We start from the raw sequence: 72,089 nt of genomic DNA on the forward strand, positions 1-72,089 counted from the left end.
TCAGCAGATATGTTATGTGGAAGGTGATGCTTGAGTTGAGTATGGAGCATAGGGACTCTATGAAGCAGGAGTGAGAAGGGGACATATCAGTCATGGGGGACAGCCAGTGCAAAAGAAAATCTATTGGAGAAGGTATATGAAGAGCCATAAAAAGGTTGGTTTGACTGAAGAGTGAAGAAAAGGATATAAGGTATAATGAGGCCAGAAAAATATAGTAGGCCCAGAACATGAATGAACTTTAAATGCCAGATAGGGGAGTTCAAGATTCATCCTACAGGTAAAATAAGGCAAGGCAAGGCAAGAAGAATATATCAGGAGCTTGTGATGTACCAGCCACTGTGCTAAGCTGAGGAAATAGAAGCTTACAATCTAGTGAGGCAAGATGACCCACAAAAGGGAGCTAGAGAGCAGGGCTGGGGGAAGGGAGCAGGGTGGAGAATGGTGTTGAAGACTGGAAAGTCTTCAGTCAGTAAGGGAATGAAAGCTGGCAAGGAGAAGAGTGTCATGGTCAGACTTGTACTTTGGGAATATGCATTTGGCAGCTGTGTGCGCGATAGACTGGACTGAGGGGAGAGTAAAGGCAGGCAGATCAATTAGGAGGCTATTATAATAGTCCACGGAGAGAATAAACAAGCCAGGATTCTGAATTCCTAGAATGTAGGGGAGTTGGAGTAGGGAAGAAAGCAGCTCGGAAAAGCTCTTTCCATCAATTTGTGTCGGGAGAGTTTGATACTCCTTGGGTCACAGGACCAAGGAGTCGTGATAGCAGCAACCTCACCAGCCACTGCCCACTACTCTACCACAAACAACCTGTGTTTCCCCCATCCCCCTCCTCTGCTCCCCCCCCACTAGAAATGTCCTCTACTCCCTGTTTCTGCTGATCCTTCAAAACTAGCTCAAATGTTACCTCCTCCATGAAGCCTCACTCTATCTCCCTATTGATTGACCGATTGAACTGAGTCTTAAAGAGTGACCTTAAGAGTCAAAGATGGGGCAGGGTGGAGTTTTTCAGCTATGGGGGACAACCAGTTCAAAGGTGTGGAGAAGAGAGATGCAGCATCTTGTCTGAGGAGAAGCAAATAGTCCAATAGAGCTTAGCATACCTGACACATGGTAAGTACTAAATAAAGACTTGCTGATAGATTGATCTTCAAAGAGATCCCCGGATTTAGAATTCAAAGACTTGAGTTCCAATCCCTAATTTGCCATTTTCAAATTTTGTGGCAGCACTCAAGTTACCATCTCGGACTCTGTTTTCCCATCTGTAAAATGGTTATAACATTTTCACTGGCTAACTCAGAGCTAACTATTCATTCTCACATTCAAGCAGCAATGATTGTGTACAGAACTCTTCACAAGGTGCTGGGAAAGAGGAGATGTAAATTTCAGATTGGATATAGTTCCCTTATAGTCCAGTAGGGGAATGGGAGACAAGCATGCACAACTGGCATACATAAGTTGCAGAACATTTGCTGATCTGCATTGTTGAAGGGAGCTTCCTCACTAGGGGTTCCTCATACTCATTTGGTTTAGATCAAAACGACATAAGAGCAACAAGGAATGAATGAATGAATGAATGAATGAATAAATGAAGCATTTATTAAGTAAGCATTTGCTATATGCACAGCACTATGCTAAGTGCTAGGGATACAAATAGAAAAGTCAGATGGTCCCTACTCTCAAAAAGCTTGCATTCTAAGGAGGGAGACAACACATTTGGAAGATTTTGGCTACAAGTCAAAAGAAAGATCTCCTGGTCCTTAGGGTGGGGAAGTAAAGTGGATATTAAAAGACTCTTATAATAACAAACCCCCCATATAAATAACAAATACCAAAAAAAATTGCCCTATGTTATTCATTGAAATGGGCCCTCCAGCATAGTACCTATGGTGTGGGATGTTTTGTGGGCATAACCTGGACCTTACTTAAAGAACAACACCGAATCACTAATGGAGTCAGAGGCAGCATGTGGGCAGGGAGCATAATTGTTACCTGGAAGCGCATGACTTTTAACGACTTTTGGTAGGTTCCCAGCCCCTTTCTCCAATCCTGCCCACAAGTAGGGTTGAATAACATGAGTCCTAGTTAGGAGAGGAGAGTGGGGGATGAAGACAGTGGATGTGATAAGCATCAAACTATAATCGACATCAAGGAGGAATGAGGCTTATTTATGGTATTCTAAGGAGGCACTATTAGAAGCCACGGGATGAAAGGAAAGGGAATTTTAGGCTGAATTGCAGGATAATTTCCCCACCAGCGAAATCAATTAGACTGTCTAATAGTCTCTGAAGATTTGCATCTTAGCATCAGTTACTTCAAACCGACTTGGCAAAGCTCTGGAGCCCCTGCAGGATGTGCGGGCATGTTTGAGCCCCCAGGAGGAGAGCGGGATGGAATCCTTTGCCGCCTTTTTCTTCTCTTCCTCATTTTCATGTTGCCATGACTTATTGACTGCAACAAAATATGCTTCCCTTTGAATCTCTTGCAATAAAAATGACCTTTCTGTGTTTCATCCGGGCTGACTCACAAACTAATGGATATTTGCCAGTAGTGTGTGCTCCTTACCTGAAAATAAATGCTTGGGAGGGGAAGGGAGGGGATGGGAAGGAAGGGGAGGGGGGGGGTTGGGTTGGGTTCTGATGGAGAACCCAAAATGGTAGACTTGCCCCAATCTTGTGGTTTTTTAAAAAGTGTGTTCTTTAATTGCTGATTTCCTTTTCTCTTTTTCTTTTGCTTAAGTTGCTATAAAACACACTATTCCAAACCCTTCAACTCTATATGGTACAACCATAATACAAGAAATTCCCCTTGTATGTAGGCTCCCTGAAAGTTACTCCATATAAGCTCTTGGAAAGTTACTCCATCTTCAAGGTATGTTGTTGGCCATCATTCATTCAAAAATATAGCTCACAACCCCCCATTGATGTGTTTCTTTTAGCCAGTCAACCAGATGACATATTAGTTTAAAGCAAATGACATGTAATTAAACCGCATAATAAAACAAATGACAAGAAATATTCCTCTCCCCACCCCTCAATTCCATATACATAGATGTAACTGTTCCACAGGTTAATACACCACCATAGGCAGGACACATATAGGGAACCCATAAAGCCAGGGCAACTCATAATCGAACTGCAAGTGCCTCGTTCTCTCACGCTACTTTCTATCTTCCTGAAGAAACATCTTTTCACTAGCATTCAAATAGTTAAAGCATGTTACCAAAGCCATCAGTCTTCTGATACTATCACCAGAGCTGCTGTCTGAGCAGCTGAGCTAATGCTGCTATGTGTGCGAGGGTGTGTGAGTGTGTGTGTGTGTGTGTGTGTGTGTGTGTTTAGTTCCCATAAGGGCAGGTATTTTCATCTCTTTTAGCACAGGGCCTCAGGGGCTATAGATGTTGCACTTTACTCATACTCATCATGCACCTATCCATTGTCCTCTTTGCAATATTCATTTTTTAGTTCTTTGGAGAAAGTTGTATTTTATATCTCACTGTATTGAAATGGAATTGTTTCTATTATGTCTTTCCCTTTTTTTGATGTTCCATTACTTGCTTAATTCTGGTTATCTGGTTATCTTTCCTTCTTCAGAATCCTTTTGCACTTGCTATATGCATACTATTATTTGGGGTGTCCAAGGAGGACTAGCACCTCGGTATGAGGGCTTGCTGAGCCCTTCTCAGGCACTCAGCTCTCAATCCTATAAAACTGTAGTATGCACAGTGGCCACACCCAGTAAATTGGCTCAGCAGACTGGCTAACCCAGGTTGAGGGTAACTGAGGGGTCTCAAATCTGTTGGTGAGTTACAGGGTGTCTACTCAAGTGTGTGAAGACTTCCCCCAGTAGAGTGGGCAGATAAGGATGCTTTGCTCCAATAACCAGGAAAGCTCAGAGCTTGGGTTGGACATTAAAGATGCCAGGTCATCCACTGCATCCCTGGTCATCACCAGTTATCTTGACTTTTGTCTTGCCACTGGACTTTGATGACTCTGGATAAGAAAGTGAGGCTGATAACTTTGTGCAACTCTGCCTCGCTTAAATCTAATTCAGGCACAAGTCAAGACATCACCTCTTGATGTCATTGGTCCTCTTCAAAAACAAAGGACAAATAACAGTATCACTCCTGCCCTGCACTTAATCAGTATAGGGGCTGATAGCCTAGGAGGTAACTTCATTAAGAGGGCATGTCTTATTAGCCCCAGGAAAAGGATCATAGGTCATGATTTTTAAGGCTAGAAGAGACTTTAGAGGTCATCTAGTCTAGGACTTCTTAAACTTTTCCTACTCTGAGACCCCTTCAGCACTTCTTAAACTGTGAGTCGAGACCACTTATGGAGTCAATTGGGACATATGGGACAATAGTCCATCCCTCTCCTTGGACAGATGAGGAAACTTTGGCCCAGGGAGATTATGACTTGCCTAAATTCACACAGTTAGTAAGCATTAGAAGTAGTATTGGAACTCAGCTCCCCTGAATCTAGAGCCATTCCTCTTTGTATCATTAAAGTCTAGCATTTAACATATTATAGACCTCAGTTAGTTCTCCTTGAACTGAACTGTTATCCATTTCCACCAAGTGTGCAAAATAGAAAGAGAATTTCAATAAGAGGGTAATTTTGGTCCAACTCTGGAGAAGACTGGTTGCTGTTGTCTCACTCTCCAGATGATCAGAATCCCAGTAGCCCTAGGGAGACCTGGCCAGACAATCACTGGCCAGTTTCCATGGGATGGTCTTCGATATTGTCCTCTTTCTCAGCACTTGCTCTAGGAACCCCTACTTCCCTCGAGTTTCTTCCACAGGACACCGGTCATTTTAGGAAGAGTATATGAAGGGCTATCTTCTCCCATTAGATTGTAAGCTCCTTGAGGACAGAGACAGTTTTTGTTTCTATTTGTATATTTGTATCCTCAGGCTCAGCACAGTGCCTGACACATGGTAGGTGTTTAATAAATGTTTTGTAGGTACTTAATAAATGTTTATTGACTGACAGACTTGTTCTGCTTGGTCCCAGGAGGCAGAACTTGGAATAATGGAAGGTAGTAGCTGCCTCTGAAGTGCCTGGCACATAGTAAGCACTTAATAAAATGCTTGTGGAGTGACTGATCCTAGTTAAAATCTTGGCTCTGACCCTTACTACTCATGGGACTTTGGGCAAATAAACTTCTCAGGGTCTCAGGTTCTCTTAACCTAGGGTTTTAGATTAAATGGCCTGACTAGAGTCCTTTCCAGTTCTAAATCTACGATCTTTAAAAGCAAGCTCTCTGGCTGTGGGAGCAGTCCAAAAGGACTGCCTTGGGAAGTAATGGGTTCCCTTTTCTTGGAGGTTTTCCAGCAAAGGCTGATGGCCAGATATTGGGAATGTTCTAAAGGGGTTTCTGTTTTAGGCAGAGGTTGGATGGGATGGCTATTGGGGACCCTTCCAATTCTGAGATTCTATGATTCTGCGACTATTTTACCATCACACTCAACTATCTCCACAGTGGCGCAGATGCCTCCTAGCTATTTGATCAAAGACAAATCACTTAAACTCAGTTTCTTTATCTGTAAAATGAAGATAATAATAACACTTTCGGCAGCTAGATGGCACCATAGTGCACAGGATGCTAGGCTTGGGGAAGACTCATCTTCATGAGTTCAAATCTAGTCTCAGACACTTACAAGCTGTGTGACCCTGGAGAAGTCGCTTAACTCTTTGCCTTAGTTTCCTCATCTGTAAAATGAGATGTGGAAGGAAATGCCAAATCACTCCATATCTCTGCCCAAAGAAAACCCCAGTGGGGTCACAAGAGTCAGACATAACTGAGATGACTGAACAATAGCACTTCCCTGACAGGGTTGTTCTGAGGATGAAATGAAATAACATATGTAAGGTATTTTGTGAACTTTAAAGTGTTATAAAAATACTAGCTCTTATTATTGTAACATCCAAGCTTGTTGTTAAAGGGCCCATCTGTACCTTGTTCCAACACAGCTCTGTGGATAAGGATTCCAACAGACCCAGAAAGTTCCTTCCATCCTGAGCCAATCCCTGGGTGTAACGATTTCCCATTGTGGGAGAGCATACAAGGAGTATATTGTTTTTTTACAACTGTCTTCTGAACAAAGACAAAGGGCGGGCGTGATTGACATCTCTTAAGTATTTCGATTGAAATGATGCCCATCCTTCAAGAGGAGATGACTCCAAAGGATGGACAATATGCATTTTGGCAGTAGCAAACCAACTTTCTGATTTTTATTCATTTCCAAGATCCCACAAACATTTATTAAGTGCCTACTGTGAATACGGGACTGAGCTCAGGGCTGAAGATTCAAAGATAAAACTCACTCCCTGCCCTGAACGAGCTTATACTCTACTGAGAGGAAGTACGTTGCACACAAATAAATACGACTCAAGGTCCAGAACGATCAAAGTAGAGGAGAGACCCAGGCAAAACATTCTAAGGAAAATCTGAAGAGAAGAAAGAACAGATCGAAGACTCATTAGTATTTAGGGGGATGGGGTAGACTTTTCCATTTTTGATGTTTTCTAGGCATTGCAGTTAACCTTGAGATTTAATTGCATCCTGCTCGTTCCAACATACACCAGAGGCTTAGCTGGGATATTGAACTAAGCCGTGTTAGCACTCGGAGGTGAGGCTTACCAACTTAAGTGATGAGAGGGTGGCTCCTTGTTTTTAATTCAATTCCTGGCACAAGTCAGAAGATTCTATCAATTCATCTTTTTGAAGTTTGTCTCTGTTCTTGCTTCCAACTCCATTAGTAAGCTGGCATGTACAGTTGGATTCAATTCAATCCAATAAGCATTTATTAAACACCTACTTTATGTCAAACACTGGGGATCTGAGGACCAAAAAAACCAGGGCTTGCTTTCAAGGAGCTCATATACGTCTGGGGGGAAGCAACATGTACCCAGACAAGTATATACAGAATATCTACTATGTAATTTTGGAGAAGCGTAGAGAGCATTAACAATTGGAGGAATCCAGTGAATAAATGATCAAAGGTTGTGAACAAGCAGTTTTCAGACAAAGAAATCAAAGCTATCAATAGTCACATGAAAAAATGTTCTACATCACTATTGATTGTAGAAATACAAATTAAAACAACTCTGAGGTACCACCTCACACCTATCAGATCAGCTAATATGACATAAAAGGAAAATGACAAATGTTGGAGGGGATGTGGGAAAACGGGGACACTAACGCCTCTTGGTGGAGTTGTGAACTCATTCAACCATTCTGGAGAACAATTTGGAACTGTGCCCAAAGGGTGATGAAACTGTGTGTGCCCTTTGACTCAGAAATACCACTGCTAGGTCTGTATCCCAAAGAGATCAAAAGAAAAGGAAAAGGACCTATTTGTACAAATATATTGATGGCAGCTCTTTTTGTGGTGGCAAAGAATTGGGAATTGAGGGGATGCTCATCAATTAGGGAATGGCTGAACAGGTTGTGATACATGGGTGTAATATTGTGCTATAAGAAATGATTAACAGAATGGCTTCAGAAAAACCTGGCAAGACTTGCATGAACTGATGCAGAGTGAGGTGAACAGAACCAGAACATTGTACACAGTATTATAAGGATAATCAAGTGTGAAAGACAGCTACTCTGATCAAGACAATGACCCAAGACAATTCCAAAGGAACGAAATGCTGTCTACCTCCAGAGAGAGAACTGATGAACTCTGTTTTTCTTTGCTTTTTTCTTTTCTTTTCTTTGTTTTTGGTGAGGCAATGGGGGTTAAGTGACTTGCCCAGGGTCGAACAGCTGGTAAGTGTCAAGTGTGCGAGGTCACATTTGAACTCAGGTCCTCCTGACTCCAAGGCTGGAGCTCTATCCACTGTGCCACCTAGATGCTCCTGCTGAACTTTGACTGCAGATCAAAGCATCCTTTTTATTTTTCATTTTTTAGCTTTTTGGGTTTTTTTGGGTCTGTTTTCTTTTGCAATATGGCTAGTATGGAAATATGTTTTGCGTGAGTTCACATGTATAATTAATATCAAATGACTTGCCTTCTCAAGGAGGGGAGATAGGTGGGATGGAGGGAGAGAATTTGGAACTCAAAATTTTAAAAAATGTGAATGTTAATCTTTTTTTACATTTAATTGGGAAATATTTAATGAAGTGAGTAAAAACATATTTTTTAAAATTGGGGGATTAAGAAGGGTCTCCTGTAGGAGGCAGCATTTGAGTGGAGCTAGGCACACAGGAGGGGTTCAAGAGGTGAAGGTGAGGAGGGGGAACATTCATACTGTAGGGCCCTGAATGACTGCCCAGAAAGCACAGGGAAACTCCCAGGAAGATAATGCAAGCTTCTTGAAACAGGTAATTCATTCTATCTTCATATCACCAGAGCCTAGCACAGTGACTGGAGCATTGTGGTGCTTAAAAATATCTAATAATGGGTTGAATGAGAGCTTTCCTCATCCTACCATAAGGTTTTCAAAGTACTTTATATGATATCTTGTTTTTGATCCTCATAACAACCCTGGGAGGTAAATGCTAATTAGTATTATTCCCATTTTTATAGATGAAGAAACTGAGGCAGAAAGAGGGTCAGTAACTTGGAGGCAGCTGGATAGTACTGTGGAGAAAGCCTGGCCCTGGAGGCAGGAAGACTGGAGTTCAAATCTTGCACTTATTAGCTGTGTGATCCTGGGCAAGTCATTTAACCTCTTTTTACCTCAATTTATGCAACTATAAAATGGGGTAATAATAGTCCTACCTCCCAGGGTTTTTGTGAGGGTAAAATGAAATAATATTTGCAAAAGTGCTTAGCACAGTGCCTGTCACATAACTTATTATATCTTTCCCTCCTTTCTCTCTCTCTTCCTTCCTTCCTCTACCCTCTCTTCCCTTTATCTTCACCCCATCTCCTCCCCTTTCTTCTCTCCTTCCTTTCTTCTCTCCTTCCTTCTCCTCTCTTTATTTTCACCCCCTCTCCCCTTCCTTCCTTCCTTCCTTCCTTCCTTCCTTCCTTCCTTCCTTCCTTCCTTCCTTCCTTCCTTCCTTCCTCCTTTCCTCCCTCTCCTTTATCCTCACTCCCTCTCCTTTCCTCTCCCTTCCTTCCTTTTTGCCAGGGTCACATAGCTAGTAAGTGTCTGAGGCCAGATTTGAACTCTCCTCTTCCTGACTCCAAGCTAGAGCTTCTGTGCCAGTCATACTCCTCTTGCCTCTTCAGATTTGTGGCAGGGATCCCAGCCTCATTAAAGCTGGGATGGGTTCAAGAGAAAGCTGACTTCCTTAGGTCACATTTTTTTTTCAGTTCTCTAAATATGGATTCAGATGTTGTTGGCAAGGATTTCAACCCTACTCTTTTCCTCCCCCCACTTTCCTCGGGGCCCTACAACAAAACAGGCCACAAAATGAGTTTGATAATGAAGCATATTAATGGCCCAAATGCACCCTTGAATTTGGGATTTATTCCCGTAGATCACATGCTGAAACTTGACTTGTGCTCATGTACAGATGTGTGAGAAACCCTGGGCTACTGAAGTTGCTAAGACAAATGCAGTTACTAACATCAGAATTGATCATTTTTCTGTTGTCACTAGAAATCTCAGGCTTGGAGAGGGGCACAAGGAAAGATTAAGGGAGGCAGGCATGGGGGAGGGAAAGAAAAATAGTTGGTTTGAGGGTCAATTTCCTTAGACACATAGGAAGGAAAGACTCTCAGACTTAGGCTGCATTATTCCTCCCTCCAAATCCCCTGTTAAACAACCCTGAACATCCAGGAAATTATCCCACATGAAGAATACAGCTAATCAATGTTAGCTCAGTTGTTGACCATCTAAATGAGAGATTCTTATCCAAAGACCAACACATAGAATCCCAGACTCAGAGCTACAAGGGACCTCAGAGACCATCTAATCCTACCCTGACATTTTACAGATGAGGAAACTGAGGTCCAGGTAACTGAGGTTTGGAGTCAGAGAACCTGGGTTCAAATCACACTTCTGCTCTGTACTAGCTGTGCTTACTTTGGACGAATCATTTACCTTCTGTCTGTAAAATGGGAAAATGTATCTACATAGAATGTAAGCTCCTTGAGGTCAGGGACTAAAATGTTGTTTTGATTTTTGTATCTTCAGGTCCTGAAAAATATCTGGCACACAGTAGGTACCTGTTGATTGAATGATCTCCAAGCTCTTTTTATAAGCATTTAAGTATATATATGCTATGTTCCAAGTCCTAGTAGAAGGAAGGGGATACAACATTTATATAGATAACAATAATAGTACTTACTAATAATAGCAAGCATTTATAGGGCACTAAAGGTCGGAGAAGTGCTTTGCCCGTGTTATCTCAGTTGATAGAAGAAGTTACTGAAAAATAATTTGAGAAGGAAGAGAAAATCCACAATTAGGAAAGCTAAAAGTTACCTGTAGGAGTCGGCACATGAGCTGAGCCTTGAAGAAAGTTAAAGATTCTAAATGGTAGAGGTGAAAAGGGAGTGCATTCCAGGTGGGGGTGGGGGGGGGACAGCTTGGCCAAAAGCCTGGAGGTGGCTGATGAAATGTTCAGTCCAGGGAATGTGCTTGGTGAATAAGTAGTCCAGTCTGGCTGGAATGAAGAGTATGTAAGGGGCTGCTAGGTGATGCAGTGGATAGAATGCTAGGCCTGCAGTCAGGAAGACTCAACTTTGTGAGTTCAAGTCTGTTCTCAGACACTTAGTAGCTGTGTGACCCTGGGTAAGTCATTTAACTCTGTCTGCCTCAGTTTCTGTAAAAAGATTCTGGAAAGAAATGGAAAACTGCTCTAGTTTCTTTGCCAAGAAAACCCCAAATGGGGTCACAAAGGGTTGGAAAATGACTGAAAAGAACAGGTAAAATGGAAGTATTTTGAAATTAGTCTGGAAAAATAGTCTGGAGCTAGACTGTGACGGCTTTAAATACCAAGCTGAGCAGTTGGTGTTTTATCTTAGAGGCATGAGGGAACCACAGAAGATTCTTGAGTGAGGGAGTGACTGTGTTTCAGGAGGATAATTTTGGTAGCTGGTTGAGGGGATAGATTAGAGAAAGCAGAGCCTGGAAGCAAAGAGGTCTTGATCTTGCGGGAGGCCTTTGCAAGAATAGGCAACTTTCGTGAGTAGAGAAATAGGAAGGGATTTGAGATATACTGCAGAAGGAGAATTGATAAGACTTACAAATTACAAAAGAATGATGGGGAATTTCATAAATAGGAGTTGTTTCTCCCTCTCCCCAAACACTCCTGGGTGCCACTGATTTGATTCAGGATGCTGGTCTGGCCAGACCATTGACTTGACCCAGGATACATTTCTCATTTCTCACCTTGCTTAGAGTAGAGGAGGAGATAAGATCTTTCTGAGGATGCATGGGAGTTTTCCTCAGTACCAGGATCATCCGTTATTTAGAGCTGGTAGAGAGAGCTGAGAGGCCATCTACACCACTCCCTTCACTTTACACTTGAGGAGACTGAGGCCGGAGGAGATGAAGCAAATTCCCCAACATCACACGCAGTAAACAGCAGACCCTCTGATTCCAGAGCCAAGGCTCTTTCCACTGGAATTCGCTGAATGTTTTAACTTCCTTGTAATCTCACCACTTTATCTGACGAACTACATCATGGTAAAATATGAAATGAGGCTCCCTCCCTCCCTTTTCCCTCATAAAAATAGCTAATAAAATGTAATACCAAAAAAAAGATCCCCAAAGGGCTTTGGGGGAATTTCATGGAAATGAGTAAGTCGGTCAGATCCCAAAGAGAACACATGCACAGAAATCCCGGCGCTGTAATTACTTCCCTATTGCCAAGCCTGTCTGTCCCAGAGAAACAGTAAGTCTATAACTCTTGTGTGGTCTGCAGAGGGTTCCTGGGCCACTGAAGGGAGGCTGCAGAGATGGCTGGGAGGGAAGGGACCGAGAGGGGGTGAGGCCGACTGTTGTGAGATGTTTACACCCTGGAACTGGGGATGTTCGACAACTCCATGGGTGGGGGATAGCGATGGCAGCCAGAGCCTAAGAAATCCCTTAGGTTAGACAGGTCTCCTTTCCGTGAGGTATATGGGGTCACCAGCTGGATCCCACTGGTGCTGAGAATTTCCCGAAAAACCCCTTCTGAAAAGTAATGCTCTCCTCTCAACCATTCTGGTTTCAATCTTGGGTGCTTGGTTAAATGTTTTTTTTTTAATCTTTTAATTCTAGAAGTAATATCAGCCTGCTTCTGTATGATGCTTCTGACACGATTAATAATAATAGTAACAAAAGCCACAAAATATTTATATTAATCAACAAGCATTTGTTAAGCACCTACTATGTGTCAGGTGCTTTCTTTCTAATTGGGAAGGCAAGTATTGCAAATTAGACACACAGACACACAGAGACATGCACATATATACATTTGAAATGTGAGATGTGAAAATTCAAAGATCTCTCCACTCCAAATGTTCATGTGGACTATTTGTGCCAGACCTGTGGTAGAGTATTCTGAGCTTGTATTGGTCTGATCAGTCACTGTAGGACACACCGTACCATGACCCCAACATAGTGATGTCATTTAGATCCTCTGAGTGTGAAGGACAAAAACCAATTAATATATAAGCCTATGTATAACACTCACATATACATATATCTATAAATCTATATACAGAATAAATATAAATTTAATAAATATTTATTGTTCAATTGTGTCATAGGATCATAGGTGTAGGACTAGGAAGGTCCTTAGAGACCACCTAGTTGGACCCCACCCCCTTATTTTATTTTTTAATGTTTTCAATTAACAAGTGTTTATTTTTCTCCCCTTCTCCTCTCCCTAATGGAAAAGAAAAAAGAAAATAAAGAACAAAAACCTTATTAAAAATACACATATTTAAACAAAACAGATTCCCACTTTGGCCACACTCAAAAACATGTGCCTAGTTCTGCATATTGAATTCATCATCTCCCTGTCACAATGTTGGACCTCTTCATTTTACAGAGAAGAAATCAATGCCTCAAATATGAAGCCCAAGGGGGTTAGTAGCCAAGTCAGAATTTGAATCCAGGTCCCTTGATTCTAAAATTAACACCCCTTCTACTGTGCCCTGGGATTACTTAATGATAAAAACTATTCCAAGGGGACTGGGTTGCCTCTGAAAGTGGTTGAGTTCTCTGTCTCTAAAAGTCTTCAAGCTGAAGCTGTATAAACACCCACCTAGAATGTTTAAGAATGGACCCTTTCTTCAAGGTGACTCTACCCTGCACTGCTTTTGTTTGGAATATGGGGTGCTCCGTCCCTCCAATGGCTTGACTTTGCAGAAAAACAGAGCTTTTAGCCCTCTTGCCCTTGCCTCTGTTCTCCTTCCCAGTGACTTGGTGATTTTGTAAACTGACCAACTCAATCCCTTCACCCTTCTGGGCCCTTGATGGGAGGTTACTGAGCCCCAATAAAGCAAGGGGTGTAAGGGAGGTAAATCTCATCAAGCCTGCCCCTCGCTGCTTCAACAATGAGACCTGTCAAAAGCAGCCGCAGTTGGGGACTCAGCTTCTCATGGCCGAAGCCCACAGGCCAATCTGAAATGCCGATCCTTGGCAACCCCAGAGAGTCTCCTGGGAAGGCAAGTAACCAAGGGAAGGAGTGACATTTTTGCTGACCCTGGCTTTCACGAGGCCAGAGGCGGGGAGCTGGCAAAGGATGGCTTGGAGGGTTGCTAGGAGGGGCTGGCCCCATGGCTCTGAGAATCCTCATCCCTGGGGAACTGAGGTGGGGAGGGCAGGCTGGCTACAGGGCAGGAGGGGGCAAACAGAAAGACCCAGAGAGCTTTTGCATTTTCTCTTGTCTGAATTTTGTAGCCTCAATAAAGCTGTCCTATGGGATATTGGCCCTGAATACTTTTTCTCAGTTACTTTGAAACTTTTGGTGTAGTTTGAAGCCTGGGAAGGAGTGAACATGAATAGGGACTATATATGAATCTGTCAGCCAATCAGCAAGCATTTACTTCTTCCTAATCTTTTTCTGCCGTAATACTCTGCGCCGGGAACGCAAAGACAAAAGATAGAACGATCGCAACACTCAAGGAACTTAGATGCTTTCTTACAATATCCCAGAGGAGTGGTCATCCTGCTTTCATTTGAAGTCCTGCAGTAAGGGGGAAGCTCACCATCTTCAGAGGCAACTCAGTGCAAATGCCTTAGGGGTGAGGACTCTTCTATTTTTGTACCCCAAGTGCCCACACAGTAGGTAGGTATGTAACAAATGCGTCCTGACTGATATGTGTACATGTAGTTTCGTTCAGGGGCAGGTAGGTGGCACAGTGAATAGATTGCCAGGTCTGCAGTCAGGAAGACTCATCTTCTGACTGTAGACACGTATTAGCTGTGTGACCCTGGGCAAGTCATTTAACTCTGTTTGCCTCAGTTTCCACATCTGTAAAATGAGCTGGAGAAGGAAATGGCAAATTACTTCAGTATCTTTGCCAAGAAAACTCCAAATAGGGTCATGGAGAGTTGGACAGGACTAAAAGAAGACTAAATAACAGCACCAAAAATCAATAAACTGAAGAGTATCCAGAGGTTGGTGAAGTCTGGAGTCCAGGTCCTGTGAGGATCAGGTGAAGACACTAGGGATGCTTAGCTTGGAGAAGAGGCACAGGGAAGAAATGATAGCTGCCTCGAGTGTGTGAAGGGTTGTTGTGGCGAAGAGGGATGAGACATTCTGCTTGGCTCCACGGCAGAACATGGAGCCATACATAGAAATGGGGGGGGGGGAAAGGGGTGGGGATTGAGGCATGAGGTCAGGAAAAATGTTCTGACAATGAGAGATGTCCAAAATGGATCGGACTGTCTTGGAAAGGGTGGGCTGCCTGTCTTTGGGGGTATCCAAGCAAATAGGAGACACTCACCTGCTGGGCTCTTAGATTCTATATTTCTTCATTCTCTTGATTATTTCCAAAGCTACCTATAAGTAGGCAAGGCTGCCATTGAGACCCTGTGCCTCTGAGGGGGCCATCCCAGAATCTTCTCCTTTCTGTTTTTTGTATAAGGGTGATGCAAAGAACAGAGCTTTGATGTCCAAGGAAGAAGGGTGGAGAGGGTGGGACGAGAAGGGGTGGAGAGAAAGATAGAATCTGAGAAACACAAACCTGGCACTCAAGACTCCTTCTCTCCTCAGGATTAGACTCGTTGTGTTTAGCCCCAGAGGGCAGAACCAGGACCACAGACTGGAAGTTGCAAAGAGAACAGTTTAATTTAGCGTCAATGTCAGGAAAGACTTCCTAATACCGAGAGTCACCCGAAAGTGGAATGGGCCACTTGGGAAAGCAGCAGGTTTCCCGTCCCTAAAAGCAGCCGGTGGATGACCCACTTGTCATAGCTACTGTAGTAGGGGGGTGGGATGTGGATTCTGATTTAGAGTCTGGCTAGGATGGATGACCTCTGAAGTTCCTTCCACCTTTGAAGTCCTGGGAGTTGGTCCTTCTACCTTTCCCACCTTCTACCTAGTAGGGGCCATCTCCAGGCATTCTGATCTGTATCTTGCTACTGGATGCAGATGGCTCCAGAGGAGAAAGTGAGGCTGGTGACTTTGCACATCTCTCTTCACTTAAATCCAATTCACTTGCACATCATGGCATCACCTTCCTGATGTCATGGTCCTCTTTGAGAATGAATGACAAACAACAACAACTTTCTGCCTGGACCTATCAGCTCCTGCACCTAAAGGTGTCAGCAGGCATCAGGGAGGTTAGCCTTGAATACTGCTGAATGTGATCACAGGGAAGGGTTCAAGGAGCTGGGAATGTTTATCTTGGAGAAGAGAAAACTCAATCAGCCAGTCAATAAACATTTATTAAGCACCTGCTACATGGCAAACCACTCCCGTATCTTTGCTAAGAAAACCCCAAACAGGGTAATGAAGAGTTAGACACGACTAAAAGTAATGGCCAAGAACAAATGTGCCAAGCACTGTGCTAAGTGCTGGGGGAGGATGATGATGATTGTGTTTAAGCCATGAAGGGTTGTCATAAGGAAGAACTGCTTGTTCTTGGAGGGAAAAAACCAGGCATTTGACTTTTGTCTAATTTTGTCTCATTTAGACTTAATGTAAGGAAAAAAAAAAACCCTAACACTGGGAACTGCTCCAGGGTGAAATGAGATAGCTGTAAGGTAATGACTTTCTTCAGCTGGAGGTCTTCAGGCAAAGGTCGGATGACCATGTGTTGGGGATGGTGGAGAGCAGGCTCATTTTGGGGGTTAGACCAGATGGCTGATAAGGTTCCTTCCAAATCCAGAATTCTGTGCTTCTCTCCCTGAGAAATTGGCTGAGTAGAATTGAAAACAGGTAACAGGCCCTTGTCAGGTTCCTCTCATTCCCACCTCCCCAACTGCAGGCCTGCAAATGTGCTATGAAGCCATGCCAACACCGAAAGGTGTGCCTGGTGTTTCTCCTTAAACACCAGGAGAACATGGGATGTGGCCCCTCCTCTTTGCCCTCATCTGCCCCACCTGTTCTGTGTCTGGGAGAACCAGGAGCCTGGGTTTGCAAAGCCAGGGATGGAGGCGAAGGGGGCCGGCATCCTTACTTCCAAAGAAAAGATCTTAGGTGGAATTCAGTTCAATTCAATCCAATAACCATTTATTAAGCATCTGTTGAGTGCCATGTATGGTATTGAGGCACTGAAAATACAAAGACAAAAATAGGCCTGCCCTCTAGGAGCTTAGATTCTACTGAGGAAAGAGGAGGGGGATATACCATCCACTTACTAGCTATGTGATCCCAGGTAAGTCACTTTAAAAAAAAAATCACTCTGTGCCTCAGTTACCTCATCTGTAGAATGGGAACAATAATCACACCAACCATCCATGGTTGTTGCAAGGGTCAATTAAGATAACACATGTACAGTGTTACGAACCTTAAAGTGCTATATAAATTCTAGCTATTATATACAAATATATGCACATATACATACATACACATATACATATGTGTGTGTGTGTGTGTGTGTGTGTGTATATATATATATATATATATATATATATATATATATATACACACATATACACACCTACCTACTCCCCCACATACATGTGTGTGTTTGGAGACAGAGAGACAGAGAGATGATATAGTGGAGTGAGCAATGCAGCTCTGGATTCAAATCTTGCCTGTAATATTTACCACTTGTGGGGCAGCTAGGTGGTGCAGTGGATAAATTCCGACCTTGGAGTCAGGAGGACCTGAGTTCAAATCCGGCCTCAGACACATGACACTTACTAGCTGTGTGACCCTGGGCAAGTCACTTAACCCCAATTGCTTCACCAAAAGGCAATATACCACTTGCATGACCAGAGACAAGTCACAATCTCCCCGAACCTCAGTTTTCTCATCTGTAAAGGGGGAGGTTAAACTGGATCGTCTCTAAGGTTCCTTTTATATCTTGGGACCCGTGAGCCTAAGTAGTGAGTAGCAAGTATGTATATAGTGCTTTAGGTTTTGCAAAGTGCTTTATGAATATTATCTCATTTTGTCCTAGCAACAACTCTGGGAGATAGGTGTTATTATTATTTCCATTTTACAGGCGAGGAGACTGAGATGGATATCATTTAAGTGATTTACCTAGGATCACCTGGCAAGTAAGTATCTGGGGCCAGATTTCAGGTCTTCCCTCCCTGTCTCCTGCTCCTTAGGCAGGTAGGTCTGTGCACCTAGGTAGATGCAAATTATATATTCGAGGGAGTATGTGGGGTATTATATTTATCCCATGTAGGTCATGTGTACACACATGGGTCTATCCAGATGTGACTTGCAGGGAGGTAAGAATAGACATCTCTAATCTCCTCACCCTGCCTTTCTCCAAAAGGATACTTGGATTCCTGCCAAGAAGGGAAGCAGAAGGTTGGGGTCAGAGGCTGGCCACTCTGCTCTCCTCAGAGAGAAGGAGTAGAATTATATCTATCTGTTCCCTTAAATATTATTAGTCTAGGAAAATAAGTTTTGGGTTTAAGCTACATTCTCAATAAGTATTCCTTAATGGGGAAGGAGAGCCCTAAAATAGGTATCTCTCTCTCTCTCTCTATCAATATATATCTCTAAGACTTATCTCCTTCCCACCAGATGCCAATTCTAAAATGAACAGATATGTATGCAAATAGAAAATAAGTCTATTTATGTAAGTCATTAGCAAAACGGAAGTAGGAGAAAATACTTCCTCCAATAGGAAAACATATACCATAAGAGAAAATATACATAGGTGATATACCAGATAACAGAATGAATGAGCTCCCCTTTGGCAATGAGATAAGTCAGTTCAACCAAGAGACAGTGTCCCAGGTCTCCCCCAGCGTTGCTAGTACAGTAAGCTGGGAAGAAGGACATGATAGAGATTGCCACTTGACATGCTGGTTTCTTCTCAGAATCTTTCTCTCCCTTCAGGGACTTGATGAGAGGTTGGAATTGGGCATTTTCTTTGCAGGAAGACTTGCTTCCCAGGACTTGAAGCAGGAAGCTGGAAGAGAGATCTCTTTTCTCTCTAGCCCTTACCAAATCCACTTGCCCCTCATGAAGGAGCCAGACGTTGAGTAATCAATCTCTGCCAATGAGGAGAGAGTCTCACCTAATTGGCCTTTGAGGCAAAGCTTACATATACAATATAATTTTTTTAAAAGGCTATTGGGGTTAAGTGACTTGCCCAGGGTCACAGAGCTGGTAAGTGTCAAGTGTTTGGTCTGAGGCCAGATTTGAACTCAGATCCTCCTGACTTCAGGGCTGGTACTCTATCCACTCTGACACCTAGCTGCCCTGCTATACGCTATGAATTTTAAGTAACTTTGGGGTAGAGAAAGCACCAATGAATTGAGTGTTCGGGGAAAACCCCTTGTAGGGGGTGACATCCAAACCGAGCCTTGAAGGAAACTAGATTTCTGAGAGGTGGAAGTGAAGGAAAGCCTTCCAGGTGTGGGGGAGCCACCTCTGCAGAGGTGGGAGATGAATTTCATGAACATGTGGATCATTGATCTGCCACTTCTCTCTCCTCTACCAGTTCAGAAGCCAAAGGAGAGCCCTTGATGTATGGTACGAGGGAAAGAGAGTTGGATTTAAAGTCAGAGGGCATTGATTCAAATCCCAGCTTTGGCACGTATGTATCAGCATGACCTCAGGCAAGTCACGGAACGTCTCTTGGCCTCAGTTTTCAGTAAAATGAGGGTGTTCAATTAGATTAAATGACCTCCCGGCTCTTCTCCAACACTGAAACTGTGATCCATGACCTGGAGGAAATTCTCTAGTGGGCAGCGTCCCTCCTAGAAGACTTGTGGAGAATTAACACGTGGCCCATCCTCTCCCATCCAAGTTGCAGTCAAGAAAAGCTGCCCGTCCCCCTCCCTTTAGATTTACATTCTTTCTGTTTGGTAGCTATGAGGAGTGGGCAGAGCCTCTGAGTTCTTGGGGGACCCTGGCTGGCCTGCCGAGGTGGCAGGCTAGGACACAGACAGCAGAGTGCAGCCAGGCCAGCCGCACCCTGGGCCCAACACGGGAGTGTGGAGGAGCATGAGATCAGGGTGGGAGGACAGATCGGGCTGTGGGGGTGGCATCAGCCTGACAAGTGTTTTAACTGCTGCTCTGGCTGAAGCCAGGGAGCCCACTGTTTGCTGCTTCCTGGAGACCTTGGCGTCACTTCTGAGAACCTCCTCAGGCCCAGAGCTAACAGCCCGGGAGGAGAGCTGGGCCAGTTACAACCTTTCCCTGCACGTGTTTGTTACCAAACACAGGCGTAGATCTGCATGGACTGCTGGCTCTGTTTCTGCTTGAAAAGTCTTCCTGTTATGGAAACAGGTCAGGATCGCCAGGTGAAATAACACCCTGCTGGCAGCAATCAGAATGGCTGTTTGGGGGTGGGAGGAGGCAATGTTCCCCACTTCCCTGCTGCTAATCTGCCAGGCAAAAAAAGCATGTGGGCAGACCTGGCTCTCGGCAAGGCAGTCTCTTCCCAACCTAAAGAGTGGGACTGGACATTTCTGAGCAACAGATAGCATTTCATTGTAGGGGAAAATCTCACAACTAAAGGTGTCCACAAATAAAACGCCTCTGGGAGTGTCTGTTACCCAGAGCAGTCCTAAAATCTGTGATCCTGTGGAGCTGAGGGATTGAGAAGAATTTCCCAAAGAGAGAAGAAAAAACAAAACAAAACAAAACAGCTATTTCATTGAAAGGCTAAACGGCCATTTGCCAAAGGTGATGTAGAGGGTAGTTCAGGCTTCAGATAGGATATTGGTCTAGAACGGGGCCATAGATTGCCCAAGTTGGACGACAGAGTTACCTAGATGGCACAGGAGACAGATCCTTTGATCTGGAGTCAGGAAGACCTGAATTCAAATCCAACCTCAGACATTTACTAAGGGTGTGACCCTTAGCAAGTTAGGTGAGTGTTATCTGCCTCAGTTCCCTTATCTGTAGAATGGGGATAATAATAGTACTTGCTTCCCAGGGTTGTTGTGGGAATCAAATGAGATTGTATTTGTAAAATGTTTTGCAGAACTTAAAGTGCTATATAAATGCTAGCTCTTATTATTTCAGGTGGTCCATGATGTTGGATGGGGAAAAAAAAAGTCACATCTTTATTTTCACTCACCTCCTTCAATTATTTAAACACACTATTCTGCAAAGGGGTCCGTAGGCTTCAGCAGACCGCCAAAGGGGCCCATGTCACCAAGTTGGTCTGAGTTGGGAGTGATCTTCTCTGAAATGGTGGGTTGAAGTAAATACAATCTGTGGAAACTGACTTATCTAAACTCAAGCTGAGATCAGTGTAATTAGGAAGTTGGGAGAGCATGACCAAAGAATCCACATCTTAGCTCAAAAGGAGAAGGATGGTTGAGAAGTTAGATAAAAGACTTAGAGATTAACCCCCTTATTTTGGAGAAGAAACAGGCCTGGAGAGATGAGGTGACCTGCCTATTGTACTCAGGCTGTGAGTAGCAGAGACAGGATTTTAACCCAGACTTTCTGACTCCCAGTCCAGTACGCTTTTCACTGTACTGTGCTAGTCTCCAGAGCAGTGGTTATCAAATTTTAGGTCTCAGGATCCCTTTACACTCTTAAAAGTTATTGAGGACCCCTCCTGAAAAGAGCTTTTGTTTATGTGGGTTATAACTATTCAGGGCAGCTATGTGGCTCAATGGATAGAGCACCGGTTCTGGAGTCAGGAGGATGGGAGTTCAAATCTGGCTTTGAGTACTTACAAGCTGTGTGACCTTGGGCAATTCATTTAATCCCATTTGCCTCAGTTTCCTCATCTATCAAATGAGCTGGAGAAAGAAGAGCAAACCACTAGAAAAAAAACCCCAATTGGGGTCACAAAGCATCACAAATGACTGAACCAAAATATATATATATATTTTGATAATTTCTTTTCTATTAATTTATTTTTAGTTTTCAACATTCACTTCCATAAGCTTTTGAGTTTTAATTTTTCTCCCCCTCCTTCCCCACCTCCCACCCCAAGACAATGTGCAGTCTGATATAAGCTCTGCATATACATTCCTATTAAACATATTTTCACATCAGTCATGTTGTAAAGAAGAATTAGAACTAATAGGAGGAACCATAAAAAAGAAGAAACAAAACAAAACAAAACAAAAAAAGAGCAAATAGTATGCTTCGATCTGCATTCAAACTCCACAGTTCTTTCTCTGGATGTGGATAGCATTTTCCATCATGAGACTTTTGGAGATGTCTTAGATCCTTGCATTGCTGAGAAGAGCTAAGTCTATCAAAGTTAGTCCTTGCACAACATGGCTGTTACTATGTATCATGCTGAACAAAATACATTGATATTTACAGTATCATTATGAAAATAGTTTTGACCTTACGCACCCCATGAAAGGATCATGGCAGCCCCCAGGCTTTCTAGACTGTATTTTGAGAACTGTTGCTCTGGAGAGTTATGGCTGAATATCTATGTGGGGATGGCTTGCTCAGCCTGATGGACCAGTAGGTAGAGGAAGCTATTTTTGGGTCCTGGTCATCATCAGTGGTCATGGTGGGTAGGCCTTGGCTGAACAAGTGCGTCCTGAACCCACCCCTACTCACCTTCTCTCAGATTCAACCTAGTCCCAAACAAGTGAATCTACATTTCTTTTCCGACTTTGGGTTTAGCAGTCTTGGTTTGCCAAGTAATGAGGACAGCTTATATTTATATAGCACTTTACACTTTGTAAAACGTTTTCACCCCAGCCCTGCCACGGCTAGCCATTGTAATAAAGGGGGATGGGAACAGTGCAACAACCTTAAGCAATATCAAGCAATTCTTATACTCTGTTCAATGTCTCACACTCATAGTTCTCTGCCTCTGTAAAGAAGAATAGGGAAGGTATTGCTTCATCTCTTTCTTTTGAGTGCAAGCCTTTTAAAAACCTAAACTACTTTGCCCAAGGCATTCAGTTATACTCCCTTAAATATGCCCAGATAGGGGAAAAAGGCAGGACCTCAAAAGGATGGGCTTTGAGAACAACAGCTAAAGGGAGATGGAGAGGAACATAGGAGGAAGAAGGAGGAATGGGATGAGAAGGAAGATGAAGAGGAGAATGAAGAGGAGGGGAAGAGGAGGAGAAGGAGGATGAAGAGGAGGATGAGGATGAAGAGGAGGAGGAGGAAAAGGAAGATGAAGAGGAGGAGAATGAAGAGAAGGGGAAGAGGAGGAGGAGGAGGAGGATGAAGAGGAGAAGGACCTCTCCCAGCTGGTTCAGGCAATCACGTTTGTCTTCTTGGAACTCTCTCCCTTTGGAGAGAGTTGTGTTGTTCAGTTGTGTCCAACTTTGTGATCCCATTTGGGGTTTTCTTGGCAAACGTACTGGAGTGGCTATTTCCTTCTCCAGTTTGTTTTACAGATGAGTAAACTGAGGCACACTGGGTTAAGTAAATTGCCCGTGGTCATACAGCTAGTCAGCGTCTGAGGCCAGATTTGTACTCAGTCTTCCTGACTCCAGGCTCGGTGTTCTACCCACTTTACTTGCCTTAAATGCTATTTTATGTGACATATAAAACTCACAGAGGGGAATTTCAAAACTTGTTAAGTGGACAAGTGTTGCCCCGTGCATTAGATAAACAAGTTAGCCATCCTGCCCTCTAGGACTGGGAACAAGCCCAGTCTGAGGTTTAGAGAAAGTCAGAGGTTGGCATTCATTGAGAGTTCCTAGTAAATGTAATTCACCTCAGAAGGGAAAACAGAAAGCTGCTTTGTCTGCCTTTTTTAAAAGAGATGCTTCAGACCCTGCTGGTTTATGGAGCAGTATTTCTCAAACTGGGGCCCTGGAGTTGCATCAAGAAAATGAATTGTAAAAGGTGGACAAGGACAGCCAACACATTTACTTTGTGCTGTGCAAAGCTGGAACTATACTCTCATGAGGTAAATGGGACTTTGCCTCAGGGCGCTGACACGGAAGGATGAGAGGGGCTTCTTTGTTAGGTACCCATCCTCTCCAGCCTAGCTTCCTGGGCCTCTGCTGCCCTGTGCTAGCCTCTCCTAGAGCTGCCACCTACCATTCTTCTATCCCACCTTCCCCTCCAAGGTCTCCAGGGATGGCAACAGGCCTGCTTCTTCCCCTACTGTGACTGACCACATTAGCCCATCTTGTCTTTCTTTGTATCCCTGGTGCTTAGCACAGTGCCTGGCACATAGTAGGTGCTTAATAAATGTTTATTGACTTATTGACCATACCCATAGTCAAATTCTTCTCTTGACTTCTGTTCTCCTCTCCTCGCTCTCAAATATTTATGCTTGAGGGCCGTCTCCAGTCATCTTGCCTCTGGATTTTGACAATTCTGGAGGACAGAGTGAGGCTGACAATTTTGCTCAGCTCTGCCTCACCCTCGTGAATCAAGATACCACCTTTGTGATGTCATTGTCCTCTCTGAGAACAGAGGACGAAAAACAACAATTTTCGCTTAAGGTGAAAAAATTCCTGCTTAAGGCTGGTAATTTCTCAGTTACATTCTCCGTGTGTGTGTGTGTGTGTGTGTGTGTGTGTGTGTAGGTGTGTTCAGGGATGCCAACAACCATCAGAAACTGGTCAAAGTTGATCACTTGCCAAGCTGGCCTCTTACTGGTATTGAATCTATCAAGGGATATGCCTAATGGTGTATAATAATAACAACAGCCCACCTTTCTATACTGCTTTAATGTTTGCAAAACACCTTACAAATATGATCTCATTTTATCCTTTCAACAACCCTGGGAGGTAGGTGCATTTTATAGATGGGAAAACTGAGGCAAACAGAGGTTAAATGACTTGCCCAGGGTCACACAGCTAGTACATAGCAGAGGCTGGCTTTGAACTCAGGTCTTCCTGACTAAGGTAGCACGTTGACTCAGGCTATAGAATTTGTTATTGTAGGTCTGTTTTGTCAGAATGTACATAAAGTCATCAGTCTTCATTCATACCACTTAGTATCTGTGAGATCTCGGACCAAGTTATATGCTTCTCTGAGTCTCAATTTCCTCAACTATAAAATAAAGCATTTATTAATCACCTACTGTTTTCATGTAGGAGCTGGGGGGTGCAAAAGCAAACAAACCAATCAACCCTTGCCCTCAAGGTGCTTACATTCACCTGGGCAATACAAAGTGTTATAAATAGAAGATACCTGGAGAAAAGAGAGATCATTAACTAGTAGCACCCTGACCTGAGCCTTGAAGGAAAATTCTGAAAGGCAGTGAAAGAGGGGATTCATTTCTATTAAAGCATAGGAAGAATGTTGAGTCCAAGAAACATCTAGTAGTCATTTTATCTGGAGCATACATTGTGTAAAGGGACTACAGCCCGTGCTCTGGGCTGCCTATCCCAACTCCCATTCTCACTGACACATTTTAAGGCTAGCGAGCCATTGTGAGGAAGGGGAAAGAGCGTTAGCCTAGAGAGGCAGGCAAATGGATGGCACAGTGAATAGAGTGCTAGACTTGGAGTCAGAAAGATCTGAGTTCAAATTTAGCCTCAGACAGTCATTAGTGACATGACTACAAATCACTTAATCTCTTAGCCTCAAGTTTCCTGTCTCTAAAATGGGTATAACAATATCACCTACCTTAAAGCATTGTTGTGAAGATCGAATGATGTGATAAGTCAAGTGTTTTGCAAATACTAACATGTTAATATGTGTGATTTGTTGTTGTCCTTAGAGGCAGCATGGCACAGTAATGTCAACCTTGCAGTTAAGACTGAGATTTAAGTACAGCATCTGATGCATTCTGGCTGTGGGATTCCGGGCAAGTTCTAACCTCTCAGCACTGTAGGTAATTCTCTAAGATAGGAGTTCTTAACCTGGGGTTAACCGCCCACAGGGTCCATGGATTAATTTCAGGGGGGCCATTACTTTGAACGGGAAAAATATATCTGTCTTTCAATATAATTGGTTTTCTTTGTAATCCTATGTATTTTATGCATTTCAAAATATTATTCCAAGGCTTCACCAGAGTGTCCAAGAGGTCTCAAAGACAAAAAACGGTTAAGAAGCTCTGCTCTAAGACAATAAACCGCAGAGAAGGTTCTGACCTATATTAGTAGTTTCCTTATCCAGAAGTTCCCTTCACCAATGAAATCACAGGTCACTTTTTGACCCAATTATTACTGGTCCCTCTCTCCTGTCACCATATTGTGTGACATTGTCTTTTCTGGGCCACAATTTTTTTACCTATAAAATGAGGGCCTGGCATTAAATAGTATCAAAAATTCATTGTGACTCTTACTATCTATGTGTTTGCTTCCTATGAGGTTTAGATAAGAAAATGTGCTGCCAGGCAGGCTGATGCTTTTCTCTGGTGAGTGTGGCCAGTGTCCTGGGGATAGAGAGAGGGGAATGGACACTGACCCTGTTACTTCTGTTTAAACAGGAGGTTTCTGTCTCTGGGGTAGTGTGTGTGCATGTGTGTGTATAAGTGTGTATAAATGTGTGTGTGTGTGTGTGTGTGTGTAAGAGAGAGAGAGAGAAAACGTGTGACTGTGTGAATATGTGAGTGTGTATGAATGTGTGAATTGTGAGTGTGTAAATGTGTGAGTGTGTGAATGTGTGAGTGTATGTATATATATGAGTGTGTATGTGAATGTGTGTGTGTGAGTGTGTGTGTGTGTGTGTGTGTGTGTGTGTGTGTGTGAGAGAGAGAGAGAGAGAGAGAGAGAGAGAGAGAGAGAAAGAGAGAAAGAGAGAGAGAGAGAGAGAGAATATGAATGTGTGAGTATGCATATCTCTAACTGAAATCCAGCTCCAGGCTCTAAGAGGCTGGAAGGGAGACAATTGTGTCGAGATTAATGATCCCAGACCAGGGCCTCTTCCACTTTCCACTCAAGAGTTTTTGTATTTTTTTTTCCTTTTCAGGTGGAAGGTTGGAGATGAAAGTTACAAGATCAACACATTCCCAAAGAAGGGAGGCCAGAGTCAGTCCCCCCACCCCCAGCCCATGCTCTCCCTGTAACAGCCTGACCTGCCTTTAGTGGGGGAGGGGGAGCCCATCACCTTCCTTAGGCCAGACAGGTAATTCACATCTTTCCCTGCCTCCCCTTTCTCCCCACCCCCACCCAAAATTCTGTCTCCTTCTGGGCCCCTCATCTTCCTCCCCTCAACCTACTGTGTAAGAGGTGACTGGCCAAGGAACAGCCTTCTAGGGAGGGCAATGGGCCACCATGCATTCCAGAGTTACCCAAAAAAAGATCTCAGAGACACTGGGTCTCATCCCTCCATTTTACATTTGACAAAACTGAGGCTCAGGCAGGGCAATTGACTAAAAATCTGGCCCTCAGGGATCATCTGGTACCAACCCTTCATTTCACAGGTAGGGAAACTGAGGCTCAAAATGTAAGGTCATAGAGTTTCAGAGGTGGGAGTTGAACCCAGGTCCTCTCACTTCAGAGATAGTGCCAATTCAGTTGGAAGGGACCCCAGCAGACAAGGTGGCCCCTCTGTGCCTGAGTGAGAATCCACCCTGTAACATATCTTCCATTCAAGGCTTAGCTCAGGGACCAATTCTTAGCCCCATCTGATCAGTTCTTAGCATTTCTATCTCTCCACTCTAAAAGTGCCTTTTATTTATTTATTTGTAGACAAAGGGTCCTAGATTGATAGCTGGACAGGCTTTTAGATGTCAAGTCATTTTACAGATGAGTAAACTTGAAGCTGACTAAGGTTAATTGATTTGTCCAGAGTCACAATGCTTGAGTTTGAAACAGAATTTGAACTCAGGTCATCTTCTTCTTCATCTCTTCTTCTCTTCTCCTCCTTTCTCCTCCTCTTCTTCCTCCTCCTCCTGTCTTATAAAATTCTATTTTTTTTGGGAGGGGGAGACAATCAGGGTTAAGTGACTTTCCCAGAGTCATACAGTTAGTAAATGTCTGAGGCAGGATTTGAACTTAGATCCTCCTGACTTTAGGGGACAGTGATCTATCCTAGCTGCCCTGAACTCAGTCCTCTTGATTCCAAACCCAGTACCCTAGTCACTGCACCAGCTAGCTGCCTTGAAGATGTGATACTCTGACCGAGCTCTTCATATTATATCTATTTCCACTTCTTTTCTGTCCCCAGGAGAATGTAAGCTATTTGAAGGCAAAGCTGGTTTCATTTTTATCTTATAGGTAGTTAATAAATGCTTGTGGAGATGTGGTAAATGATAGTAACGGAATACTATTGTCCTATAAGGAATGATAAGCAGGATGATTTCAGAAAAACCTGGAAAGACTTACATGAACTGATGCAAAGTGAAGTGGACAGAACCAGGAGAAGGTTGTACACAGTAACAGTAATATTCTTCCACAAAGAACTATGAATGACTTGGCTGTTCTGGGCAATACAATGATCTAAGACAATCCCAAAGGACTAATGATGAAGCGTACAATCTGCCTCCAGAGAAAGAACTGATATTGATTGAATACAGACTGAAGCATGCTGTTTTTTGCTTTCTTTCTTTCATTTTCCCTTTTATTGGAGTCTTCTTGTACAAAATTACTAATATGAAAATGCTTTACATAATTGCACATGTATAACCTATATCTGATTGCTTACCATCTTAGGAAGAAGGAAGGGATAGAATTTGGAACTCAAAACTTTAAATAAAAATGTGAAAAAATTGAAAAAATGCTTGTGGAGTTTTTCATTGAATAACCAACTATTGGTCAGCCAGTCTCTGCTTCAAGCCTCCCAGTGAGGAGGGACCCACTACCTTCCAGGGCAGTTTATTTCACTTTTGGAAACCTTAATGGTTAGGAAGTCTATTTTATTGTATTTTTTCTTCCTTACATCAAGCTGAAATCTGTCATTTTGAGCCTCCCTCCCTGTTTGATGCCCTGGCCCAGACAGAAGAATGGAGTAAGGAGGAATGTATAGTGCCTGGGAGGCCTGAGCCCTGCTTCTGCCCTGCTGCCCCCTCTTTCTGCAGGGGGGTAGGGGAGAGATCAAATAGACCCCCAGGGTTGGAACATTTCAAAGGATGGGGCATTCACTGCCCTGTGTGTGGTTTAGGAACTCAGTGGAAGGAAGCCCCTTCATGTTGAGAAAAATCCAATGCTGTGCTAACAGCTCTCAGGAAAACTGAAAAGTAAAGCCAGCTCCATGTGTATAAAGGTCAAGTGCAGTCCTGAGTCTCAAAGTCAGCCAGGGAGGTAGGATTGTTGACAGATGCCTTCCACACTTGTTTCTCTCTCTTCCCCCCTCTCTGGGAGCCTCTGTGGACTTTCAGAAAGGATGAGCAGAAATTCCTGTGCAGGCCTCCCTTTCTTCTGCACTGTTGCTGCTGCTGCTGCTGGGAACCTCTTCACTCTTCCTGGAGTTCTTAGCAGAGGTTGTCTTGTGTTATTAATTAAGTTTTGTGATGTGTTAGTTGTTTCTTTCCTACTGCATTGCAAATGTCTTGATGACAGGGCTCAGAGGCTTGTGGGAGTCATGGGATCCATGTCCTAAGGCCAAGAAAGAGTTCAGAGATCAGATAGTCTCACCCTGATCAGAAATATGAATCCTCTGCACAATGCCCCCAAGACAAGAGGCCACCCAGACTCTTTGAATACCTAAAATGATGGGGAGCTCACTATTTCCCAGGCATCCCTTCCCACGTCTGGACAGTTTTCATCATTAGGAAGTTCTTCTCTGATGTTAAGCTGAAATCGGCCTCCTGGGACACAGGTCATAGAATACAACTGAGCTGAAGTCTGCCTCCCCAGAACTTTTACCCGAGTGGTCTTTACTCCGCAGCAGAGGCCAAGAAGAACAGGTGTAATTCCATACTCACCTTTGGTATATTCATAAACTCATATTATCATAGAATCATGGGTATTGAGTTGGAAGGGCTTCTTGTCCAACCCTCCCATTTTACAGTTGAGGAAACTGAGGCCTGGAGAAAGGGAATCAAGTGCCTAAGGTCATAGAATCACAGATCTAGAGCTGAGTCAGAAGTCAACTAGTCCAGCCACTCCATTTAATGGATGAGGAAGGCCAAGGGAGCTGAAATGACTTGGCCATAGTCACAAAAGTAGTAACTGGCAGTGCTAGAATTTGAACCCAGGTCTTGTGACTCCAAATACATAGCACTCTTCTGGCCAAGCCATTCATTTTCATCTCTGTATCCCCATAGGACCTTAAAGAGAATATTATTTATGAGAGATAGCTTAGAGAAATGGATAGCATGCTGGGCATGAATTGGAGAAGACCCGGGTTCAAATCCTACCTTAAACACTTGCTAGTTGTATAGCCTCATATATCATTTAACCTCCTTGAGTCTGTTTCCTCGTATGTAAAATAGTACTTGCCTCCCAGGTTATTGTGAGGAAAAAAATGAGATAATACATGTAAAGCATTTTGTAAATAGTAAAGTGCTACGTACTGTTAACTAATTAATATCTATGAACTGATATTATTTATATGGTAGGTCCATGTGGCACATGTGCAGAACCCATCAGCTTGCTCAGTCAATACAACCTGTCTATGAATGAGAAGAGTCTTATACAAATGCACCATGTTTGAACCCCAGGTTACATTCCTCCCTTGGGCCGAAACCTTTTGCAGTCCCTTTGTACAACTAATGGATAGTCTCTTTTTCTCAGTCTCTAGTGAGGTGTGTTCATCAATTCTCTCCCATTATCTTATATTTCCCAACATGATCACCTCTCTATAACATGCTTCCTGCCATATTCCAGTATTCTTTTAGCTAAAAATTTTCTCCTTCTTCGCACTCTCCTAGTCCAACCTGTGCTCAAAGTCACAGAATTCCACAGTTGAAAAGGATCTCAAGATCATCTAGACAACATCTAGACTACCTAACCAGAAATTCCCTCTCCAACTAACTCCTAACTAATGGTTATCCAGCCTGTTTAAACATCTCTTATAAGAGGGACCCCATTGCCTCCCAAAACAGACCTTTGGATAAAGCTAGGAACCTAGATTTGCCTCTGCAGCATGTGAGTATTGAGGGATCAACCCCCTGGCTGAGGTGGTTATCCTTTCTGTAAGAATAATATCAAGTCAAATCCCTGGCTTAGGTGATCCTGAGTTGGAGTGGGCTTTGTGAGCCAGCCTTCTGAGTGGTTGGGTGGCTCTGTGTGTGTGTGTGTGTGTGTGTGTGTGTGTGTGTGTGTGTGTGTGTGTTAATTAGAAAACATGGCCTCTAAATATGGACCTTTGGGAATGTTTCTAGGTGATTGTGCTGGTCCAGAGAAAGAGAGAGATATACAGAGGGAGATACAGAGAAAGAAAGAAAGGAAGAAGGGAAGAAAGAAAGAAAAGAAGAAAGAAAGAAAAGGAAAGGAAGGAAGGAAGGAAGGAAGGAAGGAAGGAAGGAAGGAGGGAAGGAAGGAAGGAAGGAAGGAGGAAGGAGGAAGGAAGAAAGAAAGAAAAAAGAAAGGAAAGAAAGAAGGAAGAAAGGAAGGAAGGAGGAAGGAAGAAAGAAAGAAAAAAGAAAGGAAACAAGGAAGGAAGAAAGGAAGGAAGAGAAAGAAAGGAAGATAGCAAGGGGGAGGAGTAGAGGAAGGGAAGAGAGATAACTTTTGAGCTTCATATGCAGATGACTCAGAGTTGATTTTAGACTGAGATGGCTGAAGCTACCTAGTTCAACATTCATTCTCATTCCTAGGAAAGGACTTCAGCGATGTAATTCAGCACATACTTGGGGTTATAAGATCACACAGACTTGAAGTTTGAAGGAACCTTAGAGGCCATCTTAGTCCAAGACACTTATTTTGCAGATCACTCATTTAATCAATAAAAATTTATTAAGCGCCTACTCTGTGCCTGGTGCTGTATTAAGCACCAGGGATACTAAGAGATGAGGAAACTGAGGCTCCCCAAGCTTAAATGAGTTACTCAGGCAGTAAGTAGTGGAGCTGAGATTTTAACTCAGGTTCTCTGCCTCCTAATTCAGTTTTTCTACTGCCAAGTGCCCACTCACAAGGCACTGTGCTGTCTTTGAGAAGGCAAAGATCAAGAAAAAGAAGCCAGTCCTGGCCTTCAAGGAGCTTTTGCATGTGCAGCATTTCTCCAAAGCTGCCTAAAACATGCTGGTGGGAGGGTTGGATGGCATGGGTATTTTCTGTCAGTGGCTGATGAAAATACCTTCCCAGGCTTTTTAATGTATCTAATCCTTATTCACCTCCCAGGAAGAACACAGTTTAAAAAAAAAAAAAAAAAGGAAGGGCCGGGAGGGGAGACATAGGGGAGAGAGAGCTGGCTATTGTACATCTCAGATCTCAGATGTCATGGGGGTTGGAGGGAGAAACCCATTGGTTTTTGAGATGCTTTGTCCCCTTGACTCTACCTATAGTATGCTTTTTTTCCTCTTAATTTTCATATGTGTCAGGAGAAAATGAAACTATAATTGTCTGGAATGGTTTGTTCTTTGCCAAATCAGGGACCTCTCTCTCTTCTTTTCTCATTTGTTTTATTCATAGGGTGTGCAGAGCCCAAGGGAAGATTACTCAATCCTACCCCCTTTACCACCTGCTTCACCAGAACCTTTGATGTCTCTTCTCCTTATTCAATTCCAAATTTTTTCCTCCTACTTTGGGATTTTCTTGTGTTTTTTTCTAAACAGCTTCTATTTACCTAATGCAAATGAGAAATACCTACGGTTTATCTTGTAATTCCTGAATTAACCATGGTGGTTTTTTTTTCCTTCTTCAAAAAAAGCCACGCCAGGATTATCTAGCATCAAGGAGACACACATTTAGACAAGAAACACAGGGTGGGGATGTCAGCTGCCCACCCACCCTGCCAGGGGAAAGTTCATGCAGTTAACTTCTTAAGTAAGTGTCAACTTCTGACTGGAGAATCACTCAGAATGGAGTGAAAATTTCGGCCACTTTTCCACTGGTGACAGAAAGAGAATGTAAGCTCTTTGAGGGCAGGGACTGTTTCATTTTTGTCTTTGTGTTCACAGAACCAATGCAGTAGCTGGCTCTTCTAGATGCTTAATAAATAAATACTTGTTGAATTGAACTGAATCAGCATGGAAATGCTTCCTTATCCAATGGAGGCCTTGCTCAACTAGTCAAGAGCCCAGGTGTTTTTCTTTCAACAGCTGTTGTCAATAGCAGCAACTATGGTCATTCATAGACTTAAAGCATCTTACATTTGGAAGAGATCCTAGAAGCCACTTTAATCCAGATGTGAATTGCCTCTTCGTCATCCTGAACAAATGGTTATTCAGTGTTTTCTGGAAGACTTTCAATGGCAGGGAACTCACTGTCTCCCCAGGTAGCTCATCCCACTTTAGAGCGCCTCTAATTCTTAGGAAGTTAAATCTGCCTCTCGTCAATTTCTACCCATTGTTCCTGGCTCTGTCTTTTGGTTACTCTTTTTTTTGGGGGGAGGGAGGAGAAGGGTTAGGCAATGGGATTAAGTGACTTGCCCAGGGTCACACAGCTAAGTGAGTGTTATGTGTCTGAGGCCGGATTTGAACTCAGGTCCTCCTGACTTCAGGGTCGGGGGTCTATCCACTGCACCACCTAGCTGCCCCAATTCTGTCTTTTGGCCAGAACAAGTCTGACCCCTCTTCCGTATGACAGTCCTTAGAATACTTAAAAGAAAGCTCTAATGGTTCCCCTAAACTTTCTCTTCTTCAGGCTGATCACTTTCAGTTTCTTCAACAAGCCTTCATTTGGCATAACCTCAGGCCCTTCCTCAAACTGGTCGCCTTCTTCTGGATACTCTCCACCTTGTCAGCGTCCTTGATGAGGGGTGCCAGAAACTGACCACAGCACTCCAGATGTGGTCTGATCAGGGCAGGGTACGGCTGCACACACTACATAGGTCACCAGTCCTGGACACTATGTCTCTCTCTCAGCTGACCATCCAAGATCTTATTAAGTTTCCTTGATTGCCATGACTTCTATATAGCTTACAATTCTCTAAAATCACACATTTTTTAAATTGAACTACTCTCTGGCTAAGCCTCCTCTTCGTATACTTGTGAAGTTGATTTTTTGAACCCAAGTCCAACATTTCCATTTATTCCTACTACCTTTATTTTTTTTGGGGGGTCCAATGTCCTTCCCTGACAAGATCTTTTTAATTCCTATTTTCATCCAGCTTGTTAACCAAGCCTCCCACCTTTGGGCTATTCACAATTTGATAAGCAGACCAGGTCTTTGATGTTGTCTTCTTGCATACAGATTACTGTTAGTAATAGCTATGTCTTTTCTTCTCTCCATTCCCCTTTGAGTCACCCATGATTTTAATTCTTCTGACATCATGAGGGCCCTTGGTTGTGATATGGTACCACTAGGAGAATAATTATGAAATGGTTAAATGCCTTTATGATATTGTGTCAAAAATGAGTCTGGCCCATTAAAAGCCAATTTGCTTGGGCTTCAGTTGAATAGCTTCATTGAAAGTAGCTTAACCTAGTACTATAGACTATTTAGGATAAAAAGTCCACTCCAGATAGATCGGTCAGCAAAGGAGAACCAAAGTAGGTACAAGGCCAAGGTGAGATGGAGAAGCAGCTCCAAGCTGGACGACAAGATCACCTTGGCTCTTGACCAGAGTAGAAAATTTTTTAAAAAATTGACCTTATTAAGCCAAGACCTAATTGGACTTTGTTTAAAGTTAAACTTTAAATAAAATAATAAAATATTAGAGTTGTAAGGGACCTTAGTTGGCATATGATCCAACCTCCAAATCTCTACAATTTTTCTAACAATAATAATGATAACAATAATAGTCATAATAGCTAGCACTCGCATAGAATTTTAAGGTTTGAAAAGTGCTTTACAAATATTCTCATTTAATCTTCACAACAACCCTATGAGGTGGGTTCTATTATTTCCCCCATTTTACAGATGGATAAAATGAGGCTAGGAGAGGTTAAGTGACTTGTCCAGGGTTACTTAGACTAGTAAGTATTTGAAATGGGATTTGAACTCAAGCCTTTCTGACTACAAGTCATATGATCTCTGCTTGAATACTTCCAATGACAGGAGATTCTCTATAACCCCAAAGACAATCCTATTCCATTGTTGGACCTTACTTAGACTTTTTAGAAAATTTTTGCTTGTATGGAATGGGCTGAGTGTAGGAGAGTAGGTGTCAGAGTACAATAGTTATAAATTAATTAGCAAAACTAGGGTCCTGGTTGGGTTTTTGTTTGTGAGTTAAAAAAAGTTTTGTTTAAAAAATCACTTTTTCAAAAATATTTATTTTTTATTTTCCAGCAAATTTACTTTCAGATAACAAAGCATTGGTTTGATGTGTCTCTTGCTATAATCTTGGGGTCTGACTATACTTTGGCTTGCTTCTAGCAACCCCCCACTGACTACTGATGAAAGGGAATTGGAAAGGTATTTACCAAGTCCAGGATATGTGGCCCAACTCCCTAAAAGGTGCTTTGCACACAGGATGCACTCTGAAAAGAAATGTTTGTTGAATAAATTTGTTGAGTAGAGGTCATATCTATTAAATTTGTAATGGAGGAACTGTGACTAGGAAAAAAAACAGACCCAGGTATGTAACAGGGGAGGGAAAGGAAATTCAGAAGGCAAAACAGTAATCAGAGAAGTGACAGGAGTAAGAGGAAGAGGGAGGAGCGAAGAGCTGATTTGGATATCAGGAGCCTGGAAGTCTGGAGACTGCTGGGAAGTCCTGGGGCTCAGAAACTCAAGAGCATTGGGGTGAGGGAGAGGGCTTCTGTTCCAGATCCTGGAATAGAGGTCAGAGGGCAGAGCTGGTCTTAGCTGTTTCGCCAGGAAATGGGGTGGTAGAAATAGAAAAAAAAAACACCATCAACTGGGACCATGGGAGTGCAGTCAGAAAGGAGTAAGGGAGTTTCCGTGGACTTCTTGAGAGCCAGGCCAAGGAAGAACAGAGCTTTAAAAGGTAGGTAGGGGATCCAGTTACACAGATTTCAACAGGTGGACCCAACAGTAAGGCAGCCCCTGAAAAAGTCTTATGGAGGCAAGGCAAATAGTGGGAAAATTGTGGGACTTGAGAATAAGGACAGACCAAAGTGTAATTCTCACTTCTATCTGTGTGATCATAGGCAAGACTCTGCCTAGCCAAGTTTCAGTTTTTTCATCTGTTAAACAGAAATAACGGTGCATTTGGTACTATATCACCAGGTTGAACCAAATGAAATAATTCAAGTATTTTGTAATCTATAAACAACTACTAAAACACCAATGATAATGATGATGATAATGATGATTTTTTTTCTGAGTTAGAAAAGGCCAGATTCTCTGTGTAATGTGTAGATGCAATTTGTCTCCCTGGATATAGTTAATCCCCAAGATTTCTCATGAGAAGGTAGCTCCTTGAGTGAATTAAGAGTGTTTATTATCACTTACATTCTAAGCATGGAGCTAGATATAAAGATAGAAGATAGAGACAGAAAAGTGAGACCATCTCTGCCCTAAAGGTTCCGTGATAGACTTAGAGCTGGAAGGGCTTATCACTTCCAACATCCTTATTTTACAGAGGGGGAAACTGAGGCATAAAGAGGTTAAGTGACCTGAAAACTTTAAAATGTTAGAGAAATGTTCATTGCTATTATTACTTTATGCCCGGCATTGTGCTGGCTACCAGGAATACAAAGACAAAAATAAAAGTGGGGATGGAGTAGGGGGAAGAACTGGTCTCTGCCCTTTAGGGAACTCTACTGGCAGCAGAATGGTCAGGGGACTCTCCATTGCCTTCACATTATACCCTTGCCCCAGACTTGCTTCAGTGCTGACCAAGATCCTGCTGGCCCCCTGATTTCTGGGGGGAGGGTTGGACTGGGTAACGTGAGCCACTCCGAGTCCCAGAACCAGCTTCAAATAAGGAGTGACTTTGCCCTCATCTGTCGAGATGTTCATGTAGAGGGCAGGGAAAGGGGGAGCACACACACGCACACGCACATGCGCACACACACACACACACACGCACACGCACACGCACACACACACGCACACACACACACACACACACACAAGTGAAGGTCGTGGAGCCAATACCTGTGCCTGGAGAGGTAGCTTTGTCCCAATTAACTGATACCTGTCACAGGCCAATGTTCCCTTAGAGTAGCATGAAGGAAAGCAGGCCAGGGAATTATTTTATATATCTCCTTTATTTAAAAAAAAATGGGAAGGCTTTATACTAAGTCAGGATGTCTCTCGGAGATTTCCTCTGTTTGAATTAGAGGCTGCTCCGGAGCCCTCCCGACAGCGGGAGGTAAGCACTTATCCTGGCTTCCCTGCTCCCTCGCCCTCCGTCTGTTCTGCTCACAAAGCGGCCTCTGATTTTAATCAAGGTAACCTCGGCGTGACACATAAATGGACAGTATATAATAAGGGGGAGGAATCAAAAGGAGAGCGGGGCTTCCTGCCTGCCGGCGAGGTCAGCTCTCACATTACAGCAGCCTCGCACTGAATGGCGGCGAGTGGAAGGTGACGGACCATCTGCTTTCCTTCAGGTTTCGGGGGCTGATTTTTGAAGCTGGCCCAGCCTTCTCTCTCGTGCGTGCATTCCTCGGCGACTTTCTCTTACGTATTTGAATTCATTTGATCTCCAGCAAATTTGTCTCTGCTCATCGAATCTGAAATGAGACCTGGGCAACTTTGAAGGAGCTTTCGCTTTCCTAACCCATCCCTAATGAATTATTTTTCTGTCTTCAGGACCAGACTGGCAACAGCTTCGGACAGCAGTCTGATGGAGTGGAGCTAAGTGGGAAAAATGCAGCATTTGGCTTGGGGGGTACATGGGCTGGATAAAGTTCAGCTCTGTCACTGGACTTTGAAGGGATGAGACTTTGTTGTAGGGCAAAGTTGAGATTTGAATTCGGGTCCGATGATGCCTTTCCTCATACGTCAAATGAAGTGTGCTTCAAGATCTAGAGAGGCAGAGTAGTATAACGAGTAATCTTTAGAACTTGTAGTGAGATTATCCATCTTGACCTGGAAGGCACCTTAGAGTCTATCTGTTCCAACCTCTTAATTTGACAGATGAGGAAACTGAGGCCCAGAGAAGTTAACATGTCATAAGATTATAGACCTCAAGGTAGAAGGGGCTTAAAATCTAATCCCTTCATTTTACAGAGGGGGAAACTGGGGCCAAGAAAGATGAATTAACTTGGGTTCAAGGTTGAACTAGGGTTTGTATCCAGGTCTTCTGACCCATAGCCAGTGTTCTTCTCATCAAACCCCTCTTATACTTCCTATTTTAGGTATAAGATCCTAAAATGTCAGCTTACCAAGGGGAAAAGAAAATGTAGGCAATCCTAGGTTTCCAAAGTCCCGAATTTCAGAACAGATATAAACCCTTGGTGATTTCCTCTTATGTAGTATGTATATAGCCAATGTTGAGTAGTGTAGCGCTCTTGACTTGGGTTTAAATCCTGCCTCATATAATAGTTGTGTACCGTGGTCTCGGTATTTAACCTTTGCGCCTCAGTTTACTGTAAAATGAGTTTGGACTAATGGCCTCTAAGGTCTCTCCTAGCTGTCCATTGAGGATCTTAGCATAAGTTGTTTGAACTGTCTGGGGCTCAGTTTCCTTATTAGTAAAATGAACATATTGGACCTTTATGGTCCTTTCCAGATATAAATCTACAACACAGTTTTACTGTCTTTCTACCCCAAAGCAGTGGAGCAGGGGTGCCCATTATCCAGAATGGGCGGTTACTGCTGGGGATCCCCCCTGGTGAGATAAGGTGAAAGGCATAATGGAATAAAGGTGTCATTTTTGACTGTCTTAAAATAGAAAGTGAGAACACTTGAATTTTCTTAAAGGAAGAAAACATGCTATATAGAGTTAGCTTGTGCAAGAATTCATCAGGATTGACGATTTCCCCAAGGATGATTATCCCACAGGGCTCAGGAGGCAAGTCAGGAGGCAGAATCTGATAAACACTCAGATCACGAACAACACTCCCATCCCCTCAGTCTGTGAGAAGGATCACGAGGCTGCCCTAAAAGATGTAGAAGACAAAGTTCAAGTCGGGAGAAAATGACCAAATCTCAGAGGTGGAAGGAACCTCCCTGGTCAACCTGTGCATGACGAGGAATGCCCTCTATGTCTCATCCCCAAAGGACCATCCGTTTCTGCGTGAAGACCTTTGCTTAGTGTGGACTTCATTATATTCCAAGGGCATCTCCATCACTTTGGGCTGCTCTCCTTGGTAGACAACTTTTTTGAACATCAAACTTACATCTTTGCAGCTTTCACCCATTCCTTCTCATCCTCCCTTCTGGAGCCAAGAAGAACAAAATTAATCTCTCTCTTCCCCTCATTAAAAAAAAAAAAACAGCCCTCTGATTTGATTGTCAAGGAAGCTCCCTCTACTAAGGCCCACCATTGTCCCTCCTCTACAATTTCTGGTCATAAAGAATTGCCTCTTTTCACTGAGAAATTAAGTGATTTCTCAAATTTACACAAGTAGTATGTCTCCAGACACTCTGTCTCCAGAGGCAGATTTTGAACCCAGATCTTCCTGATGTTGAAGCCTGCTCTTTGTCCATAAAGCCACACTGCCTTCTCTGTTATAGCCCTTTAGTACTTTAAGGCAGGTATCATGGTTTCCCTCAGTCTTTCTAAACATTCTCATTTCTTTCTTGTTGTTCAGTCATGACCAACTCTTTGTGACTCTATTTGGGGTTTTCTTGGCAAAGATACTGGAGTGCTTTGGCATTGCCTTCTCTAACTCATTTTATAGATGAGGAAACTGAGGCAAGCAGGGTTAAGTGACTTACCTAGGGTCACATGGCTAATAAGTATCTGAAGCCAGATTTGAACTCATGAAGGTGAGTCTTTCTGATTCCAAGCCCAGTGTTCTATCTACTTTGCCACCTAGATGCATTTCTTTCAAGTGATGTTTATTTGGCATAGTTTAGAGACTATTTACCATCCCAGTTCACTTCTTCCAGTTGCCCTTTGGCAAGGTTCTTTCTAAACTGTAGCACCTACAGCTGACAGGCTATGGTCAGAACATATTCTAGATATGGTAGAATATAGCAGAACTGTAACTCTCCTTCCCCTCACTCGCACCCCATTCTTAATACTGTACCTCTTCTAGAACCTGTATTTAGAGTGGAAAGGGCCTCAGAGGCCATTTTGTCCAACCCTCCCATTTTACAGATGAGGAAACTGAGGTAGAGGGAAGTGACTTACCGAAGGTTACCTAGGTATTAAGCTGAGATTCAAAGACAGGTTGTCTGACTCCCAATCCAGCATTCTTTCCACTACTAGGGACAACAGTGAATACATCTCTGGGCCTGGAGTCAGGAAGACCCGGGTTCAAATCTAGCCTCAGAAATTTACTAGCTGTGTGACGCTGGACAAGTCACCCTGTTTCCCTCAGTTTCCACATCTGTAAAATGGGATAATAATAACTTCTACTTCTCGGGATTGTTGTGAGGATCAAATAAGATAATAATCATACAATGTTTTAGCACAGTGACTGGTATATATATATATATATATATATATATATATATATAGTAGGTGATATAGAAGTGTTAGTTATTATTATTATTATTATTATTACACCATGCTTTCTGTCATTGGAAAATTCAAAGAGGACCAAAAAAAAAAGCCAAGGCCCATTTGGAGAAGGCCATGGGCCCAATATGTCCTAGAAGCAGCTTCTCTTTAGGTTTGGATGGTCTCTGAGTTCCTTTCTAACTCTCATATTCGGCGAGTCTGCAAAGATGAAAAGAAGTTTGAGTAGTTAATTAGGATGATTGGGGAGGAGGCCCTTGCACTTGGCTACAAGGAGATCACTGTTAGACCTTTATCATCATTCTAATTTTGTTGGAGTCCAGAAAGACAATGACTAAGGAGACAGCTGGTTGGGGCAGCAGATTTCAATCCTGGCTCCCAGACTGTTGTTCCTGTGGACACATGCCTTCCACTCAACAGGAGTGGGTATCAGAAGCATTAAATGGAGGCATTTCCAGATTTCTCATTACTACGTAATGTACTCAGCCAGCCTCTTTATTCTGCAGTGGATCTCCCCTCACTGAAGCCTTCATTCTCAGAAATAAGATACACCCAAGTTAAAAGTCACTTTGAAAATAAAATGAGGCTTTGATAACATCAACTTACTCCCTATTCTAGCTTCAGTGTTTGCAGGATGTCACTCAGGGAAATTACAGTTTCTGCAATGTACTAGGAGGAATGCATTATAGAACATTCCAAGGTACTCCAAGTCTGGTGAGTCAGAACTGCTAGGCCCTTCTTACTCCCCGAAACTGATCTCTTGAGATATCATTTGGGAGGGCTAGAGAGAATCCCATCCCTCTATTGGAAAATTTCAGCTGGTTGTCATTTGGTTTCAAATGTACTGTGTCTATATGAAACTTCTTCTTATTTTTAGTCATGTTATAAAGCTAGTTCTTAACTTTAACTATGTTATAAAGCTGATTCTTAACGTTAGCCATGTTATAATGCTGATTCTTAGCTTTATTTTTCACCCACTTAATAGCATTTTTTTTCCAACTACATGCAAAGATAGTTTCCCACATTCACTTTTATAAGATTTTGAGTTCAAAAGTTTTCTCCCTCCTTCCTCCCCAAGACAGCAAGCAATCTGATATGAATTATACACGTACAATTATATTAATCACATTTCCACATTAGTCATGTTGTGAAAGACGTGATTATTTAACCATATTATAACACTGTGTTAAAATGCCGATTCTTTACTTTAACCATGTTAAAATGCTGATTCTTGACTTTAACCATGTTATAGTGCTGATTCTTTAACCAAGTTATAACGCTGATTCTTTACTTTAACCATATTATAAAGCTGATTCTTAACCATCTTATAAAATTAATTCCTTAACTTTAACCATACTTGTTCCCTTCTATCCCTCATAAGGTAGGAAGTGATTCTTCTGGCAGGATTACTTATTTTTTCCATAAACTAGGGGATGTGTGGTCACTGGAAGAATTGGCATAAGTCATCTGGCCCCCAGTGGTGTTGGAGACAGGAATTTGATAGCTTTCATTTCATGACAGTGTCTTATGGTTTACAAAGCAATTTCCTTGGACTGTTGGGATCTCTGTGAGAAGAAAACTCATAGTCATCTAGTTCAACCTGTCCCTGAATAAAAATCCCATATATAATATGCCCAAGTTACCAGTTGGCTTTTTCTTGAAGGCCTGACATAAAGAAGAGACCACCATCTCTCTATTTCTGTTGAGGGCAACTCCACCCTTTCAGCTTTGTAATGTCAAGAATAATTCTTAACTTCTTCTTCTCTCTTGCCCTCAAAATCCAATTTGTTACCACATATTTTATGTCATAATGTATAGTCAGGTAGATAGCCCAATGGATAGAGGGCTGGGCTTGGAGTCAGGAAGACCTGAGTTTAAATTCAGCCTCAGTTACTATGTGACCCTGAGAAAGTCGCTTCATTTCTGTCTGCCTCAATTTTCTTCTGCTGTAAAATTAGTATTAACACCTATCTCCCAGGGTTGTTATGAAGATCCAATGAGATAATATTTATAAAGCACTTAGCACAAAGCTCAATAATGCTTGTTCTCTTCTTTAAAGCACATTATAAAACCGTAAAGTGCTATAAGCATGTTAGCTATTGTGATTATTAAATCTCATCGGAACTACTTGCACAATAGTTCTCACCTCCATCCTTTGTGTTTTGTTCACATAGCCACCATATTAATTCAGGCCCTCATTGCCTTTCACCAGCACTATTTTGACAGCCTCCTTACTGGTCTCTCTGCTTCCCCTCTCCAATCCATCTCCATATAGCTGCCAATATTGCTGTTCAAATAGTTCAGTTGTGTCTGACTCTTCATGACTCCATTTTGGAGGGTTTTTTTTTTTGGCAAAGATACTGGAGTGGTCTGCCATTTTCTTCTCCAGCTTCAGATTTGAACCCGGACCTTTTGACATCATTTGAGTACTGTTTCCACTAAACCTCATCATCCAAAACATGCCAGCTGAAAAGATATAGATAATACAATTAGATCTGTTTCATGATCACAAGCGTGATCAAAATAGAGTAGATTGTAAGAAATTCGCCCTTCTGAGCTTTAGTTTCCTCATGTATAAAATGGTGATAATCATTGCAGGGTCTGATAGGGTTATTCTAAAGGAGAGTTTCCTCAACATTAATTCTATATTAAAGTGGAATGAGCTATCTCTAGGCAGAGGAAGATTATGGAGCCTCCAAAGGTTTTTAAGCAGAAGAGAGATGTGGTCAGACATTAGGAAGATGATATTGGCAGCTAGATGGTGCCGTAGTGGATAAAGCACTGGGCTTGAAATTAGGAAGAAATCATCTTTCAGAGTTCAAATCTGGCCTCACACAATTACTAGCTGTGTGACCTTGGACAAGACATTTAACGCTGTCTGCTTTGGTTCCTCATTTGTAAAATGAGCTGGAGAAGAACATGTCAAACAGCCCCAGTAACTTTGCTAAGAAAATCCCAAAATGGGGTCACGGAGAGTCAGATGTGACTGAACAGCAACAAAAATTCCTGATAATAGTATTCCTCATTGATTTCTTTTTCTAAAATGGGTCCTGGTACCCAAATGAGGAGGGGACCTTGGCAAGAGCTATAACTAAGTTTTATTTTTGAGATTTTACCACTTACTCTGGATTGAAAACCAAAAAACAAACAAACAATAGAGAAAGCATGAGAAAGTGTGACATACCTCTTTTGGGTCAGATAAGACCAATCCAGGCCCACCTGAGCCCAGAGTAGGGTTGAGGTAGGGATCCCTTTGAGTCAACCTTACTTGTTCCCCAGAGTAACCCTGTGCTGTTGGTACTGAGGATTTTATAGGTCCCTTCCATCTCTTAGATCTATAATCCTATGAACTTAAAAACATCATTTGACAAATGAGGAAACTGGGGCTTATAGAGATTCGATGATTTGACCAAATTGCTGCAGGGTCAAAAGCAGGATATAAACTCAGGTGTCAACCCCTCTTCAAGTCAAATTCAAGTTAATTCAATTTAATCAGTATTTATTAATTGCCTTCTGGCCAATAATAATACCAGCTAGCATTTATACAGTGTTTTAAGGTTTGCACAGTGCTTTACATGTCATCTTTGCTTTAGCCTCATGACAACCCTATGAGGTAGGTGTTATTACTATACCATTTTATAGATGGAGAAAGTGAAGCTGAGAAGTTAAGTAATTTGCCCTGGGCTACACAGCTAAGTAAGTGTCTGAGGCCATATCTAAGCTCAAGTCTTCTTGACTCCGCTTCCAGCAGTCCGTCTACTGGGACATCTAGTTGCCCTGACAAGGCAATGAGCTAATTGCTGGATATAGAAAAAGAGAAATGATTAATATCTTTGCCCGTTAGGAGTTTGTACTGGGCTGTGGGAAGGATCCAACGTTTACACAGATAAGTCTATTCAAGATTGGTTGGTCGTCCTTCATTCTCGAAGAGGACCAAAATGACTTCACTATGTTGGGGTGAATGTACAATGTGTACCACTGGGGTGATCAGGCCGATGTGAGCTCGGAATGCTGTACCGCAGGTCGAGCACAAGCTGTCCATGGGAACATTTGGGGTGGAGTCTCTACATTTGCACATCTTACATTTCTTTTGAACTCCTTCAATTCTGCTTTGCTCTTAGAACACAGCACCTTCTTTGATGAAGGCACACCATGCTGGGCCGTCTTGTGCCAGTATCTCTTATGTATAGTCAAGATAATTTGTAGGGGGAGGATAGGAGGAGGAAGAGGGAGATTAGGAAAGGTTTTATCAGTAAAGATGGGGAGGAGAGAATGCAGTCCAGGCATTGAGGAATGGTCTGTACCAAGGCATGAAGGTAGGAGATGCATTACCATGATCAAGGCATAGCAAACGGCCCAATTTGGTTGGGATGTAGTGTGTGTGAAGGCATGCAATGGGGAAAAGACCTGGGAAGGTAGGAAGATTTATGAAGTTGAAGCTCTTTAAAGCCAAGCTGAACTGCTACCATTTTGCCCTACAGGTAATAGGGGGCTAATGAATATTCTTAAGCCGGACAATGGTCAGACCCAGGTCTTCTTGACTCCAAGTTCAGTGCTCTATCCTCTGCCCCCACTGGAACCTGGGGACTTAGTTTCCCCCTCCCAGGCACCCTTCAGGTATAGCTCTGATGGACCAATCTGCCCCTCAGAGAGAACTGATAGAGGAAGAACCACAGCTATTCCCTTAACCTAACTCTCACTTTGGAGACAAACGCCTCCTGGGATTTAAGTTCAAAAACAAGTTTGAGGAAGATCTGTAGGCGATTGTGTTTTGTTTAGGGATTTAAAAGGATTACCCTGGGAACAGTTGTTTCCCCCCTGCCAAGGTGGCTAGGGCCTCAGGTGTGAAAAAGCCTTTAATACAGGGAACTGTCAGAGACCCATGCAAATTGACTACGAACCAACAGGGTGGAAAGGAGGGGGTCAGGATGGGGGGCTGTTGACCAACTTCCACAAGTTTTAGGAAAACAAATGCTTTACATTCAAAAGGCCAAGTGAACACTCCAGGAGTCTGGAAGTTTCTGCCCTTCACTCACCTTCTCCTCTCCCCAATTCACTAGGGGCTAGATTTCAAGAAACCAAGTTGCTTGGGAAGAGTGTGGCCTCCTGGTCTTCCTACAACCTTACTGCCTACTACTCCCTCTTACTTGGACCTGACCCTGTCTTTCTAGCTAACTAGTTTTCTTGTTTTCTAGCTAGGCCTAGGGTCCAGAAGACCCAGGTTAGATTCCCCACCTCAAACACTTACTAAAGCCCCTGGGTAAGTCTATTAATTTTTCTGGATCTCATGCTCCTTCTGCATAAGATGAGGAGAAAGAATCCATAAGCATTTATTAAATTCCAGCAACATGCTAGACTCCGAATTATTTGATGGAGATACACAGTGACAAAATCAAAATAGTCCCTGCCCTCAGGTGGCTTGCATGAGATGGAAAGGAGGGACATACATAAATATAGAGAGCAAATGTGTGGGATCATTGAATAGTACTGCTTCCTTCTCTCCTTCCAACAGCAGGGGATAGGGATTCACAGGCAGCACACATTGGATGATTGGATTCAACTCAATAGCATTTATCAATCACCTGCTGAGGGGTGGGCTGCCTCATAGAAGAAGAGGCACATTTAATCTGCCTGAGTGGAGGGACACAGAGCTAGCCAATGTTTCCTAGAAGCCAAAGATCCCTGCTGGGTTCCCTGGATGCAGACACAAAAGGAAACAGTCCCACGTAGATGACTTACTTTGAAAGATAAAAGGTTACTTGCAGAAATAAAATGAATGAGCAGAAAAATACAAGATAGTTTAGGGAGGGAGGTCATTAGCTGGGGGGATAAGGAAAAATCTTGTTTATGTGTAGGAGATGATCCTTGAGCTGATTCTTGAAGGATGTAAAAGATCCATTGAGGTGGAAGTGTGGGGAGGGTGCTTTCTGGGACTGAGGGATGGCCATTACAAAGACTTGGAGATGGAGGTGAACTGTGAGAAGGCCAATTTAGCTGGACCATAGAGGACAGGAGGGGAGTAATGTTTAACACTGGGGAAGGTAAGTTGGGGCCATGTTGTGAAGGGTTTTAAAAGCCAAGCAGAGGACATATCTTTGCTCCTTGGCTCTGGGTAAGTCACAACACATAAGCAGCTCTGGGAAATTCTTTGCTACTATGAATTGTTGTTATTGACCTGCTTTTAGTTGTGTCTGACTTCTTGTGATCCCATTTGGCGTTTTCTTGGCAGAGATACTGGAGTGGTTTGCTATTTCTTTCTCCAGTTCGTTTACAAATGAGGAGACTTAGGCAGATGGGGTTAAGTGGCTTGCCCAGAGTCACACAGCTAGCAAGTGTCTGAGGCTGGATTTGAACTCAGGAAGATGAATCTTCTTGACTCCAGGCCCACTAAGCTGACAAGGTAGGTGCATTTATTAAGCACCTACTATATGTCAAGTTCTATGCTAAGCGCTTTACAAATATGATCTCATTTGATCTTCACAATATTAGATGTTATTATCCCAGTCTTACAGTTGAGGAAACTGAGGCAAATAGGGTTAAGTGACTTGCCCAGGGTCACATAGCCAGTCAGTGTCTGAGGCCATATTTGAACTCAGTTCTTCCTGACTCCAGGTCCCTCTAGCTCTTCCTCCCCACTGCCCTTTTTACATTCTCTCCCCCACTCTCATCCTCTCCAAAACCTTTCTCCTCCCTCCCCGAGCCTTTCTTTCTCCCCATCTAACCACTGATTTTACCAAGGAAATATGGACCAGTGGTCTCCAAGTCAAACTTCGAGCTTATCTTAAGATCTCAGTGTAGCTCTATCCTCCCAGGTTTTCTGGTGTTGTTGATGGCTCTGCTGGGGTTGAAATATATTTTCCCTTCCTCTCCCTCTGTTTTCAAACAGCGGCCAAGTCACGTGGGTTACAACAACTCCACCGTCTGTCATTTCTGTCCTTCCTTTGCCCCCATTCCTTAGTTCTGGCCTCCTTCACCATCCCTGCCTCCAGCCTCTCCCCTTTCTTCTCCAGCCATTCCTTCAAACCCTGTTAAAGCTTCCTAATGCATATGTCTGACTAGCCCCTTCCCTTGCTTAAAACCCTCCAGTGCCTCTTTATTGTCTCTGGGACAAAAACAAAACAAAACAAAAACTCTTTAGCTTGGCATTTAAGGCTCTCATTTAAAACAACTCCTTTTCACTCATTACAGGCATACCAGACCCCTAGCTGTTCCTGAACCCTGTCCTGATTCTGTGAAGTCCCCGTGCCTAGAATGGACTTCTTCCATACCTTCACCAATTGAAGTCTTTCCCTTCCTTCAGTAATAATAGCTAACATTTATTTATTTATTTGCTATATGCTATGTACTTTCCAATTATTATCTCATTGGCTCATCAGCTACAACCCTGGGAGGTAGATGCTATTATTATCCCCATTTTATAGATAAGGAAATTAAGGTTAAGTGACTTGGCCAGCATCACACAGCTAGGAAGTGTCTGAGACTAGATTTGAACTAAGGTCTTCCTGATTCTACGTCCAGCACTCTGTCTACTGTAGCACTAGCTGCCTCCACAGCTTAGATGCCCCTTCCTCCTGGACATATTTGGTTTCCCCCAACTAGAAGTCAATTTACCTCCCCTTATCTCTCATTCCCCTCTGGATTTTTCTATGCACCTAAGTAATGTTTATTTCCTATTAAAGTGATGCAACAGCATGTCTTATAGTCCAAATGATAATTACAATAGCTGACAGTTATGGAGGATTGTAAGGATCTCAAAGCACTTCATACTTGAGCTCATTGAATTCTTAGAACCACCTCATGAAATAAGTACTACAGTGAAATCAGGTGACTTTACCCAAGACCACTTGGGTTTTCAAAGGCAGAATTTGAACTCAGATCTCTCCTGTCTTGGAATCCAACACTCATACCATATTCCTATTGAATTGTAAACTCTTTGAGGTCTGTCAATCAAATAAATCAACAGAGTTTATTAAGCCTTTACTAAGTGTCAAAGACAAATGTGAATCAGACACTGCCCTTAAGGAGCTTCCATTCTAATGGAGGAGAAAGCATGCACATATATGAGCATATTAAAAAATAAGAGAGGGCATTGGCAGCTGGGGAAGTGTTGGGGGAAGGGAGGATGATGAAAGGCTCTTTTTTTTTTTAATAGAAAGTGAAACTCCAATTGAGCCTTGAGGGAAACAAGGGATTCTAAGAGACAGAAGTGAAAAAGGGGTGCCTTCCGGGCATGGGGAACAGCTAGGGCAAAAGCTCTGAGAGAGGAGATGGGGTGTCACATGTATCGAAGTGTGGGACAAAGTAATGCCCGACCTTGTATTTTAATTAGTAGTACCTTTCCCATGGTAGACTAAAGGTTGCTGAAAGAATGAATGAATCACTGATCTCTCTATAATCTAGCTTCTAAATCTTCCTTCCTGTTCCTAAAGATTTGTTAGCCAGATTACTTGTTCATCTGAGCATAGGGATGAAGGGCTGCATACTATGGCTGGGGATGGGGAAATGCTGTAATTAGCCAGAAAGGTCTTAGGGGGATAGATTTAGATCTGGAGGGGCCCTCAGAGGCCACCCACTCTCACCCTTTCATTTCATAGATGAGGTCAAGGAAGCCCGAAAGTATGTGACTTGTCCAAGGTCACTTACCCACGCAATAAGTGGCAATGTCAGGATTTGAATCTGGTTGCTCTGACTCTAGGTCACTCTCTACCACATAGGATGAAGTTTCATTATGTAAAAGGCTCCTGATGAGTTAGATTCTTTTTTCCAATTAAAGAGATTTGTACATGGTAGGTACTAATAAGTATTTGTTACATTCAATCAATCAACCCAAAAGTATTTTTAAATGCCTACTTAAGGTGCTTTGTTAGTCTTTGGGGAGATAAAAGATAACCAGGGCTTCTAGGAGGCAGTGAGGCAGCTAAGTGCTGCCATAGTGCAGAGAGAACTGAGCCTGGAGTCAGGAAAATTCATCTTTGTGAGTTCAAATCCAGCCTCACTTGGACACTTACTATTTGGGTGGCTAGTCACTTAAACTTGTTTGCCTCAGTTTCCTCATCTGTAAAATGAGCTGGAAAAGGATGTGGCAAGCTGCTCCAGCGTCTTTGCCAAGAAAAACCCCATATGGGATCATGGAGAGTCAGACACACTGAAAAACAACTGAACGAAAGCAAAGACAAAAGAGAAAAATGAAACCATCCCTGCCTTTAAGGAGCTTGCATTGAATGGGGGAAATAAGTGAAAATTATAAATTTGGAGCTGAATCTAATCCAACTCCCTCATTTTACAAATGAGGAAACTGAGTCAAGATTTAACCCTAGGTCCTCTAACTCCAAACGCAGTGTTCCTTCCTTCTTCCTTTCCACCCTCAACCTTTCTTTCTCTGCATTAGATGATCTATTTTACTGGAAAAAATGTAGACCAATTCAGGTAATTTCCTAGTAAGGAAATAGAAAATATATAAAAATCAATATTGAAGGTGTGGGAGACCCAGCCTCATAGGATAAAATCAATCCAATGGGATTGTGACATTAATTCTTCCTTCTCCCTGAGTGTGAAATCTGCTTTGTTAAATCGGTGAGTCCATGTTGATAAATGTGCTCTCAGGAGATGAAGATTTTAAAAATCACTCTTTTTTCTAGTACTTCTCGCTCAATATTTCATACGAGTTAACAGAAGCCTTGGAATGGCAGATAGTAGGTGCTTAATAAATGTTTGTACTCCCTTACACCCCATACACCTGGTATGAGGACTTGCTGAGCCCTTTTCAGGACTTGATGAACTTTGGACACACATTTGGTGTCCAACTAGTCACCCATCTATCACCTTTGGCTCTAAGAAACCGCACCATGGTAAAATCATCTTGGGAAATGGGCTAAACTAGGTTGAGGATAACTGATGGGCCTCAAACCTGTAGGGGGATGTTTACCCCATGTGTGTGAAGACTTTCTCTGAGCAGAAGTGTCTGAAGCAGGTGCTATGGAGCACTCAGAACTTGGTCAGACATCGAAGAGCCAGGGTCATCCAGTGCATCCCAGGCAGTCTCTAGTTGTCCTGACTCTTGTCTTGACACCGGACTTCTGTGACTCTGGAAGAGATAGTGAGGCTGATGACTTTGTGCCTCAGTGAAATCCAATGCATGCACGAGTGAAGACATCACTGGTGATATCTTTGGTCTTTGAAAACGAATGACAAACAACAATACGTTTATTCACTGATTGATGATTGAAAGAGGCCTCTGGAAATGTGCAGGCTGAATTGGAGAATGAAAGATTTTGAGCTGGAATAGATGAGGAAACTGGTGTCCAGAAAGGTTAAGTCACTTGTCCTAAGTCACTTAGTAGATGGAAGATCTCGGATTTGCAACCAGGTTGTAGGGTCAAAGATCTTGAGCTGGAAGGCACTTCAGAGTTCATTTCGTCTGCCCACCTCATTTTACAGGTGAAGAAACCAAGTCCAAAGAACCATCAGTGACTTGTCCAAAGTCACACATGCCAAAGGCAGGATTGGAACCAAAGTCCTCTGATTCCAAATTCAATATTCTTTCTACTATACTATACTCCTTCTATATGAGCCGTGTGGGGCCCTGGGGATATGGGAGGTGTGGATATGGGGGTATCTCACACATATGGGATGTTAAGGGACATTGGGTTTCTCAGGTGTGAAAAGCGAAGGTGAGTGTAATGATAATAAGAGCATAGTTGTAGAACTTTTAGGGCCTTTAGAGATCATTTAAGTTAGATGTGACTTAAAAAGACTAAACAACAAAAGAGGCCATTTAACCAAACTCCCTTACATTTGAGGAAACTGAGGTACAGATAAGTTGCGTGCCCTGTCAATGGTCATACAGGTGGTAAGTAGCAGCATCAGGATATCTGAATCTAATCCAACTCTTTCCAAAGGAATGGGCCCTCTTTTCAGAGTTTGGCTACAACTCTCCTTAGCTGTAACCCTCAGTTTCCTCATTTGTAAAATGAGGAAGAGTTGGTCTAGATTGCCTTCTAAGGCCCCTCACATTTCTAAATCTATGATCCTATGAATCTTGGCCTGAATGGCATAATCTTAAAATGGGGAGGGGAAGAAAGAGGGGAAAGAGAGCAGAGAATGTGGGGCCCAGATGGGGATGATCAGATTTTGGGGAAGCCTAAAGTAGCCTGGATTTCTATGAATGCTCATGTCGCCACCTTGTGGTCATCTGTGGAAACTTCAATCAGGTTAATGGGGAGAAATTTCCTCGACTGAGAATCCAGTGTTGGGTTTCAGCAGGACTGACTAGCCTACTTGGATTTGAACCATCTCTCCCTTGAGGGAGAGGGCTGGGAGGAAGGGGCAGTGTTTTAATGTGTAGGAGAATGTTTTTTTTTCTTTTGAGAATGTTTTTTAAGCCTAAAAACTCTCTAGACTCTAAAGATATTGCCTAGGCAGCTGACCCAGACCAGTCCAACAAATTTTTTTTTTTTAAAGCACCTGCTATGTGCTAAAAAACCTTGAAAATCTAGACAAAAGGAACAACACAGTTCCAGGAACCTACATTCTGCCAGAGACTACCACATGAACACAAATTAGTTAATTCAAGGTAATTTGAAGAGGGAGAGAGCCCAAACAACTGATGGGAGCCGGGAGGGCTTTCCTGTAGGAAATGTCCCATGAGCTAAGCCTTAAACGGAGCTAAAAATCAAGTTCCCCTTGCATTCAGCTGAACAATTTCCCAATTTGTCATCACAGTGGATATGGGGGTGCAAATAGATTCACAGGATCATAGATTTAGATCTGAGAAGACTCTTAGAGATCTTCAAGTTCAATGATCCACCATCTCCCCACTCTACCCCATTTTGCAGATGGAGAAATTGAGGAGAGAAGATGATTTGCCTATGGTTGCAAGTTCTAAGGAAAGACGCGTTGATGGAGATTCCAGGAAGATGGGCCAATCTGTTCTCCTTACAAGAATATTGTGTGGCATGTAATAATAACAACACTGATTCATATTTCTTTAAAAAAATTTAAGTATTTTCCTCCACCACAAGTCTTTTAGCTAGGTGGATAAAGTATTGCTGCCCTCATTTTACATATGAGAAAGCTGAGGTGCAGAGGTGGGGTAGGGAATTGTTTGCTAAGAATGTCTACCTGTTTGTCTCCAGGTACACAACTTTCCTGCCCTATCCCGTCTTCTGCTCATCTCTGAATTCCTCTCAAAAGAAGCTCCACACATGCCTTCATGGGCCAAGCTTAGAACTGATTAGCAGAGACTATGAACTTAGTAGAAGGATGCACTAAAAGAGTCTACACACTTTCCTTGTGAATACTGTAACGTTCAAATTCATTTCCCTGAAAGAGGTCTCTGAAGCTCTGCAAGGAGACTTGGAAATTCATCTAAGTCATATCTGTGGGGAACTAGAGTTCCAGATTTTTTGTGATAGTTTTGATTTCAAGAAATGAAAATATAGCTTAAGGGTGAATTTAGAGGTAGGCATTTCTTTGGTATAGGAAACTCCCAGGTGAGGAAATTCCCTCTTCCCTCCCTCCATCTAATGCAGCTCATCACCATCTAGTCTTAGAGTTACTTGTACCGAAGGTTCTCTGGTTATGGTCTCACAAAGCCGGCATGTGTTGAAGGAGGGCCTGAGAGCCAGCTCTCTATCTACAACACGACTTCTTCAGCAAAAAGAGAGTTGACCAAGGGAATATTCTTTGGCAGAGCAGCACGAGGGCACCGGGAGAGGGGTGGTGTCAGGATGCAATGATAAAAGCAGAAAGGGCACTGGCTTTGGAGTCAGCAGTCCTGGGTTAGAATCCCTGCTGGCCCATTTATTACTCATGTGACCTTCAGTACAGCCTTTCATTTTTCTGGGCTTGTTTCCTTCTCTGTAAATCAATGGTGATGGACTAGATGACCTCATAGTCTCTTCTGTCTCTAAATCTGTGATACTATGAACATTCAATTCAATCTGACAAAAATGTATTCAACCCCTACAGTGTGTAGGGCTGTATTTCAGGTACTAGGGACTGCTGTTGTTCATTGTATCCAACTTTTTGTGATGCCATTAGGGGTTTTCTTGGCAAAGATACTGAAGCGGTTTGCCATTTCCTTCTCCAGCTCACATTACAGGTGAGGAAACTGAAGCAAACAGGATTAAGTGACTTACCCAGGGTCACACAGCTAGTAAGTGTCTGAGGCCAGTTTTGAATTTAGGAAGAGGAGTCTTCCTGACTCCAGGACCAGAGTTCTATCCACTGGGCCACCTAGATGCTCTGTACTAGGGGTACAACTATTAAAAAAAAATAACAATGTTGTCTCTGCCCTCAGTAGTAGTAGTATCTGACTTGGACACAAATAAACATGAATCAAAGCAAGTTATAATCAGAACAAAGGAGAGATTTAGAAGAGGAGAGATCCAGAAAAATTAGGAAAATCTAGGACAATTTGAGGAAAGAGAATGCCAGTTCCTGGGGATGGGGTAAGGATTACTGCAAGCTTCATGGAAGAGGGGCATTTAAGCTGAAGCCTGAAGGAAAAGAAAGGTCAAGGTCAGTTAGTCAATCAGTTGACGCTGAGTTAACAAGTTTTTTTTGTTTTATTTTGTTTTTAGTGTCTCCTAAGTTTCAGGGTGGTGCTGGGGAAGCAAAGAGAGGCAAATACAGTCTCTGCCCTCAAGTAGTGCACATTCTAATGGAGTGGGAGTGGAACAACATAGGGAGACAGTCATAAGAGATGTCCAGTGTCAATAGAAGGAAGGCATTCTTTATGGAGGCAGGGGTTGGGGGAGAGGCCAGGGGACTGGGCAAAGGTCTCCTATAGGAAACCTGGGGCTTGAAGGAAGCCAGGAAAGCCAACAGGCAGAGGGGAGGGGGCAGAACATTCTGGGCAAGGTGCATCCTAATTTGAGGTTTGGAAAATACAGTCGCTGTTTCCCTCCCCTGTCTCCAAGAAGCCCATTCTTACCTTCTTGTTTTTTTTCTTTTTTTTCTTTTTTCTTTGTTTTTTTTTTTCCTTCTTGTTTTCTTAAACTCCCATAGGAGACCCCAAGTCATCATTTTCTGTCTTTACCCTATGGAACTAGGAAAGTCTTCCTAATGGCTAACCTTTGTACTTCCTGCTGCAATGTATGCCTCTTTCCTCCCGATTTTTAGAGAAGAAATGGGGGTGGGGGAGGAAGGTACCTATCACTCATGCAAGAGCCATTGTGATGATTAAGTCATCTCTGAGCTTTCTTTCCTCTGGGCAAAGTAATCTTTGCTCCTTCAGCTTGCTCTTGTAAGGCACACTTCATAATTCTCCTGCCATTTTGGTTGTTCTCATCCTTGTCACTAGCTCCAAGTTTTCAATATCCTGCTTTTGTTGGGGGACCCCAGACGCCACTATGGGAGCCACATCATCCCCCACCCTTGTTTCTGCAAGACTTAAGCCTCCCAAGGTATTTCTAGCACCAAGTAGACATGATGTCACTGGCCCTTAAAACATTCCTGTGGGCAGGCAAGCAGGTGGGCGGCCATATTATTAGTCTCCCTGAGTCTCAGTCTTCCAATCTGTTAATCAGACCTAATAATACCTTGTTTCTAGAGGTGTTATTATGTAGATCCCATCGTGCCCAATTCCCAGATGGGGAATCAGAGATAGAGGTGGCTTAGCCTGCCTAGGGCCACAAGGGATCTTATTAAGCCATTAATGTTTTTTTAAGTGCACTGAGATCCTTAGATGAAAGAAACATGTAGGTCCGGTGTGTTATTACCTGGTTTATTACTTTTCCAAAGAAAACTTTGAGAATTGCTTGCAACATAGAGAATTAGGGTGCTCCATTTAGTGGCCTGCTTTATCTATGGGGGGGTCTCAAAAGATCAGAAATTAAAAAGAGCTGAAAAGGACCTTACATATTGAGCTTAGAGATTAAGGTAGCACTCCTTGGAACAATAACGTATTTTAAGAAAACTTTAATGGAGATGTGTTGTAAGAGGTATAATATAAATTAGATGGCTACAACATTTTCCCCACAAATTTAATCAATTCTAACATAAGCTAGGCAGGTAGGTAGTATAGTGGATAGAGGGTGGGGCCTGGAGTCAGGAGGACCCAAGTTCAAATCTGGCCTGAGATACTTACTAGCTGTGTGACCCTGGGCAAGTCACTTCATCCTGTTTGCCTCCGTTTCCCCATCTGTAAAATGAGCTGGAGAAGGAAATGAAGCACTCCAGTATCTCTGCTTTGAAAGCTCCAAATGGGGTCACGAAGAGTCGGACAGGACTGACATAACTCAACAGCAGCAACATAAACTAATTATCAATGGGGTGAACAAATGTTAGCTTTTCCAAATACCCACAACTGCAGCTTTGGCCTTGTAGAAGGCATGTTTGCTGGATGTGAATCATGGTATTCAGCTCAGTCACAGGTTGAGGCCTTTATGAAGTGCCAGAGAGAGGAGGCTCACAACAAGAATTGGCCCGTTAAACTCCCTTCTGGTCCAACTTGCCTCATTTGGGAAACAGAGCCCATACAGGGTGAAGTTCCTTGCCCAAGGTCATATAGGCAGTAAATGGCAGAGCTGGGACTTGAACCCAGGTCCTCTGACTCCAAATCCAGAATACTTTTCACTCTCTGGTTCTTTTTTAAAAAATTTTAAAAAATTTATTTATTTTTATTCTAAACTTCAATTTTATAAAATAAAATAAATCTTTCCATGTACAAAGTACAATGAATAAAGAGGATTATGCATGAAATTTATCTCTCTGTGATATAGTTTGCTTTCTTTTTAACGTCTGTAACAAATTCATCACGTAACTTTCAAAGCTGTCCTGCTCTTCTGTGACTCCTTCTGTCCTTCCTTCCGCTCTCTTCTGTACATTAAAAAATGTTTTTATAACTCTTCTTTATTTTCTATTCTGTACTATTTTCTGTACCCCATCACTGGTCCCACTGTCCCCTCTAATTCCTTACCTTCACTAAAAAAAAAATGAAAAAAAATCCTGCAACAAATATGCATATTCAAGCAAAACAAATTCCAACATTGGCTATGAGTGAGAGTGTACCTCTCCTTCTACACCTTGAGTCTATCATCTCTATGCCAGGAGGTGGATGACATGCTTCATCATTGGTCCCTTGGAATGATGGGAAAAGTCCAAGTTATTTTCTGTGCCTGTGGAAAATGGTGGAAACACTACCTGTGGTAGAAATATCACCAGTGGCTACCCACCAGCAAGACAGGGCTAAGTGTATTATACCAGACTGCTAAGGTCTAATAGGAAGTGATTTGACTGAGGCCACTCAGCAGGACATCAACAAAGAGGAGTCTAGAATCCTGATTCCTACTCAAGGACCTCTTCCCAAAGCCTTAATGTCTCATGGCTTTCAGACACAAGTTGTTGTTACTAGATCCTGCCCCCCAGGTGGCTTCCCTTCTCTTGGCCTCACTTATAAAATGAAGGCACTGGACTGCTTGATTTTTAACTATTTCAACTGCAAGTCTGTGTACCTGTGACCTCAGAGATGTATGTATATATGTATATATACATAACAGTCTTCTAAGTCTCCTCTGGAAGACTTAATATCACAAGTGACAGATGGCACTGATGAGCTCACAGATTCTCAGCTTACGGTGAAACCTCTGGGGTGTGTGTGTGTGTGTGTGTGTGTGTGTGTGTGTGTGTTTTCTCCTTTGAATTGTATGATCCTAGAATGACAGAACAATGAATTCTTCCAGGAAGTTCTCATAGTTGCTACCTCTGGTTAGCTGGCACTACCCTGCCTGCCTTCTTGAGATGAACGCTGACTCTGGTGTCAGAAGATCTGGGTTCAAATTCTGGATCTGATACTACCTGTGTAAGGACAATAGCAACAACAATAATAATGATAACAATAATAGCTCATACTTACATAATGCCTTAAGGGTTACAAATCATTTTAGGGATCTATCTCTTGATTTGTGAGGTGGCCATCACAGTCTAGTACAATCTTACGTATTTGGTTTTTAATAATAACAACAACAATAGTAATAATAATAATAATAATAATAATAATAATAATAATAATAATAAAGATGGCTGGCATTTATATAGAGCTTTAAGGTTTAAGAAATGTTCTATAAAATTTACATCTATTTATATAATCTATTTATATTATATATAATATGTTACAAAATATATATTATATGTATTATTTTTATATATTTATTAAAATTTATAAAAATGCTTTCCATATCCTCACAACAACTTTGGAGGGAGATGTGATTATTATCCCCATTTTATAGATGAGGAAACTGAGGCAAACAAACCTTAAGTCAGTTTCCCAGGATCATATAGCTAATAAATGTCTGAAGTCAAATTTGAATTAAAGTCTTCCGGTTTCCAGATCCGTAATGCCATCTATCATGGGCAAGCCCCTTAACTTCTCTGGGCCTTGGTTTTCACATCTACATGGGTGGGGATCAATTAGAGGTCCCTGGTAGCTCTATATGTATAATCCTAGCAAGCATTTTTAAGCACCTACTATGTGCCAGTCACTATATGAGGTAATGAAGAATTCAGGTACCGAGAATGAACTATTCCCTACTTGCAACCGTGTTACATTCTAATGGAAGATAACCCCACGTAGCTGCTCACAGCTCTTTTTTCATCTGGTTGAATCCAGTTTGAAGTTGAGACAGTAGGCAAAGGTGTTAATGATGATGATGGTGGTGATGATGGTGATGGTGATGATGATGATGATGATGATAATTTATATAGTGTAGTAAGGTTTGCAAAATGCTTTATGCCTAGGGTATCCCAAAAGTCTTAGTGCAGGTTTGAGCTTATTAAAACTTATTAATGCTTAAATCTGCACTCAAACTTTTGGGACACCCAGGATATGAGTTCCTTGGAGCCTCACAACCACCCTGTGAGGTGGATACTATAGGGATTATTATTTCCATTTTATAGATGAAAGAATTGAGTTTGGGAAGGATCACCCTGAGAGCAAGTGCCAGAGGCAAGGTTTGAACCCAGGTCCTCTTGCTCCCAGTTCCCTTTCCACTAAACCTGTCAGTACAGCCTCTAATGATATCGTCAACCTGGAGAAAATGGTCACGCATTTTTTTTCCTGGGCACAGAAAGAAAAATGATGAGCCATTAATTGGCCTTCTGGCAGGCATTGAGGGCTTTCCCTTAATGTGGAGTCTCTTTCAAAGTGATCACTGGATGACCTCTGCCCCTCTCCATGACATATCATTTACCTACCTCTCACAAGGGGAAATGGAATGAGCAGAGACAATGTCTGTGAGAGGATGTTAGCTTCTTTTGACTTCACCTTTGATCATCTTCCTTTCAGAGCCGAGTTCCCCTTGAACATGCCTGGGGCCCCATGGTGCTATGTTGGGATGGGCAGGTTCTGCCTACTGTTTGAATAACTTAGAATTGGAATGGAGAGAGGGGCTATAATAGGACCTAACCCATCAGATTTCCATCCCCGTAGGTCTCCAGGGGAGAAGTTTCACAAGGTTTTCTTGCTATTCCTTTCCAAAGAGTTTCTTGGAATTAAAATGTAGCCCTACCCATTAGCTGATGGGCAAATGAGGGCCTTCTCAGGGTTTTGCTAGAAGGAAAACTCACAGAATCCATGGTTCTTTCTTACAAATGAGGATTGATTGTGTGGGGCTTGAGTTAGAAATGTAAGTTGTTGTTCAGTCATTTTTCAATTGTGTCCAGCTCTTTGTGACCCCATTTGGGGTTTTCTGGGCAAAGATACTGGAGTGGTTTGCTGTTTTCTTCTCCAGCTCATTTTACAGATGAGGAAACTGAGGCAAACAGGGTGAAATGACTTGCCCAGGGTCACACAGCTAGTAAGTGTCTGAGGCTAGATTTGAACTCAGATCTTCCTAATTCCAGGCCTGGTGCTCTATCCATTGCACCACCTAGCTGTCTTAACTGTCCTGTATGGCAGAGGTGTCAAACATGCTGCCTGCGACACTGCAGAGTGTGGCCTGAATCAGATTAAAATAGGGAAATATTTTTCAGAAATAATAAAAATACAATAGAACACAGGTAATGTTAGCATGTGGTTTTCTAAGTCAACATGTTGCCTGTGGGGATCCTAATGTAAAGTTTAGTGGCCTGGCTTTCTTATTTGAGTCTGTCACCTCTGATCTAAACAACTCTCTGAGACCATGAGTTACAGAGAAGGTGATGACTTGCTTTGATGAAGGTAGTTTCCTCACCTGGGAGTTCAGACTAATAAAATCATAGGTATGGTCCCTATCACTATCTCAATAGAGATTATATTAATAAATCATCAAACCGGAAAAGAAAGAAATAGGATTTGTCATCCCCAATTAATCAATAAACAATAAGAGCCTGCTATGTAGGAGCCCCTATGCTAAGTTATAGGATCACAGATTTAGAGCTGAAAGAGATTGTAAAGGGCATCAAGTACAACCTCTTTATTTTACAGAAGAGGCAACTGAGGCTGAGAGAGATTAAGTGACTTGTCCAGGGTTACACAGTTAGTATCTGAGATGGGATTCGAACTCAGTTCTTCCCAACTAGAATTCTACCACTTTATCCCTTGCATATAATTGGCTTGATATGGCTGGTTATAAAAAAAAAAAAAAGCAAAAACAAAAACAAAAAATGAAGCTATCTCTGCCTTCAAGGAGTTTACAATCCATTAACCTTAATTTCCTGGAAAAGAATCTTAGCATTGTCCTAGAGATGTCTCTGTTGACCATTGGACTGGGAATGACTAGGCTTCCTGTATTACTGCCTTCCAAGCATCTCTTCTCAGGCAGGTAATTTCCTTTAAAACTAATAGAAAGGAATAACAGCTAGTTGCTTCCTGACGCATACTGAGTGCTTTATACATATGTATTCCCTCCATTTCCTTCCTTTCCTTTCTCATTGTTTCCAAAACTGAACTCCACAGTCACAGTATAAGGACCATGCCGTTGTTCACTCTTCGTTTTCAAAGATCAATGACAATGCAGTTTGAATGCGGATTGAAGAGTACCATTATTACTTTTTTCATGGTTTTTTCCTTTTGTTGTTTCTTTTTCACAACATGACTAATATGTAAATATGTTTTGCATGATCGCACATATATAACCTATATCAAATTGCTTACCATTTTAGGGAGGGGAAAGGAGAGGAAAGGAGGGAGAAAAATTTAGAACTCAAAATTTTAAAAAAATGAATGTTAAAAATTCTTTACATGTAATTGGAAAAGATAAAATACTATTTTTAAAAAGAAAGTTTAAAAGAAAAAATAAAATCTGGGATAAAGCAAAAAATTTAAAATTGTTTTTATTGTGAAAAGATCAATGATGTCATGAATGAGTGACATCTTGATTTGCATGGGAATTGGATTTAAATGAGGTGGAGTTCGTGCAAATAGTCAGCCTCACTCTCTCTTCCAGAGTCGTTGAAGTCCAGTGTCAAGACAAAAATCAGGATGAGTGACAACAGTCCAGGACACAGCAGATGACCTTGACATCTTCAGTGTCACTAAGTGTGCCACAGCACCTGTTTCAACCGCCTTCATGGCTCTTGTGTGTTCAACCTGAGGAAGTCTTCCCATGCTTGGGGTTCACATCCCCTAATTCACTGTTGGGTTTGAAGCCTGGTGGTTACCTTCAACCTGGTTTATGGTTTAGCCCATCTGCTGGGGATACAAGAGGAGGCAAAAAAGAGACCCTGCCCTCAAGGAGCTTACAATCTAAGGAGGGAAAGCAAGAGAACCAGGTGAGGTGTTTAATCCAAGACACTGATTGCATGCTGGATTTGGAAGTCAAGAAGACCTGGGTTCAAATCCTGCCATATGTCCATGGGCAAGCCATTCTAACTGAGCCTAAGTTTTCTCCTCTAGAAAGTGGAGAGAGTAATACCTGTAACACCAACCTCATAGGGTTGTTGAGTTTCAAACAAGGTAGTATATATTAAGTGTTTTGTAAACTTTAGAGTGCTCTAGGAAACAATAGTTCTTGAGATCTGGGTGGCTGGCTTGGTGTTCCCCTGTGTCATGTTTGCTCCTGAGCAGAGTCTAGCTCCTGGTGGAAGCTTTGGGGACCACTTACAGCAAAGGGCTGGGCAACAGTGACATCTGTGTCCTGGACCACACCTTCTGAGCTCTCCCCTCCTTTTCTGGGTGTGTCCAGGCCAGAAGGCCAGACAACTTAATTACTTGCCTCCTTAATTACACAGAATAGCCAAATTTATGGGCCACTGATTTTTCCCTGGAGTATTTCCTATAATTGAGAATCTAATTTTCTTCTTTCTGTGGCCATCATCATCTTTGTAAACTCTTTGGGTAGGAGGGGACATTCTAATGGCATCCTCAATCACCCCAGACAGGTGAGCTGAGACATTTCAAGCCCTCAATAAATATTCTCTGAGGAGGCAGCATCCTTCATTCTGGGGTCTGACCATAAACTATTTATTTCCTGTGATTTGTAAAGACACAACACAATACATGGGAATTACTCCAAATATTCCTCTTGTTAGGAAGTCAGTGGAGTTTGCTGAGTTTTGAGAGGGGTTGTGACATAAACCTATTTTAAGAAAATTTCTTTGACAGATGAGTGGTGGATGGCTTGATGTGGGGAGAAACATGAAGCAGAAAGACCAATGAGGAGGCTATGGCAATAGTCCAGGTGAGAAGAAATGAGGAACTGAACTAAGGTGGTAGCTGAGCAAGTGGAGAGAAGGGGACAGATTCAAGAGATATTTTGGAGGTAGAAATAACAAAGATTGGTCCATTGAGTGGATATGGGGAATGAGAGAGATTTAGCAATAGAGGAGGATACTTAGTTTTCACCTGGAGACTTGGAGGACAGTGGTATTTTTGAGAGTAGCAGGGAGGTCCGGAAGAAGAGAGTGTTTGGAAGGGAAGGAGGAAGGATAATGAGTTCTATTTTAGGCATATCCAGTTTGAGATGCTTATAGGATATCCCATTTGAAATGTGTAATGGGCAGCTGGTAAGATGGAACTGGAATGCAGAGGAAAGATTAGGGCTGGATAAATAGATCTGGGAGTCATCTGGATAGAGATGAAAATTGTTCTCATGGGAGCTGGTGGCTCCAGTCCAATATTTTGTGCCTTATGCCTATGACCTCTCTAGACTGTTTGAGAATGGCTCTCCACCAGTAGATAGGCTAGTACAGATGCACACTTTGCCAGAACCCATTCTTCTCATCTCTGAGCTTCACTTTTGCCCCATTTCCATCAGCCCTCCCCCTTCCTATTTTTTAATCAAAGGATGGCCAGAGAAGAAACCCTTAGCATTCCAACTCTCAGCGACAGCAGTATGGGATAATCTTTGATTCTGAACGTTCCTCGCAACCTGACTCCATCCTGTCCTTCCAGCCTTATTACAAGTGTTCCCTTTACACATTTTACAGTCCAGTCAAAGCACCCATCTTCTTTTTCCTCATACCCAATAGTCCATCTCCCACCTATGTGCCTTTGAACTAGATATCTTTGGTTTCTGGAGTAGCTCCCATAGTTTCAATGATCATCTCTATGCAGCTAATCCTCAGATCTATTTTTTTTTAGCCCTAACCTGTCTCCTGATCTGGAGTCTCACCTCTCTGCCTGCCCATTGGATATCCCATAGTCAACTTAAATCATCATATTCAAAACCGAATTCATTTCTTCCCCCATAGTCTCCCCTTTCTCTAACTTCCTTATTAATGTTGAAGGCACTACCATCCTCCCAGTAACCCAGGCTCTCTATATAGTTATCATCCTTGACTCCCTACTCTCTCTACCCTCCTATCCAATCAATTACCAAGCCTACCCTTTCTACCCTCACAACATTTCTTATATATGCCTCCTTCCTCCCTCTGACATTGTCACCGCCCTGGTGCAGGTCCTCTTATCTGTATTATTGAAATATTCTTCTGGTTAGTTTCCCTTCCTCGAGTCTCTCCTGACTCCATCTTACACTCAGACGTCAAAGAGAATTTTCTAAGGGCCAGGTCTGCCCATGTCACCCCCTAGACACACCACTTTCTGACTGTGGGCATTTTTGCTGGCAATCCCTCATGGCTGGAATCTTCTCCTTCCTCATTGCCATCTCTTGGCTTCCCAGATAAAATCTCACCTCCACAAAAAGAGATCCTCCTTAGTGCTCGTGCCTTCCCTCCCTTGATTACTTCTGGTGTTTTCTGTCTATAGTTTGTTCATACATAGTTGTTGGCATGTTATCTTCTCTAGTAGACTGTGAGCTCCTTGAGAGCAGAACTGTCTTTTGTCTTGCTTTTGTATCCCCACTGCTTTGCACAGTGCCTGAGTTCTTCCTCTTTCATTTTCAAAGAGGACCAATGACATTGCGATGCTGGAGTCAGGGTACAGTATGTCCAGCTGGGGCTCATCAGCCCCATTTGAGTTCCGAAGGTTCTATCATAAGGTGGTAGTCCAAGTAGTCCATTAGAACATTTGGGGTGTAGATGTCTCTGGATTTGCACAGTTTACATTTCCTTTGTGCCACTGTGATTCTGTTTTGTTTATAGAGCACAGTGCCTTCTTTGATGTGGGCATACCAAGCTGGGCAATTCCTTTGCCAGTGTCTCCCATATCTCACAAGTGATGCTAAAGTTCTTCAGAGAGACCTTGAGAGTGTCCTTATATCCCTCCTTCTGCCCTCCATATGAGTGTTTGCTTCCTGTGAATTCCCTGTAAAATAGTTTTTTAGATAATTGTTTGGCTTTCAGCCTGTGTGGCCAGCCCATTGGAATTGTGCGCTCTGCAGTAGAATTTGAATGCTTGGCAGTTCAGCTCAAGAAAGGACCTCAATGCCCAGTACCTTATCCTGCCAGATGAGCTTCAAAGTCTTCCTAAGACAATTCAAAAGGAAGCAATTCCGTTTCCTGGCATGGTGCTGGTATGCTGTCCAGGTTACACAGACATACAACAATGAGTTCAGCACAATGGCTCTACAGACCTTCAATTTGGTAGGTAGCCTAATACCTCTCCTCTCCCAAATTTCCTTTGGAGTCTCCTAAACACTGAGCTAGCTCGGGCAACACATGCATCAACCTCATCGTCTATGCGAACGTCCCTGGAAAGCATACTGCCAAGGTAAGTTAATTTAGCCGCAGCATTCAAAATTTCTCATTTTACTATGACTAGTGGTTCCAATATGAATGGTATGGTGCTGGCTAGTGGAGAACTTCTGTTTTCTTGTTAATTGTTATGCCAAAATTAGCATAGGCAGCAGAGAATAGATCCGCATTCTGTTGCATCTCAGTCTCTGAAGCTGCATTGAGTACACAATTATCTATGAACAAAAAGTTATGCCCCAGCTCTCCCTCTACTTTAGTCTTAGCTTGTAGCTTTTTAAAATTAAATAATTTGCTATCAGCATGGCAGCTGACCTTGAAGCCATTTTTGTCCTTATTGAAAGTGTCTGATACCATAAAGGAAAATTTCATGCTAATAAGCATGGGAGCAAGCACACAGCCCTGGGAAAGTGTGAGAGCGTCATCCATTATCCAGAACCCAGGCAAGTATATCACCATGAAACTGACGTGCCGTACTGATGAACTTCTCTGGTCAACCAAACTTTGCCATGATCTTCCTCTAGCCCTTATGACTGACAGTGTCAAAGGTCTTGGTGAAATTGACGATGTTCTGTATAGACCTCTGTTCTGCTCCTGGCATTTTTCCTGGAGGTGTCAGGCAGCATTTCTTAGCCCTTTCTGGAACCACACTGGCCCTTGGGTCAATGGCCATCTTCCAGGTGAAGGATCAGCCGATTAAGGACTCCAGCAAGGATCTTGCTGGCAATGACTAAGAGAGGTACCATTCTGTGATTGCCACAGGACAACCTCTTTCCTTTTCCTTTATAGAGATGGATAATGGAGGCATCTTTGATCTCCTGGTGTACAATGTCCTCTTGTCGTATGATCTGGAAGATTTTAGTTAGCTTTTGTATGAACAGTGGATCCCCTGCCTTGGAAATCTCAGTTGGAATATGACAGGAGCCTAAAGGCGTTCAAAACCTCTTCTTCAGTTGGAACTTTTGATAGAGGATTGATTTGGTCTGTCGAGAATGTTATGGAAGTGTTCAGCCCATTTCCTCCAGGCTCATGTCCTTATCACTGATCAGGGTGGCTCCATCAGCCAGTGGGACCTTAATAAATGTTTGATAGATGGATTGACCATAGTGGTCTTGGGAGTTAGAGAGTAAACAAAGAAAGAATTCTCTTTGTAAGGGTGGCTTGGGCCTCAGTCACAAATACTCAGGTACTTGGCTTGAAAATCACTCATACAAGCTTCTGCTGTCATTTAATTTCTCCCTTTGATCCTGGGGATAATTTACCGCAGCCCTCCAATGCTTATTCCAGCTGAATCAGGAAACCTGTCACTTTCTGTTTCCATCTTCAAGTGCTGAATATGTTTTGTTTGTTTGTTTGTTTTTTAAGGCAATTGGGGTTAAGTGACTTGCCCAGGGTCACACAGCTAGTAAGTGTCAAGCGTTTGGTCTGAGGCCGGATTTGAACTCAGGTCCTCCTGACTTCAGGGCTGGTGCTCTACCTACTGTGCCACCTACCTGCCCCATTCAAGCTCTGAATATGAAGCATCCAAGGGAGAGATGGCAGAAGCAAGGGAGCAGTGGCAGGGCATTTTGTATTTCACCTTCTTCCTTCCCTATCTCTGCTAAGAACCAGCCTGGACACTAGCTCTATAGCAGACCCCATTGGGCTTAGGGGATATAAACAGAATTTGAGGGTTTGAACTACCATCTGACTGCACTATAATAGCAGGACAAAGTCGAAGGGCATAATCTGGGTGAAAGTAAGTTCTTGTGACCATAGATTTATAGCTACTCAGTCCTCAGAGGCCATCATATTCCTCACTGGCCCCTTCATTTTACAGATGAAGAAACTGCCCAGAAAAAAGAAGTGGTTTTCCCAAAGTCAGGCTGGTAGTAAACATCAGAGGTGGATCCTCTGATTCCAGAGGGGAAGAGGAAGAGAAGAGAGCAAGCATTTATTAAGCACCTACCATGTGGCAGGCACTGTGTTAAGCACTTTACAAATATGATCTCACAATCGCATTTACAAATAGTATCTCATCTTCAAATATTACCTCATCCTCACAACAACCTTGGAAGGTAGGTGCTATTATGACCCCATTTTACAGATGAGGAAATTGAGACCGACAATAGTTAAGTGAAGTTAAATTACATAGGCAATGAGTGAGTATTAGATTTGGAGTCAGGAAAATTCTGAGTTCATCTCTTAGAGGTACTAGTTGTATGACCCTGGGCAAGTCACTTAATTTCTCTTAGTCCCAGTTTCCTCATCAGTTAAATAAGAATGATTAACTTCATGGGGTTGTTGTAAGATGCGAATGAGAAACTTGTAAAGTGCTTTGGATTATAGAATCAGAGATTTAGAGCTGAATGGGAATTTAGAGGCAGTCAGGTCCCACCCCATCATTTTGCAGATGTGGAAACTGAGGTACAAAGAATTTAAAGGACTTGCCTAAGGCCACACAGCTGGTAAGTATCTGAAAGCAGCTACTCCTGGTCTTGCTGATTCCAGATCCATTGGCCAACCCACCATGCCGCAGTTGTTAGGATGCAAGGGATTAGACTTTCTCCAAATGTGCCTGGAAGGAAGAACCGGGCATAACAACTAAAAGTTGTAGTTTACACAATGCAAAGAGTATTGACTTCAGAGTCAGAGGACTAGTTGACCTCTAAGGTCCCTTCCAGCTCTGAATCAAAGATGGTGTCATCCTAGAGAGGCAGATATAAATGGTATGAAAGGGAAAAAGCTCTTGACAATTAGAGCTACTGCTAAAATAGAGTGGGCCACCTGGGCAGCTAGGTGGTGAAGTGAATAGAGCACTGAGCCTGGAGTCAGAAAGCGTCTGGCCTCAGACACTTACTAGCTGTCTGACCCTTAGTAATTCTCTTAACTCTGTTTGCCTCAGTTTCCTCATCTGTAAAATGAGTTCAAGAAGGAAATGGCAAACCACTCAAGTATCTTTGCCAAGAAAACTCCAACTGGGGTTATGAAGAGTCAGACACAACTGAAATGACTGAACAACAATAACAACTCCCTGACTCTAAGCCAATCACTATTGCTTGCATCTTCTAGCTGGGCAAGGCTGCAGGAATTACCCTGAGATAAACAGGATGTCTTCTGGTTGATATCCACTGCTACTAACAGAGACAGTGTGGAATAGCAGAGAGGAAGACTTGAATTCAAATCCCTCCTCAGGCTTTTTGACTCTGGATAAGTCATTTGATTTTTTTTTCCAGCCTCAGTTTCCTTATCCATAAAGTGGGGATAATAATGGCACTTATTTCACAGGGTTGTTAGGAATAGGGATTGGACCTGGGATTTCGCTAAGACAGAGACTGTAGAATATCCCTTTAGCAATGTAAGTTAGAACCTTCTTGGTAACTTGCCATTGCTAAGAGTTACCTAGAGTTCTGAGAGTTGAAGTGACTTTTCTGTCATCATAAATCCACTGAGTGCCAGGGGTAAGGCTTAAATGCAAGTTTTCTAGGTCACATGATGAGCGTTCAATCCATTTCACCGTACTGTCTCTCAGGAAGACTATTGGGAGATTCAAATGACATCATGCATGTTGTTACTGTTTAGTCTTTTTTAGTCATGTCTGACTCTTTATGACCCCATTTGGAGTTTTCTCATTTTTACAAATGAGGAAACTGAGGCAAGCAGGATTAAGTGACTTGCCCAGGGTCACACAGCTAGTAAGTTTCTGAGTCCAGATTTGAACTCAGGAAGATGAGTCTTCCTGACTCCACGTCCAGCACTCTATCCACTGCACCACCTAGCTGCCCTTTAACTTCATGCTCACTTGCAAATAGTTGGAGCAGAGCCTGTACAAAGACATGGAGATGGGAGATGGAAAGTCTTGTGAGAGGAGCCGCAAGGACAGCTGGGTTGGATGGAAGAGCTTGTGAAGGGCAGTGTGGCAGAAGAGCCAAAATGACATCTTCATGAGTTAGAAAGACTAATTTCCTTCCTTCCTCATCTTTGGTGCATTTCTTGTGAGGTTCCCTGTCTTGATAACCTGCACTAGAACACCTGCCCTCCCTTCTCCAGGCAGTAGGATTGATGTTCTTTGCTTCCCGACCCAGCAGAAATGCAGATGGTCCCTGCAATAGTGTCCTCTGGCGGTCACTTCTTTAGAAACACATAGACCACAACTTATTCAGCTGTTTCTCAATGGAAAGGTATGACTTTCGTTTCAAATTTTTTTCCACCACAAAAAGAACTGCTATAAACAGTTTTGCCTGCATAGGACAGTTTTACTTTCCTTTGATTTCTTTTGAGTATAGGCCTAGTAATAGTTGTAGCTGGGTCAAAGGGCATACAGTGTTAATAGCTTTTTTGTGTATAATTCCAAATTGCTTTTCAGAATAGTTGCAGCCATTCAGAGGTCTACCAACAGTGCCTCGATGTGCTCAATTTCCCACAGCCCTTCAGGTATTTGTCATTTTCCTTTCTTCATCTTTGCCAGTCTGATGGGTGTGTGGTGGGATCTCAGACATGCTTTATTTTGTATTTCTTTAATTAGTGGTGATTTGGAGCATTTTTCACATAATTATAAAGCTTATGCCCTTGAGAAATACCTGTTCATATCCTTGGTCTATTCCAATTGGAAAATAATTCTTATTCTTACAAATCTGGATCAATTCTTAGAGAAATGCAAATCAAAATGACTCTGAGATACCACATCACACCTATTGGATTGGCTAATGTGACAAAACATGAAAATAATAAATGTTGGAGAAGATGTGGGAAAATTGGAATGCTAATGCACTGTTGGTAGAGTTGTGAAGTGATCCAACCATTTTGGAGAGCAATTTGGCCCTATACCCAAAGGGCTTTAAAAATGTGCATACCCTTCGACCCAGAAATACCACTTCTAGGGCTGTATCCCAAAGAGATCATAGAAATGGGAAAAGGACTCACATGTATAAAAATATTTATAGCAGCTCTTTCTATAGTGGCAAAGAATTGGAAGTTGAAGGGATGCCCATCAATTGGGGAATAGCTGAACAAGTTGTGGTATATGAATGTGATAGAACACTACTGTGCTATAAGAAACAATGAGCAGGCAGACCTCAGGAAAACCTGGAAAGACTTGTATGGACTGATGCTGAATAAAGTGAGCAGAACCATGAGGACATTGTATGTAGTAACAGCCATATTGTGCGATGACTAACTTTGATAGACTTACTTCCTTCTCAGCAATGCAAGGATCTAAGACATCTCCAAAAGACTCATGATGCCAGAGAAAGAACTATGGAGTCTGAATACAGATCAAAGCATACTATTTGCTCTTTTTTTCTTCTGTTTTGCTTCTTCTTTCTCATAGTTCCTCCTATTGGTACTAATTCTTCTTTACAACGTGACTAATGTGAAAATATGTTTAATAGGAATGTATATGTAGAGACTGCATGCCATTTTGGGAAGGAAGGTGAGGAGGGAGGGAGAGAAAATTTAAAACTCAAAGGCTTATGGAAGTGAATGTTGAAAACTAAAAATAAATGAATAAATTAAAACATTTTGGATCAATTCCTTACATATCTTGGAAATGAGATCTTTATCAGACAAACTTACTGTAAAGATTTTTTCCCCAGTTAATTTTCCCCCTTTCATCTTTATTGAATTTCTTTGTGTAAAACCTTTTTAATTTTTATGTAATCAAAATTATCCATTTCATCTTCTGTTAATCTCTCTAGTCTTTGGTCATGGACTTTTCTTCTATCCATAGATTTGATAGGTATTTTTTCCATGTTCCTCTAATTTGCTTTTTAGCTTGGTCGTGTATCCATTTGGAACTAACCTTAGTATAAGAAGTGAGGTGTTAAGACCAAATCTAATTTCTTCCATATTGCTGTTCAATTTTCCCAGAAGTTTATATCACATAATGCATCATTATCTCAGGTAGCTGGGGTTCTTGTGGTTGCCGTGGTATAAGAATAGGATGCAATACTACTGTCAGAAATGGTGAAGGGGATGATTTCAGAGAAACCCGGGAAGACTTATATGAACTGATGCAGAGTGAAGTGAGCAGAACCAGGAGAACAATTTATATAATAACACCAATATGATAAAAAATGAACAACTTTAAAGACTTTTATAACCTGATGAAGAATGAAATGAGAAGAACCAGGAGAATAGTTCATACAATAACGACAACATCATAAAGACAAACAACTTTGAATGCTGTAAGAACTGTGATCTTCCTGGCTCTGAGGGCAGCTTTTTTTTTTCAGCCAAAGACAAGGCTTATTAGAACATCCTTTATATTGGCCAGATTCATAAGGAATCTAAGCACTTGTATCATTAATGCAAGTGGGCCAGATCTTAAGAATCTGAGTCTGGGGCTGGATTTTAAGAATCTGAGCACCTTAACAGGGACAAGATGGACCTTATATACAGAAAGACTGTGGGAGGGATCTAAGAGTGGCCAAGTAGTTTGAAGAGACTGGAGTAGGGTCTAAGCAGTATCTGGATGGGAGTGGCCAGTAAGCTGGAGTGAACAGAATGCCAGGGCCCTGGACCACTTGGCCCAAGGTAGAATGGAATCTGGATAGGATTAAGGTTGGGAAGTGGCCTGGGGCAATTGGGAGTTAACAGAACAGAATGGGAGATTGGGCATAGCTACAATGTAAAGCTAGTTGATAGGATTATAGCCTCAGGTGAAAGGCAGTGATTTGGCCAGGTGGGAAAGTCCAGGGATCTTTCCTTTTTGGGGTCCAGATCCCAAAGACATGGTCTTTTCCTTTCAGGGGTTTAGATCTCATCCCCATCATTCCAGCCCCCTCAAGCAAATGGGACCAAGATTCTTTTGGGATAAGGGACAAAGGTCTTGGCTTCTGAAACTACTTCCTGCTGGCAAGAGGTGTAAAGCTGTCCCTGCCTCAAGGGACTCCCAAAGAGGTTGACTGGAACTGAGCATAGGCTGCAGCCAGGGGACAATCGGGGGACATTGGCTGGTACCCACTGTTTGCTACCAACTGTAGGTGAATGGCCTGTAGTCTGGAAGACAAAAATCTGACTGAAAAGACTGGAGGGCCCAGATACAGGGAGAAGTAAGAGCCCCATTAAAAATCATTTACATTTGACCTGCAGGATTATCTGATCTTGTTACTTTTTCCAAAGTTTAAGTAACACTTTTTCAGGTAGAAGTTTTCTTCTGGGTTCAACAGTTTACAAATGAATTTGAATGTGCTGGAGGCTGACTTTCACTTCAGTTATCACTGAAATTTTCCTTCCCAAACCAAACTGAAGATGTTTCTGATTTAATTTCAGTTGTTTGGGGGTCCGGAATGGCTACCATTCAGGTCAAGATCTCACACACTTGCACTGATTTTTTACTGACCACTTGCTCTGATTATAGAAATTTGCTATAAAAGGACAAAGCAGAGACTAGATTTAGGGCCCAAATACGGCAGGATAAAACATCCTTAGCTGTTTGGATTCAGATAATTCAGTTTTCCAACCATGCAGTATCAAATGCACCTCATAGCCAGACTCAGGAATAGGCAGGTAGGTAACATTCCTTTTCAAAGGAACGTAACAGGGAAACGGAGCCAGGAGGATCCCATCTTAGACTGAGGCTAAAATTGTCCTCTCAGCTTTTCCTGATGCTGACTTCCCACCAGTATCACATTCTCTCTGAGTAGCTTGGGCATTTCTCTCAGATGGTGGATTATTGATTTATTGATGGATTATTATGATCCATCAGAGGACTCAAAATAAAATCTCATGAGCTTTTACCTCAAACAGCAAGTTTCACCAAGCACAGCTTAGGAAAAACTTTTCCAGGATTTACATCTGAAATTTAAATTTGTCCTGGTGTAAAAAGCCAAGCATTAAGAGATTATTTCTATATACTTGCAAAATCTCAGCAAGAAAAAATCCAAACAAGCTTTTTGGCAAGTTTACACATTAAAATAATAGCCAACAATAGCCAAATTATTTTAGTAGTAATCAAATTATGTAAAGTTGCTTGACATAACTGATACAAAAAGATTCACCAATTTGAAACTTGAAATGAACCCATTACCAATCAGGTGACTTCAGTTTTGTTAAATGCATTTCCAAATTACTTTACACAGAGAATCACCATGTCTTTATTAACAGTTAAAATTACAACTTTAAAAGAGCATGCTTACCCAAGTTCGGAGGCTAGCTTCCTTACCTTGAACAGGATGTGCTAAATCTGGGTGATGTTTCCAGGCAAAAGTCGGCAAGGGCATTGCCAATGG

This window comes from Phascolarctos cinereus, unplaced genomic scaffold (assembly GCF_003287225.1).
Source record: "Phascolarctos cinereus isolate Bilbo 61053 unplaced genomic scaffold, phaCin_HiC Scaffold_4;HRSCAF=312, whole genome shotgun sequence".
NCBI classification, from domain to species: domain Eukaryota; kingdom Metazoa; phylum Chordata; class Mammalia; order Diprotodontia; family Phascolarctidae; genus Phascolarctos; species Phascolarctos cinereus.